This window comes from Eptesicus fuscus, chromosome 24 (assembly GCF_027574615.1).
Source record: "Eptesicus fuscus isolate TK198812 chromosome 24, DD_ASM_mEF_20220401, whole genome shotgun sequence".
In the NCBI taxonomy this organism is placed as follows: domain Eukaryota; kingdom Metazoa; phylum Chordata; class Mammalia; order Chiroptera; family Vespertilionidae; genus Eptesicus; species Eptesicus fuscus.
Genome location: NC_072496.1, coordinates 5,865,378 through 5,936,213, shown reverse-complemented (window position 1 = coordinate 5,936,213; position 70,836 = coordinate 5,865,378). Strand labels below are relative to the sequence as shown.

General features: G+C 51.4%; 2 protein-coding genes and 1 non-coding gene across 4 annotated transcripts; 1 reads left to right on the top strand and 2 right to left on the bottom strand.

Moving 5' to 3' along the window:
- Positions 1–4,482: 4,482 nt before the first annotated feature.
- On the top strand, positions 4,483–4,588 carry LOC129148314 (U6 spliceosomal RNA). The gene has a single exon (XR_008555370.1). It is a non-coding gene; the product is annotated as a U6 spliceosomal RNA (small nuclear RNA).
- Positions 4,589–21,802: 17,214 nt separating this feature from the next.
- ACBD3 (acyl-CoA binding domain containing 3) lies at positions 21,803–46,289 on the bottom strand. 2 transcript variants are annotated; one of them, XM_054712919.1, is made up of 9 exons: positions 45,911–46,289; positions 36,192–36,333; positions 35,427–35,567; positions 34,698–34,856; positions 33,443–33,617; positions 30,285–30,471; positions 28,248–28,532; positions 24,393–24,606; positions 21,803–22,086 (listed from the first exon to the last, which is right to left on the bottom strand). In XM_054712919.1, the coding sequence occupies exons 1-8, from the start codon at positions 46,194–46,196 to the stop codon at positions 24,395–24,397; spliced, it is 1,587 nt and encodes a 528-aa protein (XP_054568894.1). In that variant the 5' UTR covers positions 46,197–46,289; the 3' UTR covers positions 21,803–22,086; positions 24,393–24,394. The 2 variants fall into 2 exon arrangements, with proteins under 2 accessions (XP_054568894.1, XP_054568893.1); XM_054712918.1 differs by lacking the exon at positions 21,803–22,086 and having other exon boundaries at positions 22,506–24,606.
- A 6,425-nt stretch (positions 46,290–52,714) lies between these two features.
- Positions 52,715–54,493, bottom strand: CHRM3 (cholinergic receptor muscarinic 3). The gene has a single exon (XM_008149880.3). The coding sequence runs from the start codon at positions 54,491–54,493 to the stop codon at positions 52,715–52,717; it is 1,779 nt and encodes a 592-aa protein (XP_008148102.2).
- Positions 54,494–70,836: the final 16,343 nt, after the last annotated feature.

Here is a 70,836-nt window from a genome sequence, read left to right as displayed (position 1 = left end):
ATTCAAGAGAGACGGGGGCTTTGACTTAAAACAATCACACTTCGCATCGTCAGTGAGGAGACAGGCTGAGGCTGTGCGCCTCCTAATGTAAAGCCGAGGGCACGACCCCATGTTTCACCTGAATGTGATCCTGAGGGAACCACCAGAGGAATCCAGAGTGTACAGCGTTCTGCAAAACAGTTTCTGTTACCAGCGGCTGCCAGCTGAGCCCGGCCACCACCCCGGTCCGGCTGGCCAGCAGATGGCCGCACATCCGGCCCGTCCTGCGCACCGCGGGCCACGAGGCTCTCGGACCCAGAGCGCCCGGCCAAGGACGGCCTCCTGAGCGGCACTGCCAGTCCCGGGACCTCGGGGTGCGAAAGGCCGCCCCTGCCAACCCGTGCTCGGGAGCAGCCCGGCGGCGGTGGGGGGCTGTCAGGGCCTCGAGAACGGAGCGTTCCGGGTCCCCCCCGCCCCGCCCCTCGCACCCACATCCTCGATCTTAGATTCGGGGGTCCTGTCCCCGATGCCTGTGGAGCCCATCCCCTTCCCCCCGAGCCCGTGTTGCCGCCGCTCTGGTCCCTGGTCCACGCGTTCAGAGACCGTCCCAAAACGCCAGCGATCCTGGCCTCCGCCAGCCCCGTGCGTCGCGGCCCTGCGCCGCCAACCCGGTCCTCCCTCCGCGGCCGGCGGAGGCGGCACCCGCGCAGGCCCCGCCCCTCGGGATCCCGCCACGCCCACCGCTCCCCAGGCTGCAGGGGGCGTGGGGAGTTGACCACCTCGCGATCTCGCACATTCCCCAGCTTCCCCACGCGCTCCCCGCCGGCACCCCCTGGACGGCCCCTGCCGCCCCCGCCCCGGCCACGCGCGCCCACGACCAGGCTTGTTCCCGAGACCTCAGCCTCGCGGCGGGCACGGCCCCTGCACGCTGTCCCCGCAACTCCTGGCCCTCGGGGTTTGGGGCCCTTTTCTGGGTGAGGGGACGCCGGGCCGCGGGGCCCCCCGAGCTCAGGGCCTCCCGTGGCCGCCGGGAGGCCCGCGAGCCGCAGCTGCGGCCTGACGCTGCCGCGCCTCCGGTGGAGGGGCCGCACGTGGCCCTTTGGAAAACAAAGCTGGCGGGTGCGCAGCCGCTCCGCCTCCCGAGGTGGATGCAAATGTCACATTTACGAACGGAGACCCGTGAGCGTGTCAATACGGCGCTCGTTCTGGCCGCGCTCTTGGGGAGCAGCCGTGCCATCTGCCTCCCGCAGCCCTGTCCCTTCTGCCCCAGCAGGTGGGCCTCAGTCTTCAAACCACCGGGACCTGGCTGAGCTGGTCAGGAAGCCGAGGCCTTTGGGGGACAGTCACTGCCTCCCCTCCCCCCCCCCCCAACCCCCTCCGTCCGGCCTGATTCCCAGTCCTCCAGGTTACAGGATGGGAGGAGGGGTGCCCCCCCACCCCCCGGTCCCCAGGACTGAGGAGGTGCGTCCTGGGGGGACACTCAGGAGAGGGAGGCCAGCGCTGAGGGAAGGGGCTGGAGGGTCCCCGGGTTAGCGTGTCCGATGGCCCCGTGATGAGCGGGACTTACACGGGTCACGACTAGAGGATCGGATTTTACTTAAGAGCCAGTCCTGCCTGCGGGGTTGTTCCAAAGGGATCCAAGATGAGGTCACAAAAAGGCCCGAGGGGCTGCCCCAGGGGGAAGGGGAAGAGGGAGTCCTCAGAGCTGGAGGAGCCGGGGCTTGGGGACACAAAGAGGAAAGGGTGTTCCCATTGACTGGGGTGCAGGCTGGGGAGGACCCCAGGACAGACACCCAGGCCTCCGCACCACCCCAGCCCTCCCCGGAAGTTTTCACCGAACCCCATCATAAATCCGAGAGCTTCCCGGCTTCACAGCACTGAGCGGGGCACCGAGGCAGGAGCAAATCCGGGGCACAGTCCTCAGCTGAGCGGGGCGCACCCAGAGAGAGGACGGTACCTCCGCGCTTGGCGATTGCAGCTGGGGTCTATCTACCTGGGGCCTCCCCAGAGCCCCCTTCCTTCCACTGGCGGGTGGGGGAGCTGTCACTCCCGAAGCCTACCAGCTCTCCCACTCCCGGGACACAAACAACCACCTTTCAGTGCCCTCGGCAGTCCCCTCCGTCTGCCTCTTGCTTCAGCCGTGTTTGGACAGAACACACCTAGAGGCGCCCCCTCTTCCAGCCTCAGACCACCCTCAACCTCTTTCCTGTCGCCACCTTCGTTCCAGACCAGCCAACACCATTCCAGACCGGCCAACACCGTTCCAGACCGGCCAACACCATCCCAGACCAGCCAACACCATTCCAGACCGGCCAACACCTTTCCAGACCGGCCAACACCATTCCAGACCAGCCAACACCATTCCAGACCAGCCAACACCATTCCAGACCGGCCAACACCTTTCCAGACCGCCAACACCATTCCAGACCAGCCAACACCATTCCAGACCAGCCAACACCATTCCAGACCAGCCAACACCATTCCAGACCGGCCAACACCTTTCCAGACCGGCCAACACCATTCCAGACCGGCCAACACCTTTCCAGACCGGCCAACACCATTCCAGACCGGCCAACACCTTTCCAGACCGGCCAACACCATTCCAGACCGGCCAACACCTTTCCAGACCGGCCAACACCATTCCAGACCGGCCAACACCTTTCCAGACCGGCCAACACCATTCCAGACCGGCCAACACCTTTCCAGACCGGCCAACACCATTCCAGACCACCCAACACCTTTCCAGACCGGCCAACACCATTCCAGACCGGCCAACACCATTCCAGACCGGCCAACACCATTCCAGACCGGCCAACACCTTTCCAGACCGGCCAACACCATTCCAGACCGGCCAACACCATTTCAGACCGGCCAACACCTTTCCAGACCGGCCAACACCTTTCCAGACCAGCCAACACCATTCCAGACCGGCCAACACCATTCCAGACCAGCCAACACCAGTCCAGACCGGCCAACACCTTTCCAGACCAGCCAACACCATTCCAGACCGGCCAACACCATTCCGGACCGGCCAACACCATTCCGGACCGGCCAACACCATTCCAGACCGGCCAACACCATTCCGGACCGGCCAACACCTTTCCGGACCGGCCAACACCATTCCGGACCGGCCAACACCATTCCAGACCAGCCAACACCTTTCCAGACCAGCCAACACCTTTCCAGACCAGCCAACACCTTTCCAGACCAGCCAACACCTTACCAGACCAGCCAACACCATTCCAGACCAGCCAACACCATTTTTTGAGCTCAACTCCTTATTGCCGAGCAACCTTGAGCTCCCCAATCCCTCAATCCTCCCAGCCAGGTGGAGGCCCCCTCAGCCACCGCGCCCCCTGCATCTGTGGGCCGCCCTCGCCTACCTCTCTCGGGGCTTCTGCTTCCACCTCCACGCGGGGCTCTGGCGGGCGAGGCCACTCCTTCCCGAGCGCCCAGCGGAGAAGCCCAGGGCGCCCAGCGGCTCCGGGAGAGGCAAAGCCAGGGGAGCGGCCGCGCCCTCCTCCAGGACAGGCCGGGCCCCCCACGGGGTCTGGGGCCACACGCAGCCGCCGTGGAAGCCGCCAGGGCCCTGGGGAGAGCCTGGACCAGGCCCTTTGGGTCTGCAGGCCCCGGTTCTGCCCAGAGACCCTGAGGCTGTGACTTCCGGGAGAACCACTTCCGGGGGCGAGGAGGTGAGAGGCTCATCAGGAAGATGGGCCACACCTGACCCCCTCCGCTGCCGGCCCCCAGGCTGGGCCAGGCGAGTATCTCTTCCAAAGCAGGGGTCCTCAAACTTTTTAAAACAGGGGGCCAGTTCCCTGTCCCTCAGACCCTTGGAGGGCCGGACTATAGTTTAAAAAAAACTATGAACAAATTCCTATGCACACTGCACCTATCTTATTTTGAAGTAAAGAAACAAAACGGCAAAAACACCGCATGTGGCCCGCGGGGCCGTAGTTTGAGGACGCCTGTTCCAAAGGCACAACTTGGAGCCCAGAGGCCTTTGAGGGGTCCCTGTGCACCCCGGGGTGTCTGGCTTCTGCCTGAGCCGCTCCCTGCAACCACTGGGCAGCCGTCTAATCACCCCGGAGCCCTGGCCCATGCCTTGGACCAAATGGAAACAATAAAGCTTTTCGCAGCCAAACGAAAAGAGGAAAAGAACAACCGCTCAGCTCCAAATTTCCAGGGACCCTGGGACTTCATGCTGCAAACGGTTGACAAACCGTTTAGCGGAGATTATTTGGCTTCATGTTCGGGGTGAACAGATGTTTTTGAATATCTTCTTCTGCGTGTGCCAAGCGCCATGCTAAGCTCCCATTCTCCTGTCATCGGAGCGACCCCGAGGAATAGGTAGCGTTTCCCTGCTGGAGCCATCCCGACACTGACGCTTGGAGCAATGAAACGACAGGCACCGATCACACAGCCCGTGAGGGGCTGAGGCAGAATCCTAAGACAGCTTTTGACTTCCATCTTGGTAGCATGAATTCCGATCATTAGGACGCGGTGCTCTCTTCGGCAGCACATACGCTAAACTTGGAGCAATGCAGAGAAGATTAGCATGGCCCCTGCGCGAGGATGGCACGCAAATTCGTAGGTGTTCCAAAATTAAAAAAAAAAAATCCAGCCGAAACCGGTTTGGCTCAGTGGATAGAGAGCGTTGGCCTGCGGACTCAAGGGTCCCAGGTTCGATTCCGGTCAGGGGCATGTACCTTGGTTGCGGGCACATCCCTAGTGGGGGGTGTGCAGGAGGCAGCTGATCGATGTTTCTCTCTCATCGATGTTTCTGACTCTCTATCCCTCTCTCTTCCTCTCTGTAAAAAATCAATAAAATATATATTTTTTAAAAAATCCAGAAGAAAAAAGGAAAAAAAAATGTATGAAGTGCCTGGCTGGTGTGGCTCAGTGGTTGAGCATCAACCTATGAACCAGGAGGTCACCGTTCGATTCCCGGTCAGGGCACATGCCCAGGTAGCAAACTCCATCCCCAGTCGGGGGTGTGCAGGAGGCAGCCAGTCAGTGATTCTCTCTCATCATCGATGTTTCTGACTCTCCCTCTCCCTTTCCGTCTCTCTCTGAAATCAATAAAGATATATATTCTTTATTTATATATATATATATATATATATATATATATATATATATATAAAATTAAAAAAAGAAATGGTGGCTCTTCTCAAATCTGCCTGTGGCTCGGGTCCTAACTCCATACAGCTGCTCTTCCTGGGCTCCTGGGAGAGGCAACACTGTCTTTTTTTTACATCCTGGAGAAGAGCTAGAGCAAGCACTGCTTCTAGAAACTACTCAGTCCGCTCATCTGGGCAGGGTCCTGCGGGAGACTGCGGAGAGGGCCCCTGTCTGCAGAGAGCTGCCTGACAGGACCTCAGGAAGCTCAACCGCGGCGGCCCTCCCACCCTCCACCCGCGCCACCACCAGGCGTGCCAACCCAGAGGTGAGTGACCGGCCGCTGGAGCCGGGAAAGACCTCAGGAACACCGAGACACGGGGTGATCGCACCTCCTGGGAAACTATTCCATTCCCAGGAGCCTTCGAGGCAGCCAAACCCTACACTTGTCCACTTCCCTCCTCATGCTCTGGAGGGCACGAGCCTCCATAAAGGCTTGAGACCTGGCTATGTCACCACGTCCCCCTTGCAGAGTCAGGATGCTCAGACACGGACACAAACACTTGCTCACAACCCCAGAAAGACACGTCTAAGAAGGCTTTCCAGTCCCCCGGAGCGGCTGAGCCGGCTGGACAAAAACACACGGCTTCAGGACTTGGGGGTCAGGGAGCCAAGTGTTGGGACTCCAGCTCCCCGTGACCTTGAGCATTGACCTCAGGAGCCACAGTTCTGTTCAGCCCGGTGAGGGCCAGGGTGGAGGGCAGGTTGGCCCCGCCTGGACATGGAAGGACGGATGACAAAGGATGCAGAGGGCTCTGTGCCAGGTGTCTCCCCTCCTCAGCCTGGCCTCAACCCAGCGCGGCCTCGTTTCCTTTGGCTCCCCCGCCCGCCCTCCCCAAGAGTCCCTCGCCAGCCACACAAGACTCCCCCTGCCCCGAGAACATCTGCATAACGTCCTTTCCTCCTCCTGGAATGTCTTGCCCCATCTCTGCTCCCTGGAATCCTACCCAGCCTTCCAGGCCCCTCTCAGACACCACCACATCCGGGCATAAAGGCTTGCAGACTCCTCCCACAGCGTATCACCTGCGAACAGAACGGACGTCTAGGATGGTCCCTCTCACCCCGCAGGCTCCTGCGAGTGAAACTGTCCAGCCCACAGTCCCCACTGAAGGGGCAGCTCCAAGCAGACCCTGAGGCCCACTCCCGCCCCCAGCACAGCTGATCGGCCCTCACTGGCCAATCTGTAGCCTGGCAGGGGCCGATGCAGCGGGGTCTGGTCTGTAAGGGTGAGCTGAGCCCACCTACCCTCCCTCTCTAGATTGGCGCTAGCCACAGGAAATTTAAAAAAAAATTTTTTTTTTATTGATTTCAGAAAGGAAGGAAGAGGGAGAGAGAGATAGAAACATCAATGATGAGAGAGAATCATTGATCAGCTGCCTCCTGCACACCCCACACTGGGGATCAAGCCGGCAACCCAGGCATGTGCCCTTAACCAGAATCAAACCCGTGACCCTTCAGCCCGCTGGCCGACCCTCTATCCACTGAGCCAAGCCAGCTAGGGCTCCACAAGAAATTTAACATGAAACCACATGCAGAATTTTAAATTTCCCAGTCGCCATTTTTTAAAAAAATATATTTTATTGATATTTTACAGAGAGGAAGAGAGAGGGATAGAGAGTTAGAAACATTGATGAGAGAGAAACATCGATCAGCTGCCTCCTGCACACCCCCTACTGGTGATGTGCCCGCAACCCAGGCACATGCCCCTGACCGGAATCGAACCCGGGACCCTTGAGTCCACAGGCCGACGCTCTATCCACTGAGCCAAACCGGCTTCGGCACCCAGTCGCCATTTTTAAATTTTGATTGATTGATTGATTGGAGAGAGAGAGAAGCATCGATTTGTTGTTCCACCCATCCATTCACTGGTTGCTGTGCGTATGCGCCCTGACCACAGATTGAACCAGAAACCTTGGAGAATCAGGAGGATGTTCCCACCAAGTGAGCTATCCGGCCAGGGCTCCCAGTCGCATTTTTAAAAAAGTAAAAAAGAAAACAGGTAACATTAATTTTAATACCATTTTATTAACCCAAATAGAGCCAAAGAGTAACACTTAAACATGTAATCAATATAAAACTTATTGAGACATTTTACTTTTTTTGGGGGGTATACATTTGAAATCCAGTGTATATTTGACACAGCATATCTCAAATTGGACACCACATTTTTATTGGGAATTCTTTTTTAAAAAATATTATTTTTATTGATTTCAGATAGGAAGGGAAAGGGAGAGAGAGACATCGATGATGAGAGAGAATCATTGATTGGCTGCCTCTTGCACACCTCCTGCCAGGTACTGAGCCCATAACCAGGGCACGTGCCCTTGACCCGAATGGAACCTGGGACCCTTCAGTTCGCAGACTGACGCTCTATCCACTGAATGAGACCGGCTAGGGCGGGAATTCTTGATCTGTCTTTAGATTTGATAATCTTGACAGTTGAAAACATAGATTTACGTAACCAAGTTGTTCCAAACATTCTTGAATTATTTCCAATAATTGAATCAAACAGCAGTTGTGTTTTTTTTTTTTAACTTAAATTAATTAAAATGTAGTTCTTCCGTTGCCCAATTTCCGCTAGCTGCAAGGGCTCAGTAGCCCCGGGTGGCTGGTGGCTGCTGCCCTGGACAGCACAGGGCTAGAGAGTGTCGGAAAATTGTGCATCCCAACACCAGCAAGCCTGTGCGGACAGCTTCCCACACTCACCTGCGGACGGCACACATCCTTTGCTCTGCAGACCTGTCTAACTAGTACCTGCTCAGCCCTGCCCTTGGCCGTCAGATGGAGGGCGCCTCCCACCTAACCTGTTCAGAACTGTGCCCAGAGAGGCTCACCCCCGCCCACCAAACCAGCGAGGCCAGTTCCCCATCTCGGTTAACAGCAAGTCTCCCTTCCCCGGCCAAAACCTTGGTACTCTCCTGGACTCCTCTCTCTCTCACTCTCTCCTACTTCATATCTGGCAATAAACCCTGGCAGTCTTTCCTAAAAAGCGTTTCCAAAATCCCACCGCTTCTTGCCACCACCCGAAGCCACGCCCCATCACCGCCTAAAGCCACGCCCACCACCGCTTAAGCCACGCCCCATCACCGCCTCGGGTTCCTGCTAGCGCCTCCCGACTGGTCTGGCGCTGCGGGCCCTGCCCCTGCGGTCGGTTCGCCAACCAGAGGGCTGCTTTTCTAGGAGGTCAGACGGGTCCTTCCTCCGCTCCGAACCCGGCCGGGCTTCCCTGGTCTCGCCGGAGAGAAGCCCGAGTCCTCACCGGGGCCCACGAGGCGCTCCCTCTCTTAGACGCCTCCTCCACGCTGGCCTCCTGGCTTTTCCCGGAACAAAGTAGGTCGCCAGACATCTGCAAGGCTGGCTCACCCGATTCCCTCGGCCTTTACTCAAAACCCACTGTCGCCTTCTCAGCGAGGCTTCCCCGGTCACCCTTATCCAAAACCCCACCTCTCCTAAATGCGCATCTCAGAGCCTCCGTCCATTCATTCTCTCTCTCTCTCTCTCTCTCTCTCTCTCTCTCTCTCTCTCCCCCCCCCCCGGAGGGCAGAGGCGTTGTGTTTGTTTTTGCTGCTCCATCCCCAGCGCCTAGGATCGTGCCTGAACCTTAGACGCTCAGTAAATATTCCAAATCTAACGAAGGAGTGAACGGGTGACCTCCGGGCGGGGAGAGGAGCTGCAGCAAAGCCAGGGCAGCTGCTCTGCTCCCAAGCCTGAGGCGGGGGCTGGGAGCCACAGGGTGCGGGGGTGGCGTGGTCGGGGGTGGCCCTGACACCTCCCGCACACGGGACCCGCAGCGCCCGGGAGCGGGAGCGGGGCTTCCCGTCCGTCCCCTCCGGAGAGGCCGGGAGAGCAGACGGGCAGGTGCTCCCTCCGCTCCACCTGCTCCCGGGAGACCCCGGGAGACCCCGGGAGACCCGAATATCAGCTCCGAAAAGCTAACCGCGTTCTTAGAACGCAGGGGGCGCTGGGGACGGGTTTTGAGGATCCTGAAGGGTGACTGCCCAACGGCGGGGCGCGGAGGGCGGGCCCAGCTTTGTCCCGGGAGGAGGAGCGCGCGTCACATGACTGCCGGTTCCCCCGGACCCCCTGGGGCCCCGCAACCCCTCCAGTCCCCCGACCTCGCGGGATCCGCCGTCCCCGGAACGGGGCTATGGGGCCGGGCGAGGGGCGGCGAGGCTGGGGAGGGCGGCCGAGGCTCTCCGCCGCCAGCCGGCCGCCGGGGACCGTGCTGGCCGAGGCCCCGCCGCTCCGAGCCGAGCCGGGCGGGGGGAGCCGGGCCCGCGGGCTGCCCAGCGCGGGCGGGGAGGGGGCGCGTGGCCGGTGCGCGCGCCCGGGCGGTGCGTACAAAGGAGCGCCCTTCGCCGGGCGCCCGCGCCGCCCCGTGTCCCCAGCTCCCCCGCCGGCCGGCCCCGCGGCTGCCCTTCGTTTCTTTATTTTGGCGGAGGAGGGCGGGTCATCCGTCTCGGGGACGAGGATCTTTCCAGGAAGTTGGTGCCTATTAATATTCCAGCTCCTGGCAGCTGCCTTCGGCGCGGGGGGAGGGGCACGGCCAAGTTCAGCGCTGCGGGCGCGGAGCTGCGGCGCGCGGCCCGAGGCGGGGCCGAGGGGGCAGCCCGGGGCCTCCTCCCAGGCGCGTCCCCTCCGTGGGAGGCGGGCAGGTGCCCTCGGGAGCGGTGCCCGCGGGGAGAGAGGCGGACCCTGCGGCTGCAGCGCAGCCGAGAGCGAGGGTGCCAGAGCCAGGCTTCCCGGGGCGGGGGCGACGGAGGGAGCAGGGGCCACCGGGTGTCGGCGATCAGCGGGCGGGGAGGGAGGGAGGAAGGGCGCTGGGAGCACCCGGGCTCGGCAGAAGCAGCCCCGGGAGCATCCGTCCTCCCGGGAGCCGGCGAGGGGGGCCCAGAGCCCCGAGGTTGTCAGGACGCGCCTTCTGACCTTGGGCCGGCCTCCCTGCGGGCGGGCGCTGCCGCGGAAATGTGACCCTTTCGCTCCGGGCGGCTCTCAGCCACCGTGCAGGGTTATCGTGGTCTCCGATCTGCAAGCGGAGCAGGGAGCTGAGACGGTCACCTGCTCGAGGTCACCAAGGTCACGGCGCTGCTGCCCGCAGCTCGGCCCCGGGTTCTGACTTCTGTTGCAGGAAAGGGCCCCCCCGGAAGCGAATGCAAGTGTCAGCGCGGGTCATGCTCTCGGCGAACCCCAGAGCCAGGATTCTGGCCTCAGCACCTCGGAGCTTGCCAGGTTATCCTAATCCACTCCCCTCGCCTCCAAAGAGCCTGCTCAGGCTTCCAGTCAACCCCACCTCAGGAGCACCCATCATTTTGCTGAAGAAAATGACGTTTTAACACCCCCAGGGGCACATGTGAAGGGTTAGCATTGCCACCTCCAGAGTGTGGGCTCCCGACCGGGATCCTTCAAAAGCTAAGGGACTGTCCCCAGGGTGGACGTAAGTCCTCGCACACAGCACCATCGCACTGTCTCTTCACGTCACCCCTGGACACCGGGACCTTCCTGCTCAGGACAGCCGGCCCCGCTCTGCCCCGGGACCGCCTGGAGCTCACTGAGCTCCGAGGCCCAGACTTGGGCAAAGGGAAAGTGTCTCATGCACCTTCTCACTGGTCTCCAGGCCCCTCGCCTTCCTCCCTCTGACCACCTCCCCAGCCTCATCTGGTTCTCCCAGGTGGCCAGAGGGGAGGATATGAGGGAGCCAGGTGTTTTAAAGTAGGACTTGCTGCTTAAGAGAGCCTTCCCAGCCCTAACCGGTTTGGCTCAGTGGATAGAGCGTCGGCCTGCGGACTGAAGGGTCCCGGGTTCGATTCCGGTCAGGGGCATGTACCTTGGTTGCGGGCACATCCCCAGTGGGGAGTGTGCAGGAGGCAGCTTGATGGATGTTTCTCTCTCATCGATGTTTCTAACTCTCTATCTCTCTCCCTTCCTCTCTGTAAAAAATCAATAAAATATAAAGAAAAAAAGAGAGAGAGGGTCTTCCCTGACGTCCATCTGCTAGGAAAAGCTCTCCCAGGAAAGCCCTCATGCAGGTGAGGAGGGCTGGCCGCCGCCTCTGTGCTGTCCTCCTGGGTTGCCAGGCTTGGTGATCCAGGGGAGGGAGGGGAGCCCTCTGCTGGCTGCAGTCAGCAGGGGAGGCCTCCGGGCGGCCTCAGTCCTCCGGCTTGGCTGCCTCCAGGGAGCTTTCTCACCCAGCCTGAGTCCGCTCCAAAGGGCCCGGCTTCTGTTTGCATTCACGCTGCTGAGGTTCCTGGGAGCGGGGTCCCTGAACCAAATGGCTTCTCCCCAACGTTGGGGGGGGGGGGCGGGGAGGGGGAGGAGGGCAGGCCCTGGCAGCTGCCTTCACTTGTGGCTGCAGAAAGCCTGCCAGGCTGCAGTGTGCCAGGGCGGGCCTGGAACAATGACTGTGGCAGCAGCTATTTTAATGCAGAGTTAGGCGCACAATCCTCGCTAAAAATACACACAAAGGGAACCCCCAAAGCAGCGAAGCCTATTTTAAAGCCTCGTTCCTGGCTCCTTTGTCTTCCCCTTGCAACGTGGGAGCTGGGTTTCACACGGGGCCCACCCGTGTCCCGGGGACTCACGGCCCAGGCTTGGCCACCGGCTGGAACAGAGTCAGAGGGAATAGAGGCAAGAAAAGGAAGAAGGCCCAGCAGCCATTTCTCTGAGTGCAATGTCTGTTAAACAGAACGATGGCACCACTTCCAGACGTAACTAAGAAGGACCTTAGGGCCCGGCTGGCATGGCTCAGTGGTTGAGTGAGTGTTGACCTATGAACCAGGAGATCACGGTTAGATTCATGATTAGGGCACATGCCCGGGTTGCAGGCTTGGTCTCCAGTAGGGGGCGTGCAGGAGGCCAATCAATGATTCTCTCTCATCAATGATGTTTCTCTCTCTTTCCCTCTCCCTTGCTCTCTGAAATCAATAAAAAATTAAAAAGGACCTTGGGGTGATGAGACCTCTTCCCGCCACGTGTCCCCCTCCCCGCTCTCCATGGGAGAATGGCTGCTTGCAAAGCACCTGCCTAGGACGTGGCCGGCAGCCAGGCCCTCTGCGGGGAGGGAACACATCTGAGTGCCTTTGTGCTCCTGGGACGTCACTGCTTCCCTTTCAGAAGGCAAGGCAGGGTGGCAGATGCCCCGGGGGTGCCTACTATTAAATTAATTAAACAAGGGGGCCATTAGACCCATGTGGCTCGGATGCATGGGCCAGGCCCACATAAGCAAACCAGAATCTAAGCCTGTCAATGCTTCAGGATTATGAAATCAAACCCATACAGACAGCTAATCACAAACAGCCAATGAGGCTTTTAGCTGGAGCCAAGCGAATCATTTCCGTTCTTTGCTTCCGCCCTTCCTCTGTATGAGCCTTTCCCTGGCTCCTGGCGGGCCCCTCCTAACCGCTTCTGCTCTGCCACTGCCCCTTTCAGATGGACATTCGCTCAAATAAACTCTCAACATGTGTAATTTGCCTCGGCTTATTTCATTTTTTTAAAAAAATATTTTTATTGATTTCAAAGAGGAAGAGAGAGGGATAGATAGAAACATCAATGATGAGAGAGAATCCTTGACTGGCTGCCTCTTGCACGCCCCCTCCTGGTGGGCATGTGCCCTTGACCGTAATTGAACCCGGGTCCCTTCAGTCCACAGGCCGACGCTCTATCCACTGAGCTAAACCGGCCAGGGCTGTTTCTTTTTTAGCCCTACCTAGACTTCGATCTATGACCCCCCTTATGTCTGGGAACTGATCCTTATCCGAAAGGGGTCCTTTGCAGTCTGTTCGGGCACCTATCAGGTGAGCCCTGAGCCAGCTCCCCCAAACCCATGCCTGCCCGCAGGGAGCAGGTCCAGTGGGAACTAGAGGGCTGGCTCCCACCCTCAAATGCCTGTGACTTTAAAATACTGCAATCAGGCCGTTTGTAGGACGGACCTGTGCCCGGAGCCTCAGCAGCGCGCTGGGTGCCAGGCGGTGGGCCTTCTCCGTTCCCAGGGGGACCCCGGCACAGAGAGGGCCAGCACCTGCTCCGAGGTCACACAGCCGCTCAGCTGGGTTCTCCACCTGGTGGCATCTGGAGGTTGGGGCTTAGGACAGGGGCGCTCCAGGGTCCCCCGGAGACACGCACTCACACACCCCCGGCAGAGCAGCCCCCGCGCCTCCGCCCGCAGGACCACAGCTCCCACGCGAGCAGCGGGAGGGGACGGGTCGGGCCCCCGCCGGAGGTCCGCGGCCTGGGAGCAGGAGGCCGAGGGGACGGGCGCCCTCTGGTGGCCGCTGCGCGCAGAGGCCGGGAGCGCGGTGTCCCGGGGTTCGCAGCCGGGGGGGGGCGACAGCGACCGGGGACCCCTGCTCGCCGGGGCGGCGGGACCTCGCGCCGCGGTTTTTCCCTACAGAAAGGAAGCACATGGGTAGCGAAGCCGACCTTCTGTAAAATCAATACAATCGATAAGGTTCAACGAGGGAGAAGCGCCCCTTTCCCCGCGCCCCCCCCCCCCCCCCCGATCCGCGGGAGCCGCGACGGGAGCCGCGCGGGGAGGAAGTGGTGGCTGTTGTCGCGGCGGCCGCGGGGCCCCACCCGGGCGCGGGCGGATGGAGGGGGCGGCGAGGAGGAACCGCGGAGCCCCGCCCCTCTTTGTCCGCGGGCGACGCCCTGCCCGAGGCCGCGGCGGCTTTGCAGGGAGAGCACCCTCCCGGAGGGAGAGGCCTGGCTCCAGGGCACCCCGCGCAGCCAGGACCCCGCCCAGAGCGCGCCCCCTCCGCCCCGGCCTCCCCGGGCCCCTCCACCTGCGCGGGCGGAGGCCCAGAGGGCAGGGAGGCGCCGCGGGTCCCCGCGGGGACACAGTTGCGGGATAACCCAGCACCCCGAGTTTTAAAAGCCGCCTTTCTTTGCAGAGGCCGGTCAGCGGCGCCGCCTTCTGGCGGTGGCATCAGAACAGAAAGCGTGTTTGCCGAGACCCGGGGAACCTACCTTGCGGGGTCAGCGGCCACCCCGGCGGGAGCGGGGGGGGGGGGGGGGGCTGCCTCCGCTTCCAGCCCAGGGCGGGAGCGGGACACTCAGCGCCCCCGGGAGCAGCAGGAGGTGGCGGGTCAAGGAGTGGGGGTCTCCCTAGGGGGAGAGATGGGGGCGGGTTAGGGCGCCCCTCCGCGTTCTGCAGAAGCTGGCCCGTGGCAGGTGCTCCATAAATAAATACCTAGTTTGTGTTGCATGACGGAGGTGCGACTTGAGCCGGTGGGCGCTGGCTGAGCAGAGAGGGGTGGAAAGATGGGAGGGGGTTTCTCTGAGCCTGGAGGAGCCCGGGGTGGAGGTGGGGGTTACAGGGTAACAGGGTCCAGGCGGAGAGAGAGGCTCCAGACTGGGACCCCGTGGAGAGAAGGGTGGCCGGGCAGGGGCGAGGGGGAGGGGAGCCTGAGGGCTGCGTAGGGTCCCGGGGGGCAGCAGGGCCGGAGCGTGGCCCTCCCGGCGGGTGGGGGGGGGGGGGAAGGAGCACTCGCTGCGCGCAGAGGTGTTGACTGCACAAGCGCGAACCGCGCAGCAGCGGCACCTGTGGGCGCAGGCGGGCGGCCCCTCTGCTCTCCGGCGCCTCCTAGAGGCTGAGGGTGGTGGCGTGGGGACGGCTGCAGCCCCAGCCCCAGTTCGCAGCTGTTTCATTGACCTTTTGTCTTAAAAACTTAAGACGGCAAACAGTAAGGGTTTGTAAAAGGAAAGGCCTCCCCCCCTTTTCCTCCCTCCCACCCTCTCCCATCGTCCCTCCCTCCGTCTGTCCCCAGAGGGTGTCCTGACCAGCACCCCCCTCCCCCATGCATTTTATTATTTTTTAAATATATATATATATTTTTAAATATATTTTATTGATTTTTTACAGAGAGGAAGAGAGAGGGATAGAGAGTTAGAAACACCGATGATAGAGAAACATCGATCAGCTGCCTCCTGCACACCCCCCACTGGGGATGTGCCCGCAACCAAGGTACATGCCCCCGACCGGAATCGAACCCGGGACCCTTGAGTCCGCAGGCCGACGCTCTACCCACTGAGCCAAACCGGCTTCGGCTAAATATATTTTTTTATTGATTTTTCTTTACAGAGAGGAAGGGAGAGAGATAGAGTTAGAAACATTGATCAGCTACCTCCTGCACACTCCCCACTGGGGATGTGCCCACAACCAAGGTACATGCCCTTGACCGGAATCGAACCTGGGACCCTTGAGTCTGCAGGCCGATGCTCTATCCACTGACCAAACCGGTTAGGGCTCCCCATGCGTTTTAAACACTGTGTGAATAGGTCAGGTTTGGGTCTGTTTCTTTAGTGACGAATCACACTGTAACGACTGTTCTTTAACGTGCTTGTTGGAGATGCTGCCAGTCCAGCACGCTCCTAGGGCACATCCCATAATGCCCCATCGGGTCCGTGTTCCCCATCTTGACGGCCATTGGGGCTGTTGCATTCTGCTCTGTCGTCATCAAACCCACTTCTGTGCACGCATTTGCGTTCGGGGGAGGTGGCAGGTTGAGTCCTGCTGGCCGGGGGTGAGGGCGTGCTGACGTCGTGTTGCACGGGCAGCGGGCAGTGCGTGCGGAGCCGGGGGGAGAAGGGGGGAGCCCGGTGGGGCAGTGCCCTGAGACCCCGAAGTCTAGACTCAGAGACTGTGAGCAGGTAAGTTGCTGGTTTAGCTTCTGGGCCGGAAAAGGCTGTGGTCCGCGCAGGCCCAGACGTGCCCACTAGATGGCGCCAAAGCCAGCAGAGCCCCGTTTCTGCCTACGAGGTTCCAGCAAGCGACCCCTTGGCTTCTACAACACGGTTCTTCCCCGCGTGGGCAGCCATGGCCGGTTCTGCAGAGGAGAGCCAAGGTGCGGACTGAGACCCAGGCCGGGGGCCAGGCCGTGACAGCCCCGGGGAGGGCTGCTCTCTCCCAATTCACACAAGTTCGGAAAGTGCCTGCAGCGGCCGGAGTGGGGGGACCACAGGTAGACAGCCCCCGGGACTCGCCAACACTGCCCAGGGCCCCTCCACGTCAGGTGGGGTGACCAAGGTATAACCTGCAGCCGGCAGTGCTCTGCAAACTGTCCCTCGGGCAGGCAGGTCTTGTCACCTGTCAGCACTGTCTCCAACATGTATCCTGAATTCACCCCCCGTCTTTCCTGCACCCCACTTCCAGCTGCCGCTCCCCGGACCGCTGCTGTGGCCTCCTGCTCCTGCCTCCCCACTCTGCCAGAGCAACCAGGACATCTTTTTGAAACTAAGCCAGATCGTCAGTCCTCGGTGTGAGGCCTTCCCGCCATCGCTCCCTCTGCACCTGGCCAGAACCTAAGTGACCCTGCCTTGCCCCCGCTTGCTTCTCTGTCCTCGGCCCCACTGCTCTGCCCAGCTCCCTTCCAGGTCACTGGCATCTTTCTTCACAGACAACAGGTCCCCCCCTGGCCGGGGGGGGGGGGGGCTTTTGCACGTGCAGGAGGCTCATCATTCAGGCCTCAGGCAAAACACCCCCATCGAGAAGCCTTTCTTCTTCTTTTTTTTTTTTTTAATATATTTTATTGATTTTTACAGGGAGGAAGGGAGAGGGATAGAGAGCTAGAAACGTCGATGAGAAACATCGACCAGCTGCCTCCTGCACACCCCCTACTGGGGATGTGCCCGCAACCAAGGTACATGCCCTTAACCGGAATCGAACCTGGAACCTTCCAGTCCGCAGGCCGACACTCTATCCACTGAGCCAAACTGGTTTCGGCGAGAAGCCTTTCTTGATCCTGACCGCGCAGCTGAGCGACTGGCCCGGCCGCGGCACATCACCGTGACTGCCTTCACCGCTTTCACGATCTGGCCTGATTTCCTCCTGGTCTACTGGGTGTTTCTGCGAGGCCTGCGGCTCCATGTCCCCTGACACGGGGAGGGCAGGTGACAAGGAACTGTTCGCTGGATGCTGCCGAGGCCCTGGTTCAAACTGCTCCCTAGCCCTGGTGGGCGCCTGGGGACAGCCCTGCCCCACAGACAGCACCCAGGCAGGGGGTCTGCTCCTGCCCAGCCAGGCTGGAAGGGCCAGCTTATCTCCAGCACCTCTCCCCTCCCAGTGCCCAAGTCCACTCACTCCGCTTCCGGCTCTGGGGAAACGGGGTGCCCTTTAGGGAACCGCCCGCTCCGACGTCACCTTCCTCACCTTCGGGGGAGCTGGGCATGCAGAGCGCTGAGCAGCGAGCACTGGCCTCTTGGTTAGTCGGTGAGAACAGGGTGCAAGCCGAGAAAAACGCCCGTGCGTCCAAATCTCGCATACAAGTTCCCAGGGGGTCCAGGTGTCGCCGCACCCTCGCCATGGGTCCAGAGCCACGTCAGGGGCCTCCCTCTCCCGGATCCTCTGACCTGATAACACTGCTTACTACCCACTGGTTGCCAAAGGCGTTTTACACACAACCTCATTCAGCCTGCCAAGAGGATTACAAGAGGAAGCCCATAAACCAGGGGCGTCTCCCCCGGCGCTGGGGGTGGAGAGGGCTGCAGCCAGGTTCCTGGCCACACTGGCCCATAGCGGACAGATGGGGGCAATTGAGGCCGGGGGTGGGAGGGGAGCCCAGAGGCGCACAGGAAACCAGGAGAGGAGGCTGGAGGCTGAGTGGGCAGCGGGTTTTGAGAAGGAAACAGCGACCAGGGTCCAATAGTGCAGGGCGGCCAGGGCGCCAAGGAGCCCAGGGCTTTACCCACAGAGGCTGCTGGTGACCTTGGGAGGGGCAGCAGCCGGCCTGGTGTTGGGAGGGACGCAGGAGCCTCGCCCCTTTCCGAGTAGAGTCCTCGGAGGAAAGGGAGGCTGGGCAAGAGCTAATGAGGACAGCGCTCAGGGTAGTGAGCTCTTTTGCCTTTAAGGTGGCCCCGGAAGAGGACCTCAGTGATGCGGGAGGCCCCGGGAGACAGGGGAGGGATGCTCAGCGGAGACCAGTGCCTTCTCCCCTGCTGGTAGGAGGCCAGTTCACCTGCCGGAGGTGGGGGCCAGGGGCCACAGGGCCTGGACCAGGACCCTGGACAGGGGAGGGAGAGGCTCTCCAGCAGGCCTCTCAGCCGAGTCTACACGGTCCCAGGCTGAGGCTTTTCCCCTGCAAACCCCGTTATGGAGGTGGCCATCTCCACCAGGGCCGGTGTTAACCCTGAAACACATGGATCACAGAAGAAAACTGGTCCATAAAAGCCAACAAAGAGCTGGCAAACAGGTCAAAAGGGGGTCACAGGCCTGTATTTACAGCTAGGAGAGCATGATCGCATGGAAGCAGACATACTGAAGCATAACAGTAATCCCTCCTTTGGAAAAACTGCTGTTTGAACTACTGTTATTCTTAGACAGTCTCTTATTCTATAGAATATAACTTTGTTTTTTAGCTTGAGTAATAGAGAAGATAAACTTAATTGTCTGACCTTGCAAGCTAGCCATCTAACATAAGGGACCGATACGCTGATATTGATGCCAAGTGCCTGTATAGATATGATACTCAAGGTTACAGGTGTCTGTATAGATATGATATGTACTCAAGGTTACAAGTTGTCTGTGTAGATATGACAGGTGTTTGCTGGATATGATATGTACTCAAGGTTACAAGCTGTCTACAAAAATAACTTACACAAAGAACTAGAAGGATATAAAAAGGAAATACTCCTTCCTGTGTGTGTTCAGAATTTGACAGAGGTAATCTGCTCTGAACCTGCGTGCAATAAAAATGACTCCTAACTAATTGGCTCATTAAGGTGTCTTGTCTAGCTCGCTGATTTGTGATAAAACGATATCAAGGCCACGCAGAAATGGCCGGAGGAAAGCAGGGACTTAAACAGTTTCCGTGTAAGACGACTGGGTCGCTCCAAATCCAGTTCTGGCTCTGCTGCAAATTAAAACCATAACGAGACATCCCCTCACAACCATTATGACGGCCATGAAAACCACCAACAGACAGACAAGTGCAAGCGCTGGAGGGGGTGTGGGGGAGTGGGAGCCCTGGGACCCCACTGGGGGAAAGCTTGGCTGAATTATCTCAGGACCCAGCAATTCCACTCCCAGGTATTTGCCCCAAGGGAATGGAAACAGGTATCCACACAAACACTTGTATCCAAACAAACACAGTGCTCAGGATGTTCCTAACAGCACTAGTCACACAGCCCAGAGAGGGAAACAACCCAACGTCCCTCAACCAATGAATCAACAGATGCTGGTGCGCCCACAGCATGCGTTTCCATTCGGTCATAAGCAGCGATGAAGGCTGACACATGCTCGAACTCGAATTAACCCTGAAAACACTACACTAAGTGACAGAAGACACATGTTGTGTGAGTCCTTATACAAGAGTTATCCAGAAGAGGCAGATCCATGGAGACAGGAAAACAGATTAGTGGCTGCCAAGGGATGGGAGGAGGGGGGAATGGGAAGTGATTTTTAATGGTTATGGGTGTCCTGAGGTGAAAAAGTTATATATATTCTTATTGATTTCAGAGAGGAAGGGAGAGGAAGAGACAGAAACATTCATGATGAGAGAGAATCACTGATCAGCTGCCTCCTGCATGCCCACAGTGGGGATTGAGCTCGCAACCCGGGCACGTGCCCTGACAGGGAATTGAACCATGACCTCCTGGTTCATGGATTGATGCTCAACCATTGAGCCACGCCGGCCGGGAATATCTTCTGTATTTTAAAATGTGCCTTAAAAATGTCTAAACAATACAAGATACTATAAATAAAGTAAAAGGACAACCTGAAGCCCGGCCGTGTGGCTCAGTGACTGAGCGTCAACCTATGAACCAAGAGGTCACACAAGTTAGATTCCTGGTCGGGGCACATGCCTAGATTTTGGCCCTGATCCCCAGTAGGGGGCGTGCAGGAGGCAGCTGATCAATGACTCTCATCATTGATGTTTCTCTCTCTCCCTTCCCCTTCCTCTCTGAAAAAAAAAAAACAAAACAAAAACATAAAAGGATTTTTCATGAAGTATGACAAGCTAATAATTAAACTCATATGAAAGGCACAAAATAGTCAAGAAAAAGCATCAGAAGAACAGGGGAGATTTGCTTGTATCAAAATATATTTTAAAACTATAATTTAAAATGTAAAACAGAGAAATGGAACAGAATTCAGAAGCAGTCTCATGTATATGTGGAATCAAGCAAAAGCCATAAAGAAAAAAACGGAATAAAACTGATAACATAGTTTATAACCTCTATGACCAAACAGTCACATACACACAAACCACCATAAAAAAAATTAACAGACTGGCAATAAAGCAGGAGAAAATACTTATATGTAACGTATGATTGGTGTACAAACTGTTTTAAAGGCTCATAAATCAATATGAGAGAGTACCCAGTTGAAAAATGGGTCAATGACACAAACAGGCAATTTCTAGGAGAGGAACCACAAATGACCAATACAAACAAATAGATGCTTAATCTTCCCACTTAGCAGGGAAACACACATTAAAATAAAACCTCACTTTTCACCCATCAGATTGACCAAACTTTAAGTCTGATAATATCAAGCAGGGCCGGGCCACCAGTGGGAGGGCCGCTCTGGAGGACAGCGAGGCAGGGCCGATGGAAATGAACGCACAGAACTTCTGACCCAGCCACTCCTTCTTCAAAAGCTCATGCAGATTTGCAGAAAGACATACACAAGGGTGTTCACTGGAACACCACTTACAATAAAAAACCGAAGCGCTCAGCCAGTGGGCTCAGGTGCTTGCATGTTGTTCCAGGTGGTTCCATTCCTGGATTCCTGGTCAGGGCACATGCCGGGGTTGTGGGCTCGATCCCCAGGAGGGGGGGCGTGCAGGAGGCAGGTGATCCATGTTTCTTTCTCATGGATGTTTCTATCTTTCCCTCCCTCACCCTTCCTCTCTCTGAAATCAATAAAATCATTAGAAACGAAAAACAAAAAACCACCCACAACAAACCAACCCAGAAGCAACCTAAAATGTTCATGAACAGAAAAACGGCAACAGATCGGCTCTCCAGATGACAGCAGATTTGAAGAACACAGCAGACTATACTCACAGGAAAAATTCTCCAACACAACCTGGACTTGCCTTCTGAATCCTGTTCACATTTCTGTACCTTGCCATGCACCCCTCCCCCCACTGTATGTACCTACAACTGGAGATATTTAATCTTGGCAAAGAGTAGAGATTGTTGTAATTGTATAGACATGCCATTAAAGAAAGGTCTTTAAACTGGCAGCCGCCATTCACTGGCAGGCTCAACTAGCAGTCACACAGGAGCTTTGGTTATGGCTATGAGATGAGCTAACCCCTCCAATTTATACCTTCGCCCCCCATGCCTGACAGCCCGAGTCCAAATGCCCATGTCTACCTGGGAAAGCCAGCCACTTAGTTTCCTGGCACGGAATTAAGTGCCCTAATCACATCACAACTTACAAGTGGCAGGTCAACTGATAAAAATGGAGCTAGTGCTTTCCTCTTCCATGACAAAGCAGGCCAAGCCAAATAAGCATCGAAATAATAACAATACAGTCAAAAGAAGGGTGTTAAAAGGATAGCAAGCAACTGGTCTTTTAAAAGCTTTCACTAAGGAAGAGGAAGGATCCTGGGCAAATCTATGCGAGAGAGAAGCCCAATATGGATCCCATTCACACTGTGAAGGCGGTAAAGGGACATGAGATCGCCTCCCCCCAAGCAGACACGCGCGCACGCACCCCTTAGGCTGCAGGCAGGAAGGCTGAACTGAGCGAAAGCTGGGGAGAGCCGCAGAGCCGGCGCTGGTTGCAGACTGCTGCACGCGAAGCCCCAAGACATCATTAGCGATCGCTGTGGTCTGAACCGGCTGCTTCCCCGCTGCCCTGACTGACAGGAGGCTCAGCGTCCATGCACCCCCACAGCCCTGCTTCCTGCAGCGTTCTCTGTCTGGCTTCAGGGTCCCCAGCACAGCCAACGCCAAGATGATCTCCTCATTCTGTCCCCAAATCTCAGAAGAAAAAAAAGAAATCAGAGTCTGAGCCCCTGCAGGCCAGCGGGTCGTCAGCGGGGTGGGCACTGCACCCCACCCCGCCTGGGCACGCTCCTCGGCGCCACGCTCAGGCGCTGTTCTAAAGCGGCCGCCTCCATGGACGGCAAGGACCTGCCACCCACAAGTGGGCAGGGGGCAGGGGAAATCGTCTTACAGAAGCCAGCGCTGTCCTTTTCACCAGCAAGCCTGAACATTTTCCATCTGTTTAACTCATGAGGTTAATTCACAGCAAAACTTAAATCATCAGCCAGAAAGAGTTTGCTCGTTTTCTTAATTTTTTTAAAACAGATCATTTAAAACATTTCTTCTTGTCCTACCCAAGTGATGAGGTGCAGAACTAACGCTTCAGAGGAACTTATCAATGAAACGTCAACAAGTTACAGATAAACATTTTAATGATTAAATATATATTTTTCAAGATCTCTTTGAAGTCGCATTTGAACTGTACTAATCAACAGCCAAAGGCAATATAAAAGTTGAAACCCAAAATGTTCTGACACGGACACGTGACAGGAACCGCTGCTACGTGAAGTCACACACACGGCTCCCAAGAACAATGGTATTTTTAGAAGATAATTCATCTTAACATGTGCAAGGACAAGTCTGTAATCAAAGGCTGGAAGAAATATATATTAGTGCCTGCTTTTTAAAAGTTTATTTTACATTTTAAATACAGTATTTTCTCATTAAAAAACAAAACAAAACACAACCCAACAGCCCGGAAGTGCCTAACCCGTGGTTTCTAGCCCGTATGTACACGAGAGCTGACGGACAGCGGACAAGTGCTCTAATGTAACAGCGTGAACGTCGATGAGCTGGAACGAATCAAAATGGAACACACACAGGTTAAGCACTTCTGAGGAAAAATAATCCAGTTTCCAAACAACGAAAGAGAACAGTCAGGTATGTATGTACAAAACCAGGTATTAAAAAAACAGAAAGAACGCAGCACACGAAGCCAACAGCCCCCTCCTGATGTAGTGCACTGTAACCACTGCGGGGGACCTCCCAGAGTGATTCTGATCTGACATGTAAAAAACCCAAGTATTTCAGTAACAACATATAGTAACATTCCGTGTGTATATTGCCATCGCTGTCATTTTCTATCTGTACTACCCTCCCTTTTGAAAACAAGCATCTCTACACTAGTCAATCACGTATATATATCTGAGGCAATTAGTGAACCCACATTTGTTTTCAGTAAAGAAAACGAAGGTGTACCTCTTCCCATCAATAAAGACATAATACAGATTAAAGCCATAAAGAATGTAAGCCTGGGCATATGCACTTCCAATTCTCTAGTAATTCCAAACTGAAATCATGTAGGGTTTGTGCCTAAGTAGTAACAAATTAAAAATGGACCGTTTCTGGCAGTGATTTCCACATTAGTGCAATGTTATTCTTCATACACTGAATTATATTTAAATGATTTTATATATTTTTAATTCAGAAGGTGGCAATTTGAGTTTAACAAAACTGTTTATGTAACTATATGCTTGTGTAGGAAACAGTTTCAATTTGAGATGCTCTCATATAAAGCCAAATCAGGACACAAATGAGTTACTTTTCGTCTGCTACAGGCAGTATAAGTGCCAAATGAAGAGGACCTCGAGCTGTGGAGGGATGTTTGAGGTGGTCTATGTGTACTGACACTTTAATCAGCAATCGGGTTCGCACATTCTATTTTCAGATTATCTCAGAAAATAACGCCCTGTAATGTAACTCTGAACTAAACAGCTGTTCCCAAAGCAAAAACCAATCTGGGTCATTCACAACCACATCAAATTGAAGCAATTATTTCCTATTATAATCTGTGAGGTCTCAAGTTTTGAAGTTTTAAAAATCGTGATCTTCCAGGTTGTGTGCCTCATGTAGAGCACGAACAGAAGGATTCCCGAGAGGGCGGGCGCTGTAACTGGGCTCCCAGAGACACAGCGAGCAGGCAGCAGGGGACTAACCCAGCGGGCTCCACCGCGGGATGCTTATTCTGGAGACTTTACAGGTTTAACTCGCAGCTCATGGAACGTCAGCATCCTCTAGGGATGCTGCTGGTCGGCACCTAACGGCTGGGTAAGTCTGAGGAATCCCTTTAACCCCAAAGGATTAATGCTAAAGTCTCCGGGAAGTCCTGATCCCCAAGAGTTCACAAACCAGCAGACCACAACCAACGGGCACACGCTGACTGCAATGCTCCACCAAAGTCAAAAGAAACTTCCCAACTAAATACCACCTCCTGCCCACCCCAGACTCAGACTGAGTGACACCTTTATCTCGTGTAGTAGACTCTGTAGTAGACGGACTTGGACCTCCACAAGGAGTAGGAGTTGTCGAACTTGAGGAGGTAGACTCCCCTCCCCGGGTACTGGTGGCTGCCGGCGTACACCTCTTCGTGACAGTCCCGTCGGTACACAGGCACAATCTCGTCCAGCACGGGCTTGCTGGCGTTCTTTTTGGCTTTCTCCTCAGAAGGGATGTTTTCTGCGAGAACGGAGAGAGACGAGTCAGGGACAGACCCAGGAAAACCGCATTTGCATCAAGCACTGCAACTCCACCCTTTCTTTCAGAAACTGCTTGTTAGGAAACAATCGCTTGCCCTAGCTGGTTTGGCTCAGTGGGTAGAGCATCGGCCTGTGGACTGAAGGGTCCTGCGTTTGATTCTGGCCAAGGGCATATGCCTGGGTTGTGGGCTCGATCCCCAGTGTGGGGCGTGCAGGAGGCAGCCAATCCATGATTCTCTCCCATCATTGATGTTTCTCCCTCTCTCCCCCTTCCTCTCTGAAATCAATAAAAATATATTTAAAAAAATTCACTTGATCCATTCTGTGACCTATGTGCATTTGAGCGTATATTGGTTAGTTGGTTTGCTCATTCATTCACTCATTCATTCACACACACGAGTCACTGCTATGTGCCCAGCTCTGCCTGGGCCCTGGGTGCCCAGTGGTGAACATCTGGCGGAGGAGGGCTGCATCCTCTCTCTCTGTATCTACTCACTGCTCCTATTTGTGAGCCTCACTTTCCCCTTCCAATCCATTCAATTCCCATTGGAAGAATCTCCCTCATCCGCCTAAGACCGCAGAGCCCTCCTCCCGCCCACCAACCTGGAAGTCCTCTCTGCTGTAGGAAGGGAGGGCACCTATGAGCACGATTATCTTAAATGTAAGGAATGAGATGAGAAAACCTAAGAGGCAGGCATTCAGAGACACTCTGAAAACGCAATTCTGTTCACTAGGCCTGTGTAATCCTGGGATGGTCCCAGTGACAAAAATAGGAGCTCTGATTCTGGGCTGGCCCCAGTCAATAGTTTCACTGTAACGACATAAGGTTAGAGAGGAAAATGCCTATAGAAACCTATAGGATGAGAGAATTATACACCAGTTTAAAAGTCTCAGCTTAACATATTAAATATGAACAGCCTCAAGGAAAAGAGGACAAAGGAATATTCAGCATAGAAGACAGAAGACTGAGGTTTATAACACGGCAGAGTGAATCTGGTGACTGAGTTAACTGCATGGTGCTTGTCAATGGCCACTACCAGGAATTTTAACAAGGAAAGTTAGAGGAGCTTAAGGCGACATGATCATGAACTCTATATAAGGTGGCATCCTGGATGGGGTCCTGGACATTAGGTAAAAACGAAGGAAATGTGAAAAACTGTGTACTTAATAATAATGTATCAATACTGGTTCATTAGTTATGATGAATGTAACCCAGTACAATGTACAATATTAACAACAGGGGAAACTGGGTGCAGGGGTGGGGAGGGTGGGGGTGTAATATGGGCGTTCCATGTACTATCTTTGTAACTTTTCCTGTAAGTCTAAAAAATATTCTAAAAAATATAGTTGTTAAAAACAAACAAACATGACATAAATAGGCCCAAATCAGACTTGCTTGATCACAACAATACTTAAAAATTAATGTCCTTCATTTACAAATGAGAAAGTACAAAGCCATTCCAAATGTACACTGTTGCCTAAAAGGATATCCATGAAACAGATTATTGGCCCATTAATTCAAAATGCAAATTTTGTTCCGAATCTGTAAACTAAAGCCACTAGGATGGATGAACAACGCTTCTTTCATCACTTTATGCAAAGACTTGGGACCCGGAGGCAAGACCGTGGAGACTGACAGCAGGAAGATGGGTCACACCCACCACATTCAGAGAAAACAAACTCCTCTTCCAAGACCGAACGGAGAAAAAGCCAAAGCCACAGAGAACTGGCCTCCTATGTACCTGAGCTCCAGGGTCCCCATAAAGCACAACGTGGACAAGCCCTGGTGGCTCAGTGGCCTCCATGAGGAGCACACCCATAGGGACCAATGCAGTTTGTGAGCCGCCTCTTCCAACACGAGGAAGCTGTACTCAGGCCCAGCAAACACTTCTTGGGAGCAATCAGCTCACTGCGGCTACTGAACATTAACAGAGGTTCATGGGGTAGTTTTAGCTGCCACTGGTTTTACGGTTCAAAACAGCACCAGGAAGAGAACGCCATCTTCCACCTGAGGGGCATTACAGATTAGATGTGGGACATCAGGGTTCTCACCTCTAGAAAGCTGCCGGACCCCAGCCCTGTTTACCAGTGCCCCTCCCAATAGCAATAACCCCAAAATTATTATAGCTGAGGGCTCAGACTAGGTAGTAACCCACTTTTAGAAGCTCTTCAGCAGGCAAGCCAGGAGAAATACATTCCTGTACCTGCTTCTGAACAGAGAATTCTTGTTTCTTACAAAGCTCTCTGTACGGAGAACAAGCTGTGCACACGCACACCCTTTCCTCCGCAGACCTCTGCAAAGTCTGACTGCAATGAGCCCGAGAGGAATGAACCAGAAAGGCCACACAGGCTCAGTGCCTGGTCCTGATGCCGCCGAGACACGGCACTGGCACCTGCTCGGCTCTCTGTCTCCCTTTCGTTTTTCCCTCCTGTCCTTTTTCTTCCGGGTTCCGTCAGGAGTATGTGTGGACAATGCTTTATCTCGCTGGTGGCCCTCAGAAATGAAGACGGCTGAAGACAAAACGCCATGTGACACAGCAGCTCCGAAAGGACACTGCCCCATATGTTTCCACGCGTGGCCCCAGGCTGCGCACGGTGTGGTGACATGATCACACTGTGCAGCTCGGAAGCGCACGCAACTTTGAGCCGCCCTCCACACACCTCCCCCGACCGACTGCCTCTTTAATGTTACCCCGATCTAGCCCTAACCGGTTTGGCTCAGTGGATAGAGTGTCGGCCTATGAACTGAAGGGTCCCAGGTTCGATTTCGGTCAAGGGCATGTACCTTGGTTGGGGCACATCCCCAGTAGGGGGTGTACAGGAGGCAGCTGATCGATGTTTCTCTCTCATCAATGTTTCTAACTCTCTATCCCTCTCCCTTCCTCTCTGTAAAAAATCAGTAAAATATATATTAAAAAAAATAAAATAAATAAAGTTACCCCGATCTAGTCTCCCAGCCTCTTCAGGAACAAGCAGCCTGTCTAAAGCGGCCGAACAGCGGTTCTCACAGTCAGCGCTCCCTCCCTATTACTCTCCACGAGGCAGCACATATGGAAGCGCTTACATGGGACCACTGAGTTCTAACCTTCAATGTAACATTATCAAGGAGACCATCTTCTCAATTAATAAGCAATACATTTGAAGACCTACTTCCTAGACTGTCCTTGGGAACAATTTTGTCCACTTAGAGCAAATAAAAAACTTCCCTCTAGTGAAATAGGGAAGTGAATGATTTTTAAAATTTTTATGTCTTGTAGGATGTTCTAGTCAGTTTCTGTATTTACATTAAAATTTTTGAGAATAATGACCTAAAAAACTAACACCAGAAACAAATTTAAATAAATTCCAAAGTTGGGGCAGAATTTCTTGCTTGCTCCTTTAACATTTTTCGAAATCACCCTGCACATTAGCTGTCACACACTCAAGGCCGGAAGTAAATACTATTCAGAAAGCAGAAAACCAGTGGCTAAACAGACCTTGTTCAGGCCCCAGTCCCCTCCAGGAGCCGCCCTCCCTCTCACCACCTTCCCAGCCAAGCTCCCACCACTGTCGGGAGGGATCCGCTGCCCCTTCTGCCAGGCCACAACCCGGCAGCTACTGAATATGGACCAATGGCTCTACCTTCTTCCTCCTCCTCGTCATCGCTGGATTCACTGACATGCACGCTGACAGCAGTGTTCGGCGAGTCTGTCCATTCAAAATACACCCCAAACCCAATGTCATAGCTGTCTGTAGCAAATTCCCAAAAGAGATACGATCCTTCTTCGTGGGTGGGTACGCGGACAGTGACCACCTCTCCTCGGCCCACCGTGATGACGGAATCCGCGTCCTGCCGGATCTTCTCTTTAAAGTCTTTGATCTGGGGTCGCGTCCACATGGATGGAGCCGCTATCACTGGAAGAGAGTCTGAAGACAACAGAAATTACAACAGCTACAGAGGAGCTTCACCTGCAGCGCCCAGCCGCACGCAGGCACCAAGGGCAACGGTCTACCTGGACGGAGGTCCCCAAGTTACTTCACTGCACAACGTCACAGGTACTCAGAGGTCATCACCACTTCAAGTAAGACATGTGGCCCATAATCTTACACGCCATTTCCCCCCAACACGCTAATTACATATGGGGATTTAGCAATAACTGTGGGAACTTCCTAGCTGGGCCTTGATCAGTTTTTAGCCTATCTATAACCAAGGAGAAAGATCTGGACTTAGAAAAGAAGGATCCGGACTCAGAAATAAATTCACTTTCGGATGTGGACTCTGAAAAAAGTCTTCATCTCTCAGTATCTCCAAGTCCTAGAAGTTATCCTCGAGGAACTCGGAGAAACAGAAACGCGGGCAGAAGTGGAACTGCCAGGGACTCAGTGAAGAGGAGTCAAGGCTGGCTGCTGAGCAGTCTCCAACGCACTGGACTACTCAACGGGTTTCCCAGAGTTCATCACAGAGCTTTCGATCGAGATTCATTTCAAAATACCGATACACTGTTATTAGGGGGAAAAGCGGGGGGTGTAAGCTACGGCATTTCAAAGTCTGTTCTGACACCGTTTTCCGTTACTTGTTCTAAAGGACAAGGAAGATCTCGGAAGCCGCCGTCCCTGATCACTGTCGCCGAGTGCTCCTCTCCCTCTTACTGAGCTGACGCTATTCCTGCTTCAGATGTCTCAGCTCTATGGTCCCTTCCCCAGGAAAGCTCTGGTGACCTCTCTGACTAGGCCACCCCCCATGTTACATGCGCTCAAACGATAACAAACCCCTCTCTCCATCACGGTGCTAAACAGCCACAATTTACATCCGTGTGTGCGGGTTGCCTCAGCCCTGCACTCCTGGCCCACAGGAAATCTTCAGCCAACTGCTGACTGAATGAACAAGTGGCCCATGAAAAGCCAGCAGACCTCGAAAATGCTCCATTATCTTCTGGCTAACAAGGTACTTCAGTCTCACAAAATATACTGTGGTATATGGGAGCCAGCCTCCTAGCTGGCCGCCGTCACCCCTGCCTCGGGGTGTTCACGCCCTTGTGAGGTCACCAACCGAAACGTACAGGTGGTACCCGTGGCCCAGAGAACGCACGGCCATGTGGGTGTCACTCCCAAAGCCAGGGCCTGAGAGACTGCCAGGCCAGCTCCGCGCACCTTCAGGTCACGGGCTCCGGAGGAAGCCACTGCCGCCGTGGTGCGGACGCTCAGCGGCTCCAGGAGAGGCTTCCCAGGCAGGACCTGAGACCTGGGCCCACGGCCAACCTGAACTTGCCCGTCGGCGAGGGAGCCCTTTGGGAAGCAGAGCCTCTAGCCCAGCCAAGCTTCACAGGACTACAGCCCCGGCCAACAGGCCAACTCCAGCCTCAGGAGGGACCAGGCCCACCGCACTCAGCTGACCCACACCAACTGCGTGAGATGAGACATGTTTATTAGGATTTTCAGCTGCTGAATTTGGGTGCCATTTGTCACACAGCATCAGATAATCAACATACAGAGTGAGTATAGATCTGATTTGCCCTCTACACTAAGGGTCTCCTAAGGGTCACCGGAAGCACAGATGCGGACTAAACAGTGAAAATGCATGCAACGCGTGCAAACATGTACTTGCTCTCAGGTGCCAGTGAGCCTGACCTCCCGACTTGCTTTTCATGGCGTCTGGCTGCGGTCATGTGGATGCAGTACCTTTTGGTCCATTCTCCAGGGCTTCTTCGGCAGCTTCGGGCTCAAGCTCTTTCTCGGAGCCGTCAGTGTGGGTTTTGGCCTGTCCATTAACTGACATCATATCGCTTGGGACCGCTGCATTCATTTTCGAGGATGTCGGCGAAGGAGCCCCCGCTACTGCTACCTCCTGCTGCTTCTGTAATGCTGCCTGCAAGTCGAGAAAAAGTGAAGAGACACTGACCCGGAAGGCTAATAAAGGAGACACTTGCCCTGGAATGCAATCTGACCCGTGTTTTAACACTACCAAACATTCTGCTCCAAGAAGTTACTAATAAACTTCATCAGGTTTTGTCCTATCTATAGTGAATATGAATAGTACAATATAAACCAACAGTTAAAAGTGATTAAAAAAATCAACGTGAGTGAAAAACTGTAACTGAGCATCACATTTTTGTTATCTGAGGGTCACTAGAAAAACTAACGAGGAAAAATTAAAGTAGGCAGAAATAATCAACCCAAAATAAAATTATTAAGGGCAAAAGCGAGGCACAGTAACATTTGTCCTTAAAATTGAGAGAAAATCTTGATAAAATTCAGATACATGAAATCAAATGCCCTCTGAGTCAAAATGGGAGAGTAAAAACATCTTAAACCCAAAGGACAATTATTTTGTGATATCCCCTTTCATGTTTTTTTCTTCTTCTTTTTTTTGTTAATCCTTACCCAAGGATAATTTTCCCCATTGATTCTTTTAGAGAGAATGGCACGGAGGTAGGGAGGAGGAAGGAGAGGGGAAGAGAGAGAAACATTGACGTGAGAGAGACACATCGATTGGTTGCCTCTTGCACGCACCCTGACCAGGGCCAGGTTGAACCCACAACCCAGGTACGTGCCATTGACGGGGGATTGAACCCAAGACCCTTCACTGTGCGAGCCGACGCTCCAATCACTGAGGCAAATTGGCCAGGGCAGGGCATTCTTTCCTTATATCAAGATGATAGATACTAATACCACTAGAAATATCAAAAGTATACAAATCATACATGTACAGCTTGATCGTTTTTAATAAATCCAACATACCCATGTAACTAACACCCAGATCAAGACATTATCTGCATCTCAGAACTGCCCCTGGTGCCCTTTCCACCCACCCCCAAGGGTAACAACTATTCTGATTCATGACACTATAGTCTTCTTCTTCTTCTTTTTTTAAAATGTATTTTATTGATTCTTTACAGAGAGGAAGGGAGAGGAATAGAGAGCTAGAAACATCGATGAGAGAGAAACATCGATCAGCTGCCTCCTGCACACCCCCCTACTGGGGATGTGCCCGCAACCAAGGTACATGCCCTTGACCGGAATCGAACTCGGGACCTTTCAGTCCGCAGGCCGACGCTCTATCCACTGAGCCACACCGGTTTCGGCCACTATAGTCTTCTTTGTCTATTATTGAACTTCATATAAATGGAATTGTGTAATATATGCTCTTTGTGTCTGACTTCTTTCACTCAACATTTCCCTGGTGGTCAGCGCACATCATAGTGAGTGATCGAACTCCCAGTCTCCCGGTCGAACTCCCGAGGGGACACTTTGCATATTAGCCTTTTATATATAAAGATAGATAGCCTGTGATTATTGACATGTATAATCTCTCTTCTGTACTTCTGGAAGTCTTTAAAAGCACAGAAAGGTACAGGAACAAATTAGCAAACACCTATGTAACCACATCCCCAAATTAACAAGATGTTCATTTGCATTTTGTCATTTTGCTCAATATTTATATAAAAGTTAATTACTTTACGGGGCTCAAGTTCCTTTTGTTCCTTCTGCAGTCCCTTTCCTTCTCTCTTCCCAGAGACGACCAATCAATTTGATAGCTCAGGGTTGAGCACGGCAATCTAAACTGTGGCTTTCCATTAGGTTTCAAAGATTCCTGCTTTTGCCCCACTTGACTGACTTGGTTCTCATTAAGGGACACAATGAACAGGACAGTGTGTGGGAGCTATCTTAACAGAAAACCATCTCAATGTCCATCAAAGCAGCAGGAGAAAGGGAGTGATGTGCTCATTAGAAATAGGCTTTAGAGGACAGAAAAGAAATCCCTCAAAAATACCACTCATTTTCCTGAATAAACTCTGGGTTGACACCTTTTTCCTCTTCTCGTGGATCACATGGGTCTGCATGCTTTTTAACACTAACGCTGAAGACTCGGGGGGAAGGTATTTTAGGTTAGAATATTAAATTTCAAGGAATTTAAAGAGCTTGGCAAAACAAAGATTACTTCATCTAACAAGAATTTCTTCACTCAGATTTGACAGGTGGTAACGGCTTTATAAGTGAAAATTACTTGAGTAAGTACAACTTAGCTAGATTGAGTGTAAAGAGGCATTTCATGCCACTGCAAGATGACTAAGAGAATGTACAGTTACCTTCCAACTGCACAAAAACTTGCACAGAGCAGCTATCTCCTCACTTTATCCCTCTGACTGTCCTGTGAGGTGAACAGGACAGGTGCCAGGATTTCATACCCTTTCTCACTGACTGGGAGAACGGCAGAAAAATCAGAGCAGTAGTTAACCTGAGATCGAACAACATGATGACAAAGCCAGGACAGAGTCCAAGTGTCATCTGACCTGGTCCCATGTTCTAGCCCCTAAACCACCAGTTCACATGTGGAAGCAAACTGTTTGGGGGTGCGAAGTGGGTGGCGGACTAGCAATGTGTTGTCGGGGAGCAGTGTCTCGCTACTGTACTTACACAAAAGTCAAGATGGACCAGCCAATAGCCTTAAGGGCCGGGGTCCTCCCCCTGGAAGCTGCCCAGGCCTATGACAGCACACTGCCCGAAGGACATCCTTGAACTAATGCTAGTTACCAAGTCCTCCTGGTTCCAGGACCACTACTGGAATCTACGTAGACTCACCGGAATGACACTCAGTGCACACAACTCCCAAACACACCTCGGACGATATAACAGCGGCCACACTACCTGTTGCTTGAAGATTATATTTTCTTTCATAATTGCCAATGCAACATTAAAGTCTCCCTTAATAAAGGTCACCTAAAAGTTACTTTATATCTGAGGCTAATGCAAAATTCATTAGCGACTGTTGAAAAAGAACGTGGGTCCCAATGAAACTAGACACCCCCCGAGGCTGCGGGCTGAGCTGTCGCCCATACCTGCTGCTGGGCGAGCTGGACTTGATACAGCTGCTGCATGTACTGCTGATAGTGCTGCTCCTGCAGCTGGCGGATGAGGATCTGCTGCTGCTCGTAGTTCCCCGGGTACTGCTGGGCGGCGTACTGCTGGAACTGCACGGCGGTCTGCGAGTTTAAAGCTGCCATTATCTGCTGCCTAAAAACAGTAAAAAATACACGCCGGTCTGGCTACAGGAGATCGGTCATGACAAAATAAAATGCCCTTGTTACTTATTTTTATAATTTACACCTCTTAAAAATGACTCAGCTAGTAATGTGTACCAATCAGCATGTGTCCCAGGCCCAGAAGCAATTTAAGAAAATAAGCATGATCTCTAATTTTTTACTTAGGTTTCCAAGGAAAATCTGGGATGGAGAGAGAGAATAATAATAAACACATCATCATCACCAGCACATCTGTTAACGGTTATATGCCCTTACTATGTACCAGGCAGTGTTCAAGGCCCTTCCCTGGACTGACCCAGCAGGTCTCACCACTGCCTTTGGGGGTAGGGTTTCACAGAAGAGGAAATGGAGGCGTCAGTAACTTGCCCGAGATTACCCTGCTGGTAGGTGCCAGAGCCAGCGCTGAAGACGAGGCAGACTGGCTCCAGCCTACGCTCCAGTCCTTCCTCCTGAACCCAGAGCTCCCTCCAGAGCAGCAGCTTCTGAGACAGCTGCTCTCCCAGCCCTTACTAGGAACGGTTTCAGCTCCCAGCCCTGTACTGGAGGACACTCGGCAGAGGCTAACACAACCACAGTCCCCGTCCCGGGAATGTGAAACTGGGTCTCTCAGATTCCAGCCAGTCTCTATCAGATGCATGAAAACAAAAACCACCGAAATCCAGGCTGGACTAGATTTGTGCCAAGGCAGACAGCGACGATTTGCAGAGAACAGGAAGGCTGGGAAAGAGACATCAGAGACGAGAGATCATGCGGACTCAGGGACAGGGAGCAACAGGGAGCAAGCGAGCAACCTCAGCTCCTCAGTCCCTGGGCTCTGGGAGTGAATCCCAAACCCTTTCAATACTCTTCACTCCTTTTGCAGCCAAATGCCGCTTACGATGCGGCCCTCTCTGGCAACACATCACTGGCATAAATGCTCAGTAGCTAGCGTTGGTCCAGCTCCCAGCCGCCCAAGTGAGAATGATCCTAGGCACACACTGGCCAACGGTCAGGCCACAGCAGCGAGACCGTCCGTTTCTCTCCCTTACACAGGAGCGCACAGCCAGCTTACTTCTGCTGCTCCAGCCGAAGCCTCTCTTCCTCCAGCCGCCTCCTCTCTTCTTCCTCCCTCCTGAGCCTCTCTTCTTCTTCTTTCCGGCGTTTCTCTTCCTCCTTCTGCAGACGTTCTCTTTCCTCCTCTTCACGCCGCCGGCGCGCCTCCTCCTCCTTCCTACCAAGTGCAGGAGACAGGGAATGAGTCCTATACAAAAAACCCTGTTTAAAGCACCCTCAGACTTCAGTTCACTGTGAACATGGACAGAAACTTTCCAGAAAACCACACAATACCAAAATCTGAAATGCATACCCTTAACATATAGAATCAATCACACAATATACACGATCTCGGCGAGAATAATTACTGCTGCACAGCAATAGGAAAAGGCATCCATCATTAAGATGCTTCACAGCCGATAACCATGATACGAAGTACGAATATTCTAGACACAAGGGAGAGAGCCGCAAAGGGTGTGTCAGACCAGAGGGTCGGGAGGAGAGGGTGGCTGAGTTTACGGGGCGTGCTCAGAAATTCAGTGTAATGACACAGAAGGAATGCTGCCCGGTGGAGAGGCGGTTCCCTTACAGGTACAGCCAGCCAGGCAGCAAGCCCCAAACTCAGGAATGTCTCTCACACGAGGAAGTCTGCCAGCTGCCATCACTGTGGAGCCAGAGGCAGCCAGACACCTGAGCTAGAACACTGCACAAAGCAAAGGCACCAAGTGTTCCGTGCACCCAACCTCACCTCTTCTTCTCCTGCTCTTCCTTCTCTATTCTGTGGGAGGTGACGTATGTGGAGAAGAGATGGCAGCACCTGTTCAGGAGCTTGACAAACTCGACCATGGCATCCTCTTTAGACAGGTTTCCCAGCGCCGCCCATTCTCTCCTGGAAGGAATAACGGGAAAAGTCACCTCCTCTTCTTGAGAGGATGAGAATTCCATTTAATGGAAACCTAAACATGAACAATTCTCAATCATAACGAAAACAAAGAATAATTCTATTATACACAAAAGGTGCAAAACTTCCAGTTTCAACAAGCAGGTACTGATTTACTACATTACAATCCAAACTTACTTTTTAAACTACAACTTAACTGCATTGCTGATCATTTCTGTACTAGCAAAAGCGTATCTGAGTTTTACTTATATTTTAGCCTTAATTGAATAGTCAATGTATTCCTTTTTGTCACAGCTCTCTATATGTTCCAAAATAAGGAAATCAATTACTACATATTTTAAATGGCAGCTTTTATCATTATTAGGAAGAATCAAATGAAGCTGTACTTGTCTTATGTTCATAATCAGATGAGTAAGCTTCTTCCACAATATTTAGCCATAAACACCTCCAAGCCAAAAAGAGATAAACATCTGAAGACTCCAGAAGCTGCAAGCAAAAATGTTTGTTTCAGTTCTAAGCTAATGAACCAGCTATTTACATCTTAACCAATTTACTTGGTACCGTTTTCAACACTATTCTCATTAAATTAATTATACAACAAAACACTGTTACCTCCTGTCATTCCCCAACACATCAAAGAATCCAACCTCAGGACAAGTGTCTGGATTATATGGGCCCAAAAGAACCTGCTTATGCAGTGCCACAAGCTTCAGTTTTTCTTCATAAGTTGGATGAAATGCTTTGCCATCTTTTTCTGTAAGAAAAAAAAGAAAACCCAAAAAGAAAATAATTAGCACTGGAAAAACACATAATTTTCAGCTGTATGCTGAAGTTTTGCTATAGGTATGTCCAAACTGCCTATGATAGACAGAAACACTATTATAGTGAGACATTTTTCAAATACTAAATTTTAATAACCTTTATGCAGAATTAAAAAAAAAAATGAAGCCAAGTACCAATATTTATGTTAAAACTACTCCAGAGAAACCAGTCTGTTAAGCTACAGTCAGGCACACAGGTATAAGTGTACCACTGACATCTTTTATACATATTAAACATGTTCAACAATCATTCTTTAAAAGGTTTAAAAAAATAATTTTGTATCAATCATTTTCAATATGATCATACATATACATTGAAAGGCTATATTCAACTGTTTCCAGCCCACTGATGCAGTATGACGTGGTAGGAGGGGTTTTGGAATCAGACAGCCTCAGTTTAAATCTCGTCTCAGACACTTCTTAGGTGTAGGACGCTTAACCGCTCTGACTCATCAATAAAGTAAGGGGTCCAATGCGACCTCAGAGGTCATAGATATTATTATTAAGAATAATAACTAGCCCTGGCCGGGTAGCTCAGTCGGTTAGAGCATTGTCCTGATACACCAAGAGTAATAACTATTTGATCCTCTTCCTTCCTTCATAAACCTGACCTTCGTAATTGCTTTGGTTCCACTTGGTAAAAAGGTCACATGCGTTAATAATATGCTAAATTTCAGTAGTCAGTTCATAACGAGACAGGCCAGTAAACTAGGTCAGTGGAATAGGGAAACTGAGACAGATAGCTGAGCAAATTGGCAGAGCAATTTACAGCCAGATACAGAAGGCCACCTCCCCAGAGCCTCAGTTGTATTTCACCTCCAGGACGGGAAGAAAAGCAGCAAAACCCGGCGGGCAATGCCAGGACCAGCTGCAATACCCAAGGACCCCTAGCACTGACCAATCAGAGGAGACCATGACCCGGAAAGAGCATGCCTAGAAAACTGATGAATATTCTGCTGTCCAGGAACAGGAAGACTTTAGGACATGTGGTAGGCATAATAATAGCCCTCCCCATCCCCCCACCCCCAGATGTCTACACCCTAATCCCACATCTGTGGATATGTTCGATTATATGAAAAAGGGGAATTAAGGTTGCAACTGCCTGACCCTGGACTTTCCCGCCTTGGCCCAATGTAATCACAAGGGTCCTTATCAATGGAAGGAGAGAAAGAAGGGCCTGAGGGAGACCTGAAGCTGTTACCCAGCTTGCGTCCCTCAAAGAGGGAAGGGGGGGCCATGGAGCCAGAGCATGCAGGCGGCCTCTAGAGGCCAGAGGAGGCCAGGCAGCAGCTGCTTCCCCAGCGCCTCCAGGAGCACAGCTCTGCGACCACTCCCTTTCTTGTAACCAGTGAGACCTATTTTGAACTTCTGACCCCCAAAACTCTAAGTCAGGAGGTGTTGTTTTAAGACATGAATTTTCTGGTAATTTGTTACAGGAGCAATAGGAAATCAATACAATACACAAAACACATTTTCCCAAGCAATTAAAAATAGAAATGGCTTCTAGATCATGTTCTTATTAAATTCATAAGTACTTGACTTTACAGTTCTAATAAGACAGCATAAATAACTTGATAGCAGCTTTATAATCATTGTTACCAAGCCCTAAGGTCTGAAAGATTAAAATTAAGTCCCTTCCACCTGAAATTAATCATACACAAGGTTATTAGTCACACACCTCAATTGCTAGAGTACATTTACGAGAAATCATATTTTCCCTTCTGTCTGGAGGTAAAGGTAGAGGATGCAACAAATTATTTCAATGTCCTGTCTAGCTTTTACTTGATGAAATGAAAGCCATAAAATATATGGGTTGGGAAGGATATTAAAGACAGGTGACTGAATTGCACAACCAAAGCTCAAATCTGCCCTACATATCTACCTTGGCCTCCAGTAATTTGTTACTATATATACAGTATAAAAATGATGTAAATTGTAACATCAATAACCTAAAATGCGAGGGAGAAATAAAAGTGTAGAGTTTCTGTATGCTGTGGAAGTTATGTGCTTAAACTAGAACTATAAACCATTTTATATAAGCCTCATGGTAACCACAAAGAAAAAACCTGTGGTAGATACACAAAAGCAATCAAAGCATATCCACCTAGTAATTACTAACCCGTGCTTGAACACTTCCTTGTGGTAGTAATTCACTGTCCCAAAGCAGTCTATTCCATCACTGGATAGCTGTGATTTTCACTTCTTTTTTAATTTAATTTAATTTTATTGATTTTTTACAGAGAGGAAGGGAGAGGGATAGAGAATTAGAAACATCGATGAGAGAGAAACATCGATCAGCTGCCTCCTGCACACCCCCATACTGGGGATGTGCCTGCAACCAAGGTACATGCCCTTGACCGGAATCGAACCTGGGACCTTTCAGTCCGTAGGCCGATGCTCTATCCACTGAGCCAAACCGGTTTCGGCGATTTTCACTTCTTTATTCCGAGTTGACCTCTTTCTAGTCTTCAGCATTAAATAAAACCCATCTAACAGACCAGACCTCAGAAAAGCCACAAAAGCCCTGGCCATGTGGCTCAGCTGGTTGGACCCTTGTCTGGTACACCGAAAGGTTGTGGGTTCAATTCTCGGTCAGGGCATATACCTAGGTTGTGGGTTCCGCAGTCAATGGCTAAACAGCAGCTCTTACTAGTATGATAACGAGGGCAGGGAATTCCCACGCCGTACAAGTTGCTCTCTTCTGAATGAGCAGAAGAGAACGCTAAAGGATGCGGCTGCAAAGTGCAAGCAGCATCCAGGGATGGCCTCATCTGTGCCGAGGACAGCAAGACCATCTCCCCTTCCCTCATCCCAGACACCGTGTTTCTACCACAGCAGCTTACAATCAAATTTGTTTTCTTGCCTCGCCCTTATCACACTTTTGCCTCACAGAGAATATACTACTTTTAGAAATATTAAAACCACACCTCACCCTGGCTGGTGTGGCTCAGTTGGCTGAGCATTGTCCCATGCACTGAGAGGTCACGGGTTCCATTCCCGGTCAGGGCACATGCCCAGGTTGTGGGCTTCATCCCCAGTGCAGCGATCAATGTTTTTTTTTCTCTCTCCCTTCCCCTCGAATATCAATAAAAACGTATTTAAAAACAACAACAACCACATCTCTCCCATATTGAGCTAAGAAAAACCTGAATGATAATTCTTATACTACTTACAAGAAAGTACAATACAAGGCAATATTGCCAAGTCAATGAGTATAAACACTGGGAACTGCCTATCATGTACAAAGTGCTTATTAAAAGTTGACCCCCCCCCCCCCCCATTAAGTCAGCACACTCCATAATAAGTTTAAGTAATGTCTTTGGCCACGGAATACCAATTGCCAGGTACTATCTATGAGTTTATATATGTAATTTCTTGTAATTCTTACAACCCTTTGAGTAAAGGAAAACACAAAGTTTAAAAAACTGAGTGGCAGAACTAGGAAAGAGCACCTCAGGTAGTGACTCCAGACTCAACTTCCTGAATACTGAGCCAGAGTAGCTTGCATTTTAGTTAACCGATAAAAGTAAACATTATCTCCTTCTGGGTGTTGGTTACGAGTGTGTTCCCTTTGTGAAAATTCATCAAGCCATACACTTATGATTTGTGTATTTTTGCACAAATCCTCCGGCAGATGTTAAAATCATACATATATCCTATATAATAAAAGCCTAATATGCAAATTGTCAGCATGGGCAGGAGTTCCACTGACCAGGAGTTAGACACGCGCTGACCACCAGGGGGCGGCGCAGAACATGGAGGGTGCCGATGATGCAGCTGGCAGTGGGCGGCAGTGGAGGTGCTGCTGGCCCCGAAGAGAGCAGGATCGTGGTGGAATGGTGGAGCAGGTGAGCAGGTGGTGCCAGACAAGGCAGCCGGGGGGAAGGGCGGTCCTGGCCGGCAGCCAGCTAGGGACCCTACCCGTGCACGAATTTTGTGCACTGGGCAAAACACAGTTTACTCTTGGGTACTGTATAATTATCTATCAATTATTGTATTATTTTTCCATACAAACTGTAAACCTACTTTTGCTCACCCCTGTATATACACATATAAACATACCTTTGAATTCAGTTTTCAAAGGAAAATTTCAGTTCAGCTCAAATTTAATATGAACTAGCAAATTAAAAAAATCAGATGTTTAAGAGGCATCACTATTATTGGTGGCTATAATTTTCTTTCTTACAACTGTCTCTTAGGTCTATACATTCTCCTGTACTAGTACACACTTAGGTCTAAAGAGAAAGACAATAAGGAAAGAAGGAAAAAATAAACTCAAAACTTAATAAGACACTCAATGGTAACAATAAAAGTTGAAATGATCTAAGGTTGCCACTTAAGTGGCACATACTAATTATATATGTGACCAAATAATAAATTACAGCTGTACAGTATTTTGAAGCATTAATAAGGCCATTTATAAAATTTCTTATAGATGCTTATGTTTAAGGAAGACAAAAGGAAACGGAACCATTGCAGCATGACCACATGATTACCTTTCTGCTATCAGTAATATAACCCAGTGAAATCTACAGCAATGCTAGCAGAAATGCATGAACATTCCATAGTCAATTTAGAAAAGGAGTCCAAGACTGAAGTCCCTCCAAACTAAACTAGTTTCTTTACATATTATACCCTCAAAAATACTCCCCTCACACATACACACCCTAGATCTGTCTACTGAAAAGGCCCAGAAATAATGACCAATCCAGTAATGGGCACCCAGCTCCTAACACCCAGATTATGGCTCTGCAAATACCATTTCTCACTAAAAGGAACCAGGTCTCCCTGGAGAAATGGCTGATTCTCTGAGGCAGAATATGTGTAACATGGATCTGGGACATCTCATCATACCCCATAGTAAGGAAGCTATGGAAGACGAGTAGTCATCAGGTCAAAGGAACTTAGAAGCCAATTTGAAAAGGCTCTCACTTTCTAAAGATCCTATAATTTGAGCATCAATAATAAGAGCTAAAATAATAAAATCAAATATGTTTAAAAGCATGAGTACATAATGACATTAAAAAACTGTCACCTTTTGCTTGGCCGGCATAGCTCAGTGGTTGAGAGTTGACCTATGAAGCAGGAGGTCATGGTTTGATTCCCAGTCAGGGCACATGCCTGGGTTGTGGGCTCCATCCTCAGTTGGGGGCGTGCAGGAGGCAGCCGATCAATGACTCTCTCTCATCACTGATGTTTCTATCTCTCTCTCCCTCTCCCTTCCTCTCTGAAATCAATAAAAGTATACTAAAAAAAGAGTCACCTTTTGAGGTTATTAGGGACACTCATTATTTAGAAAATAAAGAGAAAGAAGCATTTCCTTTCCTTTCCTATTTGAACAGTACCCCAAACCAAAAAGTATATGAGGAAAAGTATTACAGTGAAGGAAAGACAATTAGAATATCAATATTTTTCAATCCCTAATGAATTAAAACACATCCATTTTCAATTTATACGAGTGAAAAACAATCATTAGGTTAGCTAAATGCAGGCTTCCCGAAAGGTCTACTATATATTAATAGGAATATACAATTAATACGAATATTTTTGATGGGCACATTTACCTCAGTCCTTTGGAGGGGATTCCCCGCCACTACAATCAGTATTTCAAACCTGACAGCAATGTTATGTAGGAATTCAGAGTAGATGCTTTTCTCACCCTTTACTTTTCCAGCTATCTGAAGTCAATCTCAAGCAAGTGATCATGTGTAGAAAAAAACAAAAACAACAACACACACACACAAAAACAAAAATGAAAAACAAAAAAGAAAAACAAAATGAATCTTTCCATCATCCCTTAATATTTTCAAGCAAATATATTAAAGAAGTTCTAGGGAGGGGGTTGGGGGGCTGAGTGAAAAAAGGTGAAGGGACAAAGACAAAGCATGGTGATGGCCAGAGGGAAAGGGGGAGGGGGGAGGTGGGAGAGGGTAAAGGGGGAGAGAAAGAGACTTGACTTTGGGCAATGGGAGCACTGCCCAGTGTGCAGATGTTTTGCTGAGTTGTACACTTGAAACCTGTATGGTTTTATTAACCAATGTCATCCCAAGAAATTCAATTAAAAAAAAAAAATAAAAAAAGAAGTGCCAAGATGTGATAAGGCACTAGGGTAGAAACTTTAAAATATTCACTTAGAGCACCACGAGAAACAGGGTTCCCCTTGCTGCTCACCCCCTGTTGAGGGAAGAATTGTCTTTGGAACTAATAATAACTGAGTGGCCTTGGGCAAGTTCCTCAGCTAAGAAACCAGGGTAACACCCTCACTGAAGGGCTAGTGCAGGATTAAAGAAAACTGTGTATAGACAGCTCTCAAAACAGCACCACACTTTCAGTGAACATCTGCTCAGCAACTGGCGGCAATTATTACTCTGGAATTTTAAATTAATGCCACCACCTACCAGCTTAATAGAATGAGGTAAATGAAGTGTTACAGACGGAAACACTCACCCCTAAGAACTCTGAAAACCAAAATACAACTCCCCAAGTTAACGCCATCCAAGAAGTATGAAGGCTACAATAAAGCCGACCGGTTTAGTACGAAACCAGCTAATCTTGCTAACCTAGAACCGGGCAACTTGGTTCCTCCGTGTAAAACCCTCACTGTGCCTCCTGTGGACTAAGGAAAAGGCTCTTTGCAATGGCATTCCAATCCGTCCACAGACCTGACAACTCACCTTTCCCGCTCTCTCCATCCCACCACTTCCTACTGGCCATTTCCCAGACACACAGGCCTTGCCCTCCGAATGACGCCTGCCTCCCCCCTCTGGAATGGCATTTGCTCCCTGGATCCTCCAGCGCACTGCAGTTGTCACTGGGTCTTTAACTTCTCCTTTGGCCTCTACATTCCTTAACAGCAAAAGGGAATGCACTATTCATTCATAGTGGTAACCTAATATAAACCTCTATCCATAAGAAGGGTTCCCCAAGGTCAGCAGCTGAGATGGGGAAATGCTAACTTAACTTTATCTGCACTTGCATCTATTATTTTACTTTTACCTCCAGAAGATTAAAAGGATAGGTAATTGACATAATGGTTCCGTCACTGGCCTGGGACCACTGCGACAGGGATGGAATGAGAAGCAGGGTTCCTGACTCCCAACCCAAGTTATTCTCAGTGGAAAAAGATATCCACGCTTTCAAGACTCATATTTCCCCCACAGAGGAAGATAAAGTGTAATGCTATTTTTAATCCTTGTGAGATACTAGTACACATCCACAAAATAGTGATCTATTAGAAGTCCTTGCAAGACTGATAAAAATGCCAAATATTGCACTGGAAAATTTCACATTAAAACCAAGGCAGCAACCCTTTACCCCACTTCCCATGATTCCTCTGACTGCTTTAGGACCCTCCCTTTCCCCTCCCCCAATTAGGCATCTCATACCCTAATGGCCTCTCCATTGCTAACTAGGTAATGCTTCAGGCAGAAAGGTAGTTTTGATTGCTAGCTGCTATTCTCCTTTTAGTAAGTATTGGGTACTGCTTTGAAAGCCTAACTTAGGCAGGGAGTGAACCATACCTATCAAGGTAGGCCTTTTCCTTTAAGGTGACTGATAACTAGGGCCTCAAATTATAGGTTCCCCTAGGAGTCCTACTACTCGGCAAAATAGTATTAGGTTTAGACCACTAAATCTTAAACCCGAGGCATCAAATCCAGCTCCCTATATATAAATGGGTGGAAACTGAGTCTAGAAAAGTTAATTGTCTAGGAATTTACACAGTAAGTGGAATCCAAGGCTTCCTGACTCCAAAGCAATGCTAAGTTTACCGCACATTGCACAGTGTTTTAATCTTTCAAGGATGATATCACTACCACTTTCAAATTAAGACAGGCTCAGTCAAGTGGCAAAAGCTAGGATTAGAAGTTGGTTCTTTTCTATTCTTACATACTTCCGCTACAATATACTTTAACCCAGTGGTCGGCAAACTCATTAGTCAACAGAGCCAAATATCAACAGTACAACGATTGAAATTTCTTTTGAGAGTCACGTTTTTTAAACGTAAACTTCTTCTAACGCTACTTCTTCAAAATAGACTCGCCCAGGCCGTGGTATTTTGTGGAAGAGCCACACTTTGCCGACCACTGCTTTAACCTTACTGAATCTGGAAAATTACGTTCTACGAATAAAAACTTAAGGTAAAATGTAGTTATTAATAACTGTAACGAAACCATCAGAATTTTATACATGTGAGAATGTATCATCACTACAGGAAACTCGACATTCAAGGGCCAAGAGATCCAAAATCCAAGGCTGGATTCATTGTGCAAATGATGATGAGTATTTCAAGGGTAAACTTCTTAACAAAGTGTGCAACGAGTGTCAACTGTTCTGGAAAATTTACAAGAGAGAGACTTTCATTAGTTTGCACAATTAAAACTGTTTCGAGAAGAAGCAAGTAACTTTTGCATGCATGCACCTCGCTGAGCTGCTCAACTTCAGCTAGAAGTTGAGTAAAACATGTGCACCAGAAGGTACCCCCTCTGGGGAGAGGGTTACAAGCACGCTGCTCTGGAATGTGTAGGGGACCTAGCAACCACTTTTCAAGTTTCATCTGCTGATGCCTCCCCTTGCCCAGGCGGCCCACGAGATGGAACTATCTCGAAGAAATCAAACTAACGGGCTTCTCATCCGTTTTTTTCCAACTGACAAGCTCATGTGACTGGTATTATCACCACCATTTGACTCAGTGAATCACCCAATTAAAAAAAAAAAACAAAAACCCCACACAAACCCACACACCACAATCTTGCTCGAAGACGAGACATTTTACAATTCTGCGAGAAGCACGGGGTGGGGTAGGGTGGGGTGGGGGTGGGGTCACTTTTAAACCTAACTCTGAGAATTCACTCTTGGCACATTGCTTGACGGGGTAAAATGTTAACCTTCTAGAAGTTCCTAGGACAGAGCGAGCATCCTCTCTCTTGGGAGTCTGACACGCCAGAGGGGGACGTGCTGGCTGATCGCTTCCTCCTCTCCGCCACATCGATAATGGCCACATCGATAATGCCAGGTGATCAAATCCTGCGGGAGCGTGTGGTCCCCCCGGCACGGCTGGAAAGGGTGTGCAGCACCCAATGGAAAAGGGTGCCGATCGGTGGGGTGTGACGTGCCACGCCACAGAGACAGAAAAAGAAATGCGACGGTAAAACAGAAAATAATAATAATAATAATAATAATAATAATAATTAAATTCCAGAACGGGATCCTCTGGGAGAGAGCGGGCTCAAGCTTCCATCCCAGCTCACGGAAACCCGAGAAGCGAAATCAGGGAAAATGCCCGGTCACCTCGGGCAGGCGGCACTCGGACGGCTACACCGAGGCTCCAGGCCGTCAGGGCTGTGACCCAGCGGCCCAGCGGGGAGTGACGAAGTTCGGGAGCCCCCAAGGACGGAGCCCTGCTCGGGTGGCCCGGCCCGGCCCGGCGCGGGGGAGACTGTCCAGCGCCGCCGAGGCCACCGCCGGGCCGCGCTCCCGAGGCGGGCGAGGCGGGCGGGGCGGCGGGCTCACCTTTGAAGAAGCGCAGCGCCAGGCCGTACAGCTCCTCCAGCCCGAAGCCCCAGCGCTGCTCCAGGCACCGCGCCTCCTCCGCCGCGCCCCCCGCCGCCGCCGCCCCGGGCTCCGGCTGCCTCCCCGCGGCGCTCGGGCCCCGGCCGGCCCCGGGAGGCGAGGGCGGCGGCAGCGGCGGCGGCAGCAGCGGGGCGCCCTCCGCGCCGGGCCGCTCCTCCGGGTCGGGGCTCAGCGTCAGGCCGTCCACCGACACCTCCAGGCGCTCTGCGCTCAGCACCGCCGCCATCTCCGGCTGCTGCGCCTCCTCGGCGGGGACAGGCGGCGGCCACGTATCGACTTCCTGCTGACCTCTCACCCCCACTTGCCGACACCGGAACTTCCGGTGCTGAGCCGGCTCCAGGGAAAGGGGCGGAGTCCTGGGGCCCCGCCCCTCAGACCCCGGCTGTCAGTGGCCTCCGCCACCACGCGCCACGCCCCCCCCCCCAGGCTCCCGAGGGTCCGGAACCCGGGTCCCGGGTGCCCAGCCCGCCCTCCCGGCCCGGTTCCTCCCGGAGGCGGGGCTGCGCCCTCCGTGGCGCCACCTGAATGGCGGTCCCGGTGTCTGGCGGGGCGGGGCGGGGGCGGGCACGCCTGCTGTCTGTGCGGGGAGGAGACTGTAGAACAGCTGATCAGTGCTTCTCTCTCATTGATGTGCCTATTTCTCCCTAAAAATCAATAAAACATATATTTTTTTTAAAAAATGTGTGTATTTGCAAGTAGTGCACTCCTGAATCCTGTCCGGAGGAGGGGATCGCAAGAAGGGGTCCCACTGGAACCAGGAGGATGCTCCCCAGGAAACTGGTCCTGGGGAAGCGCCCACAGACTCCACTGCCGCCGTGCACCCTACCCCAGGCATCCCCTCTGGTCCTCAAACACTCCCTGGAACTCCACCCTTGTCTCAGGCACCCCTCTCCCCCCCCACACTGCCTGCACCAGGTGGAGAGATGGCATCCGGGTCTCGCCTCGCCCGTTTCCGCAGGCGCCAGCTGCCCATGAGATGCTGGGCTGGAGTCGGGACACGTAATTCATCCCAAGGTCTCTGCTGGCCCTCGTGTCCCCTTTCCTCATATCCTCATGTCCTCCTTCCCATCACATCCTGGCGAAAGCAGGGACGGGAAATTCAGCTCCAGATCTTTCTCCTTCTGCCAGGCAACCGCTGTAACCACACAAGCTGGCTAGAGCCCTGATACAGAATTCTGCTCCGGGTCCTTCCTGGCCACGTACCCCAACCACCACTGTGCTCCTCACGGCGGGTTGGAGGAGGGAGGGAGAATTTGCCTGCAGGTCTCTCCTTGCCCACTGACTCATGACCCCCTCCAAAGGTGTGTGCAAAGGGGATAAATATTGGTCTCCAGTTCTCTCCTCACCCCTTAGCCAAACACCCGCTCTGCCCCCTCCCCCCCACCTACTGGTCTCAAGGCAGAATGGAAAATTTGCCCACGGGGCCGTGTTCCCTCTTACCATACCCGTATACTAAGGCAAATCATGAACCAAAGGTCATAATGATAGGGAATGATGCCTTGGTTTCATTAAAATAAAGGTCCTAATAGCAGGACGGTCTGTACCCAGGGTGCGCTGGGCACATGGCGGGAGGCATCGGTGGGGATAGGCTCCCATACGGGCTCCGTGCCCATCTGTCAGGGAGGGGCTGGGCAGGGGTCTCCTTGGCCTCTGCTAGTTGGATTAGATGTCCCTGCCTCTGCTGCCAACTCCTGCAGATTTAAGGGAGACCCACTTGGTTGTGCCTGCCTCTCCAGGTGCTGGCTGCCGCTCCCAGCAGGGCCTGGTTAGGTAGCTGCCTGTGGGGACAGCAGCGGCCTCTTGCTATCGGAGTTGCCTCTGGTGACGGTGCCCAGCCAGGAAGTCACGTCTGGCACTTTTGGTTTCTCTTCCTGGTGAAAGTAGACCTTTCTACCTGGGATACTTTTCCTTCAGCGATTCGGTCCTCCCACACGCTGTGATGGCTGCAGTGGCTGCTCAGCTTACAGCTTCAAGAGAGATGTCCCACCTGCCGTTTGTCAGCGGCATGCGCACTAGATGGCAGCAGACAAAAGCGTTTCCTAGTGACCTTCCCTGAGGTGCTCTTTGCAAGATGCCAGCAGAAAACGGGTATTTCTAGTTATGTCCACCACCGTGTGATTCCCAGTGTGCACACAAGATGGCAGCAAATAACACTTTCCCTGCCTTTAGGAAAACGTACTCTGTATTTACTTAAAAATTTTTTTAAAAATATATTTTATTGATTTTTTTTTTAGAGAGGAAGGGGGAGGGAGAGAGTTAGAAACATCGATGAGAGAGAAACATCAATCACCTGCCTCCTGCACACCCCCTACTGGGGATTGGGCCCCGCAACCTGGGCATACGTCTTTGACTGGAATCGAACCCGGGACCCTTCAGTCTGTAGACCGATGCTCTATCCACTGAGCCACACCGGCTAGGGCTTTCTCTTTTAAATAAAGCGAGTGATCATGAACGCTCTTGAAACCTAATTCTCATGGAATAAAATAGTGTGATTTCCCATTGGGGGACGAAGACACGGCGACCGTGTGTAAATGCTCAGTACCTTCTCCCATGAGAGTTCTTTGGGAGATGCAGGCGCAACCACGTCCGGTTACAGACACTACGCCTTCGATTTCCCTTCTAAATCGTCCCTATTCAAAATAGTGTGCTTTCCTTCTACTCCTTCGCTGTCAGACATAAACGTTGGACACACCCTTCTATCAGCAGTCAGGAGTATTTCAAAGCAGCTCTCCTCCGTAAGAGATGTGAAAGCAACAGTGTGACTCAACCAGCAAAAGAGGAGGTAGGCTTGGGATCTTATTTTCTGTCAGTGTCAGCCTCATCAGAGGACACGGGATAATCATGGGTCAGGATCGTGATGAGCCCTGGCTGGTGCGTCTCAGTTGGTTGAGCTTCGTCTCATGTACGAGGAGGTGGCAGGTTCCATTCCTGTCACCCATGCACATGCCCGGGTTGCGGGCTCGATCCCAGTGTGGGCTGCGCAGGAGGCAGCCGATCCATGATTCTCTCTCTTCATTGATGTTTCTCTCTCTCTCTCTCTCCCTTTAAAATCAACAGAAACAGCCCTAACCGGTTTGACTCAGTGGACAGAGCATCGGCCTGCGGACTGAAGGGTCCCAGGTCCGATTCCGGTCAAGGGCATGTACCTTGGTGGCGGGCACATCCCCAGTGCAGGAGGCAGCTGATCGATGTTTCTCTCTCATCAATGTTTCTAACTCTCTATCCCTCTCCCTTCCTCTCTGTAAAAAATCAACAAACTATTAAAAAAAAATCAACAGAAACATAGTTTAGAAAAGGGATTGTGATGAACCTTTGCCGTTCTCCCAAAGCTCAGGGTTTCTCCATTTCTTTTTCTTTTTTTTTTTTAAATATATTTTATTGATTTTTTACAGAGAGGAAGAGAGAGGGATAGAGAGCTAGAAACATCGATGAGAGAGAAACATTGATCAGCTGCCTCCTGCACATCCCCTACTGGGGATGTGTCCGCAACCAAGGTACATGCCCTTGACCGGAATCGAACCTGGGACCCTTGAGTCCACAGGCCAACGCTCTATCCACTGAGCCAAACCGGTTTTGGCGGTTTCTCCATTTCTTATATGGAATGCTAACTGTCGATCTTGTTTTTTTTTTTTTTTTTTACTACAAGAAACAGCCCTTTGAAGGAAAGGCAGTTCCAAAACGGATGGAAATCACTGAAGAACGGGGAGACGTGGATCAGCATTCACATGTTTATTAGTGCCAGCCCAACCGGAGTCATGAACTATAGATGCAGGTACGCACGAGACACTTCATGGGTGGGTAACATAACATCCTGTGGATGGCTATACACGTTAGAAAATAGTTTCTGGTTTTTCCTTGTTCTTTGGTTAAATGTGGTTCTCCCCCCCCGCGCCCCCCCTCCCCCCCCGAAAAGAAATCTTTCAATAACACTGATTTGCTGCTTTTCCCTTTGTCATGTGATTTCAAACACAAGGGTGACGAGGGCTCTGTCCAGTCCCGGTCAAGCGTCACTACAGAGTGAAACCTTTATGGTGAAGTTACAGTTGGCGTTTTGTTACCCCGAGCGAGTCCGGTTCTCGCCGACACCCACAGAACGACAGTTCTCTTCCCAGCCTTGCGAAAGCTGGGTGCACGCTCCTCGGTGCTCGAGTGGGGGCCTCGGGGAGTCACTTTCAAGGCACCCCAGCTGAAGCCCGAAGAGGAATCTTGATCAACACGAACGGACGTGTGGTGAAAGGATGCATAAATAGTTCTTCATAGAGACAGGACACAAAATTAAATAGATCAGAAACACAGACGCCACAAGTAACCCCCCCCCCCCCCCCCCCCACGGTCGTCAAAGTCACCTGTAAACATCAGCTCACACTGACACAGAAGCAGCTCTGGCCCCGCCCCTCCGCACAGAGGCCTGTATACAAAGGTGAGATGCCCCCCCCCGCCCCTCCCCACCCGCTCCCCACACAACCCCAACAATGATAGCAGCAACAAAAATGATACCAACAGCAGCGCCCCCCACCCCACGCCCACATAGAACATTTAACGTTTTGGTCAATTCAGAGAAGAATAAAAAAATCATTAAAAAAAATGCAAACCGCCACCCCCCCCCAAAAAAATCCATTTGAAACCTGACTTTTCCAAATGTCATTCTTTCTGTAGAAGACACGTGACTGCCTAAGCCCCACCCACCAGGTGAGGCCATGGGAGGGGCCAGGAAGCACTGAGGGGCAGAGCTGCTGTGACCAGGGGGGTACGTTTTTCACCCGGATGATGCCAGCCGCTCCTTCGCCCTCCCTCACGTGCCATCCCGCTTTCCCACACACCCCGCTGTCTTTTCCACGTGACACTGTCCTTGAGCGGGAAGCAGCTCAGGTAGCAGCAGCTTGGTAGGGACCCATTCGGCATCGGGCAGTTCAATTGGAACCAGGGGCTGGGGTTCAGGGTTTGAGCTCACAGGGGCCCCAGTGGGTTGAGCTCTGCTGAGGATAGCAAAGAAGGAGATGGATGACACTCAGGCCGGCCAAGTCCTGGTGCTTGACCTTGATCCCAGGCTGACAACCTCGGCCCAGATCTGCGGGAGGGCCGGGCACCCTCGCCAGGGTGGTCTTTGTAAAACAGCCCCGGGTTGGAAAGCAGGACTCTGGGTCTGGTTCGCCTTTCTGTTGTGTTAGGGTCTGGAGGACTTCAGTTACCCAAGTACTGAAAGCACGTATTGTGGGAACAACGTGCCGGGTCAGGGATTCCCACTATGTCATACACATGATGTGTGTGTGTATGTGGAACTCACACACACTCATACATATACATATACTTATATATATATATATTTATTTGTACAAAACTGGAACTGCACCAAACAGTACTTTGCAGGAATCAAAAATCAAGTCCACGCACAGAGTTCCACAACACACCGAAGAGAGGGGACAAACGGCTCTGCTGGGGCGAGGAGGGGCAGCTTAGCAACGGAGGAAATCAACCTCAGAGCCACGGAGGCACGCGCCTGGCCCTGTCCGCGCGGAATCCGCGTCCACGCTGTTGGGATCCGTGGAAAGGACGTGGCATCGAGGGCAGCCAGCTGTGTGCACCTGAGATTCCAGAAACTCATGGAAATGAAGAGAGGCAAGCATGGGTGCATCATGGCCACGAAGCAATCTTTTTCCTCTTTAAGAAAAAACACTTGAAGTCTATTTCAGAGTCACTTTCCTTATATTCAGTAATACGCTTTTTATTTTCTTTTCTGAATTGATATTTGACTTTTTGTATTAAAATGGGTTATTCAGTAAACAGGCAGCTTTCTCATCTGAGTGATAAGAACATTATTACCAGGAATCGCGCCCCCCCTACCTCCCGACAGACACCCTCCGAAGGCCTGTGGGCTGGTGTGTGCATTTGGTCACGGCCATTGACCAAGCTCACTCTACAGGTCCTGCTCAGGTGCACACCTATGGAAGGTCACGGCCATTGACCAAGCTCACTCTCCAGGTCCTGCTCAGGCTCACACCTGCAGAAGGTCATGGCCATTGACCAAGCTCACTCTACAGGCCCTTCTCGGGCTCACACCTGCAGAAGGTCATGGCCATTGACCAAGCTCACTCTACAGGTCCTGCTCAGGTATACACCTATGGAAGGTCATGGCCATTGACCAAGCTCACTCTCCAGGTCCTGCTCAGGTGTACACCTATGGAAGGTCACGGCCATTGACCAAGCTCACTCTACAGGTCCTGCTCAGGTGCACACCTATGGAAGGTCACGGCCATTGACCAAGCTCACTCTACAGGTCCTGCTCAGGTGTACACCTATGGAAGGTCATGGCCATTGACCAAGCTCACTCTACAGGTCCTGCTCAGGCTCACACCTGCAGAAGGTCATGGCCATTGACCAAGCTCACTTTACAGGCCCTGCTCAGGTTCACACCTATGGAAGGTCATGGCCATTGACCAAGCTCACTCTCCAGGTCCTGCTCAGGTGCACACCTGCAGAAGGTCATGGCCATTGACCAAGCTCACTCTACAGGTCCTGCTCAGGTGCACACCTGCAGAAGGTCATGGCCATTGACCAAGCTCACTCTACAGGTCCTTCTCAGGCTCACACCTGCAGAAGGTCATGGCCATTGACCAAGCTCACTCTACAGGTCCTTCTCAGGCTCACACCTGCAGAAGGTCACGGCCATTGACCAAGCTCACTCACTCTACGGGCCCTGCTTGGGCGCACACCTGCAGAAGGTCACGGCCATGTGCCAAGCTCACTCTACAGGTCCTGCGCGGGCGCACACCTGTGGAAGGTCACGGACTGCCGCTGCTGGTACTGCTGCCTGCGCCGCCGCCGCCTGTCGCACTGGCAGAGCAGCAGCGTCTTGAAGGTGGTGCGGAAGGTCTTGTTGCACAGGGCGTAGCACACGGGGTTCACGGTGCTGTTGATGTAGCACAGCCAGTAGCCCAGGTTCCAGTAGGTTTTGGGGATGCAGCTCTTGCAGAAGGTGCTCACCAGGACCATGATGTTGTAGGGGGTCCAGGTGATGATGAAGGCGAGCAGGATGGCGCTGAGGGTCTGGGCTGCCTTCTTCTCCTTGATGAGGGACATCCGCTTCCGCTTGGTGATCTGGCTCCGGGTCTTCAGAGCAAACCTCTTGGCCAGAGTGGCTTCCTTGAAGGACAGAGGTAGCGTGGCCGTGGTCCTCCCCACGGAGGAGTTGCCGTCGGAGGAGGAGGTCTTGGCCGGGTCCGCGGCCGACTCTAAGTGGATGGGCAGCTTGGAGAAGCTCTTTGGAAAGCGGCCTCCATCGTCCATGCTTCTCTGGGCCTGCAGCTTGCTGGCCTTCCTCTCCGCGCCCGCCGTGCCCAGCTCGGGGTCGGGCACCCGCAGGCTGTCTGGGGACGGGGGCGCGGTGGAGTTGAGGAGGGTGCTGTGCCCCGGCAGCTTGAGCACGATGGAGTAGATGGCCCTGGTCTCCGAGCCGATGTCCTCCTCGTCGGAGGACGCCGAGTTCTCCAGGGAGGCCGCCGCGTCGTTGTGGTTCCAGCTGTCGCTGCTGCTGTGGTCCGGGTCCACGCGCCCGGCGCTGGGCTCCCAGGTCTTGGCGGGGACCCAGAAGTCGCAGCAGCCGCACCGCCTGCGGGCCGAGCGCGCCACGCTCTGCTGTTGCAGCTCGTAGCTGCTGCAGCTGCGGGAGCTGCCCGTGGTCGGCACGAAGTTTTCCGCCTCCGCGTCCGTCCCCGAGGCCTGCAGCCCGGCCAGCTCTTTGGTGCGCTTTTCCGTTTCCTTATAGATCCTCCAGTACAAGATGGTCATGATGGTGACGGGCATGTAGAAGGCGGCGATGGCCGTGCCGAAGGTGATGGTGGGCTCGCTGAGGAACTGGATGAAACACTCCCCCGGGGGCACGGTTCTCTTGCCCACGAAGTACTGCCAGAACAGGATGGCAGGCGCCCAGAGGACGAAGGAGATGACCCAGGCCAGGCCTATCATCATGCCGGCTCTTTTGGTTGTCCTTTTGGCTCGGTAGGTGAGCGGCCTGGTGATGGAGAAGTACCGGTCGAAGCTAATCACCAGCAGGTTCATGACGGAGGCGTTGCTGGCCACGTAGTCGATGGAAAGCCAGAGGTCACAGGCCAGGTTGCCCAGAGCCCAGCGGTTCATGATGATGTAGGTCGTAAACAGGTTCATGGAAATGACCCCGATGATCAGGTCGGCGCAGGCCAGGCTCAAGAGGAAGTAGTTGTTGACGGTCTTCAGCTGCTTGTTGACCTTGAACGCCACGATCACCAGGATATTGCCGATGATGGTCACCAGGGCCACCACCCCGGTGAGGACTGCAATCAAGACCACCTGCCAGACGGTGTGGCCTCCCAGAGGGTCGCTGAGGGTGCCATTGGCAGGAGAGGGACTCCCAGCTGCCTGAGAAACGTTGTAGCTGCCAGAATCGGTGGCCGTTCCCGGGGGCAGCCCTGCATCTGGGGATCCAGGGACCCAAAGAGAGCTGAGGTTTGGCAACAACGGCAACGTTGTATTGTTATTATGCAAGTTCATTGTGACTCTCGGACATAGTCTGGGGAGAAAAGAGAGAGAGAGAGAGAGAGAAGAGTTATCGTTTCACAAGGAACACGTAACTTCCTAAAAATCAGGAGTTCTAGGTGAGACCCAAAAGAAATAATGATGAACCCAGGTCAAAAGCCTTCTGTTTAAGGTGCTTTTTTCTGAGAAGAGAATATCATCGCCGTGCTCAATGCTCTTTTTCTTATCCTGACTCACAGCCTATGTGCCCTGGAGTTAGTATGTGTTGAGTCAAGAGAGTTCGTATTCTACTAGTGCCCTGGTGCACGGATTCGTGCACATCGGAAGGAAATTAATTAGAAGTTGGCCGGCCGGGTGGGACTGGGCAAGACGGACTGACACGCCCTGGAGCCAACCTCCAGCCGTTCCTCCCCGGCCGGCAGCACCTGGGGCGGCCACACGGCTTGAAGGTCGTCTGCAGAGTGAGCGGGGTCCCTCCGGCAGGTGGGGTCCCTGGGCCTGGCCTGCAGGGATCGGGCTGAAACTGGCTCTCCGACATCCCCCAAGGAGTCCCAGATTGTGAGAGGGCGGTTCTCGGGTGATGCATCCTGGAATCGGGCTCCCTCCTCTCTAGTTCCGGGATGCATCGCTGGAGAATTGCCACTGCCAGGACACCAGAGCTCGGGCAGCTCCTGCGTTGAGTGTCTGCCCCCTGGTGGTCAGTGCGTGGTCGGACAGTTGCTTAGCCTTTTATATATATATATAAATATATATATAGATAGATAGATATATAGATAGATAGGCACTGAGTTGACATATTGGTGCAGACACCTAAGAGAAGACATACCTTTTTTTTTTAAAAAAAAATCTTTTTATTGATTTCAGAGAGGAAGGGAGAGGAGAGAGATAGAAACATCGATCAGCTGCCTCCTGCACACTCCCCACTGAGGATGTGCCCACAACCAAGGTATGTGCCCTTGACCGGAATCGAATCTGGGACCCTTCAGTCTGCAGGCCCGACGCTCTATCCACTGAGCCAAACCGGTTAGGGCAACAGGTTGGTTTACTGATTTCAACTGCGAGCATATATTTTTTTTCTAGACCATTATCCCTACATTGCATTTAAGATCCCATACAGAAATGATCCTCTAAGATTCAAAATGTAAGTCAGGAGGCCAAAATTGGGCCAATACAAGAATAATAATAAAAAAAAAGCCCTAACCGGTTTGGCTCAGTGGATAGAGCGTCGGCCTGCGGACTCAAGGGTCCCAGGTTCGATTCAGGTCAAGGGCATGTACCTTGGTTGCGGGCACATCCCTAGTAGGAGGTGTGCAGAAGGCAACTGATCGATGTTTCTAACTCTCTATCCCTCTTTCTTCCTCTCTGTAAAAAAATCAATAAAAAAAAAAATAAAATAAATGTACAAGTCTTTAAAAAAAAAGAATAAAAAAAAAAAAGAAGAAGAAACAAAATTGAAAGGCCGGAGCAGAACGCATTCCACCGAATAACAGTAAATAAAATTGTTTCATAACATTTCTGTGTAAGACATGCACACACACAGCCCGGGCAGGTGCGGCTCGGCGGGCTGGGAGTCGCCCTGTGCACCGGAAGGCTGCCAGTTCGATTCCCAGTCAGGGTGCACGTCCAGGTGGCAGGCTTGATCCCCGGCGAGTGGGTGTTCAGGAGGCAGCTGATGGAAGTCTCACTCTCACATCAGTGTTTCTCTCTCTTTAAAAAAATCAATTAAAAAGAATACACACGCGTATGCAGTCATGATGTAACATGTGTCTTGTGCTGTGGGTCAGGGGCCACAATGTTCAGAAGCCCCTGCAGCCGAGAGTTTGACCCCTTTTATTCATATTTAAAAGGAGACAGTGAAGCAGAAAATGTGTAAAAGTCATCTGAGAGGACTACGGTCGGGGAAAAGTGAAAAATGGTGATGAGGAATCTGCTCCCATTTCCCTAGCGATCGAACAGACTTTTCAGGGATTATCAATCTATAGATACCTTTTTAAATTGAAAAATGTGTGTAAAGCCCTGGCTGGTGTGGCTCAGTGGATAGAGCGATGGCCTGGGGACTGAAGGGTCCCGGGTTCAATTCCGGTCAAGGGCATGTACCTTGGTTGTGGGCACATCCCCAGCAGGGGGTGTGCAGGAGGCAGCTGATCGATGTTTCTCCCTCATCAATGTTTCTAACTATCTCTCCTCTCCCTTCCTCTCTTGTAAAAAATCAATAAAATATATTAAAAAATAAAAATGTGTGTAAATACCCAACGTGAAAAATACATGGAAAAGAGCTCAGAGAAACCTAAGGGCCAATATAAACGTGGGGCCTTTTTTTTTCTGTGATGAATTCCAAGAAGATGAGCTCACTTCATTTCCTCTAAACCAGCCTGACCGTGCCTATCCTGGGAAAAAAAACCCCACAAAAAACACTGGGAGTTGTCAATTCGTAAACCTCCCAAACTAATTGAAAATGTGTAAGTCACTTTTTAATAGAAGTCTAAATGAATGCCACGCTACCTCTATTATTATTTTAGCCATGAGGAGCCAGGAGAAAAATGATCTTTGCAGTTTGCAACCACGCTTTAGTCTAAGAGCAATGGTTCGTGCTTCTTCCCTATTCGGAGCCCAGCATGTACAGTATCAAAGGGACTTGTTTGTTAAAAATTCTTTAAAAAAATATATTTTATTTATTTATTTTTTTTACAGAGAGGAAGGGAGAGGGATAGGGATAGAGAGTTAGAAACACTGATGAGAGAGAAACATCGATCAGCTGCCCCCTGCACACTCCCTACTGGGGATGTGCCCGCAACCAAGGTACACGCCCTTGACCAGAATCAAACCTGGGACCCTTGAGTCCGCAGGCCGACGCTCTATCCACTGAGCCAAACCGGTTAGGGCTAAAAATTCTTTATTGTTTAAAGTATTACATATGTCTGCTTTTCCCCCCATTGACCTCTCCCTAGTCATTCCCACCCCCCAGCACATGCCCTCACCCCCCTACAGTCTGTGTCCACGGGTTATGCTTATATGCATGCATACAAGTCCTTTGGTTGATCTCTCCCCCCCCTCCCCCTGCCTTCCCTCTGAGGTTGGACGGTCTGTTCGATGCTTCTATGTCTCTGGCTCTATTTTAGCTCATCAGTTTATGTTGTTCATTATAACCCACACATGACTGAGATCATGTGATATGTATCTTTCTCCGACTGGCTCATTTCCCTTAGCACCGTGGTCGGCAAACGGCGGCTCGCGAGCCACATGCGGCTCTTTGGCCCCTTTGGGTGTGGCTCTTCCACAAAATACCACGGCCTGGGCGAGTCTATTTTGAACAAGTGGCGTTAGAAGAAGTTTAAGTTTAAAAAATCTGGCTCTCCAAAGAAATGTCAATCGTTGTCCTGTTGATATTTGGCTCTGTTGATTAATGAGTTTGCCGACCACTGGCTTAGCATAATGCTCTCCAGGCCCATCCGTGCTGTTGCGAATGGTAAGAGCTAAAGGGACTTGTTTTTGGGTCTCTCTCTGAACTGCATGCTTTGCTAAGGGAAGTTCCAATTCATTACCACTATGAATAGCCAGCTAACGTTGAGTTACGTTGGTCAGAGCAAGACCAGAGCCCGCCACTAGGTGGCGGAGCAGACTTGGAGAACAGCCTAACCACGGGCAGGTGCCAAGGCCAAGGCCGCAGCGAGTCCCAAGGCGGCGATCGGGTTCTCGGCTTAGTTCAGCCGTGCCCGCCGTCCGTCCGGTCAGCAAACCCTCCGCAGGCTGACGTGTCCTCCGAGGGAGGAAGGTGCGTTCGGACTTGCACAGTCAGAATCCGACTTGTTCGCCCTGGCTGCTCGTGCCAGGCTGCCAGGAGGGAAGACGTGCCCTAATATGGTGCCGCTGATCATGTTGCGAGCAGAACATTCCAGGTCGCCGGCACCGGAACAGCATTCCCTTTACAAAGGAGAAGCTTGCTTTGAAAAGTGCCCTGCTGCCTCCTTTCACCGTGTCATTCCACTTGACCGCAAAGGGAAGGGTGCTGGGAACAGGGCCGCGGAAACAACCACGCCTTCCCTCAGACACACAGGCCACCGGGCCTCCTGGTTCCTCTGCATCCGCACCACGAAGAGTAAACCCTTTTGTCATTAGAACGTCTAGCGACGTGGCCAGACAAGTGAAAAAAACGCATGCAGAGCCGTTCTTTTTCGACAGCCAGGAGGCGCTCTGCCCCGGAGGCGCTCTGCCCCGGAGGGGAGGCGAGGGTCTGTGCCTCCGAACAGGCCCACCTGCTGCTGCCTCACGACGGAAGGTTTCACTGTCAGGTTTTCGACGCTCTGAAAGTCTAGAAGGCTGTGCTTTGTGATGGAGGATCACAAACGATTCACTGGAAGTGCTGTCACCTGATCTCACTTAATATGTGGACGCTAATGAACAAAACAAACGGGTGAGAGTTGGGGAAGCACAGGACTCGGTCGGAAGGTCTGTAAGGAGGATTCTCCGAAAGGTCGGGGGCCTCCGAGGGGACCTTGCCGAAGGCGGCAGCCCCTGGCCTTGACTTTTTCCAAACAAGTCCGATCCCCCGGGGGTGTTTTGCTGGAATCTCCATGTTTAGTCTTTAAAGACCTGACCTTGTGGGGTAAGCAGGTGCTTTCTCAAGGATGCTTACCCTGCTGGTTGTACCTAGAAATGAAGTTGAGCCGAAACCGGTTTGGCTCAGTGGATAGAGCGTCGGCCTGCGGACTGAAAGGTCCCAGGTTCGATTCCAGTCAAGGGCAGGTACCTTGGTTGCGGGCACATCCCCAGTAGGGGGTGTGCAGGAGGCAGCTGACTGATGTTTCTCTATCATCGATGTTTCTAACTCTCTATCCCTCTCTCTTCCTCTCTGTAAAAAATCAATAAAATATATTAAAAACAAAACAAAACAAACACAAAACAAAACAAAACAAAAGAAATGAAGTTGAGTTCAAGCTGTTGTTGCAATAAAAGGCCAACGGGGCAGGCAATCAGGGCTGTTTGCTACTAAAGCAAACGAGTCCCTTAGCCTTCTCTTTCACAGAAACGTATGTCAAAGTAATCTGTTCATCCGTCGCTCAGGGTCTGCTGGTCAGCCCCGACAATGAAAGAAACAGGTCCAGAGGCAGGGAAGCATGGCACAGACTGACTGATCGCAGAGGGAAGTGGGGAGGGGGAGAGAGATTAACCAAACAACTTATATGCACACTAGAAGCCCAGTGCATGAAATTCGTGCACTTGGGGGTGGGGTCCCTCAGCCCGGCCTGCGCCCTCTTGCAGTCCACAAGCCCTCAGGGGATGTCCAACTGACGGCTTAGGCCCGCTCCCTGCAGTCGGACATCCTTAGCGCTGCTCCAGAGGCAGGAGAGGCTCCCACCACCGTCGCTGCTCTTGCCAGCCGTGAGCCTGGCTTCTGGCTGAGCGGTGCTCCCCCTGTGGGAGTGCACTGACCACTAGGGGGCAGCTCCTGCATTGAGCGTCTGCCCCCCTGGTGGTCAGTGTGTGTCATAGTGACCGGTTGTTCTGATGTTTGGTCAATTTGCATATTAGCCTTTTATTATATAGGATGCGCATAACCCATGGACACAGGCAATAGGGTGGTGAAGGCCTGGGGCTGGGGGTGGGGGCGGGCTAGAAGGGGCCAATGGGGAAGAAAGGGGACATATGTAATACTTTCAACAATAAAGTTTTTATTTATTTTTCTTCTTTTTAAAAAAGTGTATTTTTTATTGATTTCAGAGAGGAAGAGTGAGGGAGAGAGAGATAGAAACATCAATGATGAGAGAGAATCATTGATCAGCTGCCTCCTGCACACCCTTGACCGAAATCGAACCTGAGACCCTGTAGTCTGCAGGCTGATGCTCTATCCACTGAGCCAAACCGGCTAGGGCAATAAAGTTTTTTTTTTTTTTTAAAGGGTATGCCAAATATAAAAAAGGGAGCAGATTCATTGCAATAAGAAAACCAGGATTCATGAGCTGAAGAGACCAATGACACTTATTACGAATACTAACAAAAGTGGCCACCACTTAATGGTATCTTCCAAAAACCTTTACCCATAGCCACTCTCTTATTTCTTGGAAAACCTTATGAAGCAAGTACCATTATTATCTCATTATTTATTAGAAGAGGCAATGAGAGAACAAGAGTTTAATCGACCAAGTCACACAACGGATAAAAAGCAGCAGCATCTTTGAAATCAAGATCAACCTACCACCGTAGAATAGGGGCCCATGTTAAAATACGTCAACAGGATCTCTGTATTTTGCTGCACAATAAATGCCCATAATTTTATTTCTTGTAAAAAATTTTAAAAAAATTATAAAATCATTTCACATGACACTTTTTTTCTAGTTTTCAGAGAGAGGAAGTAGAAAACCCCATGCCGTCAGGATTTCACATCTGTTTTATGGCTGAACTCCCATGCGGTCACTGCCCCTAAAATAGGCACAGTCTCCAGATGAAAGGATGGAGCTGTTGGTCTTATCTTTGTGTTACAATGATACTTGAGTCATCACCAGGAGCAAAGACTCCTGGGACAGCGAAGTAAGCAAGCAAAATCAGAATGGCATTCAGCCTTTCCCTCCATTGATGCGTTGGCTTTGCTAAAAACAGCCCAGATTTCGCCCGAATTGTACACTAAGCAAATATGACTGCACGACACATAGGAAACAGATGTTGATTTAAAAAAAAACAAACCAACCACTTAACCATCATCACTTTTTTATATAATCAGCTGAAACTAGCATCCAATCTCTTTCCTCCAAATTGTTGAACGTCTACCCGTAAGAACGAAGCCTCAAAGTTTCCATGGTGAAAAGGAAATACTTTATGTTGGGAGCTCTGTACTCTAACAGTGCTTCGGTGACATTCCTCGTAGACGATAAAGTTATTTTCAAGCCTATAGGACCATGAGTATTCAGAACTGCATTTCTGCCCTGACCGGTTTGGCTCAGTGGACAGAGCGTCGGCCTGCGGACTGAAAGGTCCCAGGTTCGATTCCAGTCAAGGGCATGTACCTTGGTTGCGGGCACATCCCCAGTGGGAGGTGTGCAGGAGGCAGCTGATCCATGTTTTTCTCTCATCTGATGTTTCTAGGTCTCTAACCCTCTTCCCTTCCTCTCTGTAAAAAAAAATAAATAAATCAATAAAATATATTAAAAGAAGAAAAAAAAAAGAACTGCATTTCCGCCCGAGCTGTGGACACGTGACACATTCGTACAGTTAGTTCCCGGCTCATTCTACCTATTCTTGATGGTAAACGATAGGTGTGGGTTGTCTGTTAGACATAAACGTGAGATCTTGAGACTCCCTGGCAGAGATAAACTCAAACAGGTATACGTACTTCTGAGCGGATGAAGAGTCTCTTTCCAAGTTGGAGGAAGACAGCACAGGGGGCCAGAGACTAAGACCAGAGCCTGTACCTACTGCTTTCTAGGTGTGGGCATCCGTTAGTTTCCTTGGAAAGATAGAGGTAATACATTATGAGGCTGAAGTGTCAAAATGTATACAGACCAGCAGTCAGTGAATTGCAGTCAGCAGTCAGTGAATTGCAATGGTTTTTTACACATTTTTGAAGAATCATTAAAATCATATAAAAATCACCTGTAACACCAGGATGTTAAAAAAAAAGTATCAATAGTACTTCTGGGGTATTTTTCATCATCTTGCCCATTAGAGCATCAGATGAGCATGTTTTCCTTCTGTAACAGGGAGGTGATTAGTTTGATTGAATTTAGATAAAGTCTATTGGATGCTTATTGTGTTTATAACAAAAACAAACAAAAAAAAGATAATCTAGTTGGAGTAACTTTTCCTTTATGGCTAGCTAAAATGTTCGGGTCTCCAATAGCGAATCCTACAGTAGTCCCTAGAATATGATTTTTGGTACCAGCCTTTCAAGAAAGAGCATTTTCTGAACTTTACTTCTAAGATGACATGAACGCCGCCATGGATGTCGGAAAGAAAATGAACAAGGAAAGAGAGCACACCTATTCTAGCAACACGAGCCCAGGCCCAGAAAATGTCTCTTAAATCACAGCTTTTAAAAATGTTATGATATTCACTTAAAAAAAAAGCTGAACCTGAGATACAATTTATCAAGATACAATTTCTTCCTCAACAGTTAAAGTGTTAGTAGTGTGTACTTAAAAAATGTTCCTACCTCGTCCTTTATTGACAGATTACTTTCTTCCGAACCTTTATTCTGTAAAATCAATGCAAATTTAAGATCCATTTTGATAAAGACAACGTTTAGAAGTGATCTTTCCTCAGAAAAGCAAAAAAGAAAGTTAAAAAGAGTAAGCGAGGGACCATCTGGAAGTATTTGGCTTACAGTGACACATGAATATTCATGTTTGAAGTGGGTTTTGGCAAATGTCTGTAAAATGGGTCAGAAGTCATAATTTGAGCCCTGGCCGGTTTGGCTCAGTGGATAGAGCATCAGCATGCGGACTGAAGAGTCCCAGGTTCGATTCCAGTCAAGGGCACATGCCCAGTTTGCAGGCTCGATCCCCAGCAGGGGGTGTGCAGGAGGCAGCTGATCTACGATTCTCTCTCCTCATTGAACGTTTCTCTCTCTCTCCCTCTCTGAAATCAATAAAAATATACTTAAAAAAAAAAAGAAGTCATAATTTGATATGCAAGAATAAAGGTTTTAACTGTTTTGTTGTTGTTGTTGTCTTTTTCCTTTAAAGCCTCTTCAGGCAAAATTGTTTCGGAAATAAAAAGTATGCCTTGTTCGTTTCGGGAACTCCAACAGCTTAAAAAGTATTCTTAAAGCTGGCGCGAATGGCGGGTCCACGCTCAGGAGAGGATGGGACCTGGGCAGATGCCATGCGGTCCATCGGACAGCGTGTACGGCCATCAGCCAGGGTAGGAACCTTCTGGAAACGGGACTGCAGCTCTGTCCTGTGGATTCAGGCCAGCAGGACCGGATTGGAGGTCTCAAGAGAAGCATTTACCGTCCGGGCTAAACTAATTATTAAAAGCAAAGCAAACAGACCAGCAGACTCCAAACAGCCAGCAGGGTAAACAATCAAATGAAAACGAAAAAACCAACACGTGTGGGTTTGATTTCCTCATTTGCTACATCTCGTTCACACCGTCTCCCCGCCTCGCCGCATGGAGGAAGCCCTTCTGACAGTTTCTGACGTCTCCTTAGGCCAGTGGTCGGCAAACCGCGGCTCTCGAGCCACATGCGGCTCCTTGGCCCCTTGAGTGTGGCTCTTCCACAAAATACCACGGCCTGGGCGCGTCTATGTTGAAGAAGTGGCGTTAGAAGAAGTTTACGTTTAAAAAATGTGGCTCTCCAAAGAAATGTCCATCGTTGTGCTGTTGACATTTGGCTCTGTGGACTAATGAGTTTGCCGACCACTGCCTTAGGCGACTTGCTTACCTACGTGGAGTGTGAGAAACCGTGACCTCAGCCCGGCCTCTCTCGCCTGGTCTCACGCTGTTCAGCCTGTCTGTGACCGTGACCGCGGCTGTGTTTACAATAGCCACATACTTGAAAGGCAGATTAAATCGCACCTTCGTCTGGAGGTTGGAAGACGAGACACCCTGTAAGCCCCTTCGCTTTGCTTGCCCATTGGAGAATTCCACCTTCGGCCCAGCCCTCCCCGCTCCTCCACCTCAGTTACCAAAATGACATGCGTTCATGGAAACTTCTCTTTGTGCTGGAGAATATTTGAGGCCTGTGGGCTTCATGTAAAACAGCAAGGCAAGAAAAACAGCGTTTTTGTTCTTTGTTTTTACCCCACGACCAAGCCTGGCCCTCCAGGCCCGTCAACCCCATATTTTAAAAACATGTTTTTTTATTGATTTCAGAGAGGAAGGGAGAGGGAGAGGGAGATAGAAATATCAATGACGAAAGGGAACCATTGATTGACGTTTGCAAACCTGGGCACAATAAAATTCTACAGTGAATCCCAATGGATCATCAAAAGTTAACTTAAACCCTAGCCGGTTTGGCTCAGTGGATAGAGCGTCAGCCTGCGGACTGAAGGGTTCTGGGTTCGATTCCGGTCAAGGGCACATGCCCGGGTTGTGGGCTTCATCCCCAGAGCGGGGGCGTGCAGGAGGCAGCTGATCTGTGATTCTCTGTCATCATTGATGTTTCTAACTCTCTCTCTCCCTTCCTCTCTGAAATCAATAAAAAAGAACATATAAAAATACTTAAAAAATTAACATAAATCTGTTTTACCAAAAATGCAACATCAGGTTCCGACATGTGTCACCAAATCCCACATTCCTTCCGAAGTCGCCTGGGGAACGTACGAAGACCTCACCCTGCAAGCCCTGGCAATGGCCCCTGCACCCCTCTGCGTGCCCCCTCCCCCCCCCCCCGCGTCCCCCCAGGCCAGTATCTGACATCTACTGACTGTTATCATTCAAGGAGAGGCTGATGCCGAGAGACCATCAGAGTCCGAGTCAGAGCTTTATCAGATCTGAGGTCACTCGCTGCCCGGCACTGAAGAAGATACTGGGCGTCAGGACTGCAGCCACGGGCAGGCAGGGGTCTGATCCGGTGCAGGGACACGCCTCGGAGCACCTGTCCTGGCGTCTGGGGCTTTGTAAACGGCTAAGGTTGTGATACTTCCCCGGGGTCTGCGGCTGCCCACACACACACACCACGCGTCAGGAGGCAACCAGTTCACGCGTCAGGGTGACAGCGATGAATGTTAATCACCAACAAAAGGAACAAGCAGTGAGTGCGCCCAGCTTCTCAATTGCATATCAGACGCCGAAAGAATCCTGGAAGTTTTGAAAAGAAAACACCACGGCCAACGTTTCTTATTCTAACCGGTGGTGTTTGAGTCATTTAAAGAAACGAGATGTCTCTGGTCCTCAATGTCTTTATTTTTTTTTAAATTTAATTAATTTATTTTTATTTTATTTTTTAAAATATATTTTATTTATTTTTTACAGAGAGGAAGGGAGAGGGATAGAGAGTTAGAGACATCGATGAGAGAGAAACATGGATCAGCTGCCTCCTGCACACTCCCCATTGGGTATGTGCCCGCAACCAAGGTACATGCCCTTGACCGGAATCGAACCTGGGACCTTTCAGTCAGCAGGCCGATGCTCTATCCACTGAGCCAAACCGGCTAGGGCTATTTAAAAAATTTTTTTTACTAATAAATCTTTATTGTTCAGATTATTACAGTTGTTCCTCTTTTTCCACCCCCATAGCTCCCCTCCACCCGGTTGGTTTGGTTTATAAAATAAGATCGTTAGCACGTCACCCCAGGGTAACGGTCTGTACCTCGGTTAGTAACAATCCTAAATCGAACATCCTGTCCCAGATGAATGGTGTCCATGCCCACGACCAAGCCTATCCCTCCAGGCCCGTTAACATTTTTAAAATATGTTTTTTATTGATTTCAGAGAGGAAGAGAGGAAGGGAGAGGGAGATAGAAAAACATCAATGATGAGAGAGAATCATGGCTTGGCTGCCTCCTGCACGCCCCCCACTGGGGATCGAGACCACAACCTGGGCATGTGCCCTTGACTGGAATTGAACTTGGGTCCCTTCAGTCCGCAGGCTGACGCTCTATCCACTGAGCCAAACCGGCGAGGGTGAAACCAGTGTTTTTCACCCTCATAGTATCTACACAGCTTGGCCCAACCTGTCACACTTAACAGGAACTCGGCAAATGAGGCACGGGTGAGCGAATGAGTGAGCGAGGCTGCATTCAGCAGATACTGACAAACGAATTATCAAAAGGAGACTCCTTTCCCCCCAACGCTAAGCCTCTTTAGGAGACTGGGGATCAGATAAACAGGTCAAATCAGCATCTATGAAATTTGGAAGAAATGTCTATGACCCTTGTGTAATTGTGTAGCTCAGGGCTTAGGTGCAAAGATATTCTGCAGAAACTCCAATTCAGGACTTTCATCCAGTTCTTACTGAAAACTCTGGAATAGGAATAACATAACCACAGGGCTTGTACTTTTATCAGTTGAAATATATTCATATTCTGCCTGTTAGTTTTTTTTTAAAGAGAGAGAGGAAGGTTAGACATGGTTTCACCTTCAGTCCTATGGACTCTAACCTACAACGTAACACGACGTAGCCATGAAGCCCGTGGGATTGATTGGTTGAAAGTGTCTGCCAGGGTTTGCGGCTTCCTAAGGAGAGCGAGGCTAGGAGAGGGGGCAGGGAGGGCTGTGCTGACCCCCAGGGTCCTGCACGGCCAGGGCTGATGGGCAAGGTCGGGCTCAGGAGGCCTGGGGGAGAGGCGGATGGAGTGACCGCCACAGCGTCACTCTAATTTTGCGGCTGTGACTCTAGATCCCTGGATATACACTGAGTGGCCAGATTATTATGATCTCTGAACGCATAGTAATCTGGCCACTCAGTGTGTGTGTGTGTGTGTGTGTGTGTGTGTGTGTGTATATATATATATATATACATATATATATATATGTGTGTGTGTATATATATATGTATATGTATATATACACACACACACACACACACACATATATATATTAGAGGCCCGGTGCATGAATTTGTGCATGGGGTCCGGCCAGCCTGGCCAGGGGGAGGGGACATGGGCGGTTGGCCGGCCTGCCTGCTGGTTGAACTCCTGGTCGAGGGGACAATTTGCATATTAGCCTTTTATTATATAGGATATACACTGAGTGGCCAGATCATGATGCGTTCAGAGATCATCATAATCTGGCCACTCAGTGTATTTCGAGCTTTCTTGAGCCATCATTAAGGATGTGTCCGATGCATCATGTTATTGGCTTTAAACAGACTCTTCAAAGGGCGAGCGTGGGAATGAAAGGAAGGGAAGGTGCGAGGCAGGACAGAGCCCCAGTGTATGACTCAGCTAGCATTCCAGTGGGCCATCCACAGAGCACAGCCCCCTGGGTCAGGCATCCCTGACGGCAGGCACCGAGGTCTGTGTAAGGACTCCCCCCGCCCGCCTCACACGCCAACAACCTTCCCTTCGCTGCCGAGGCTGCACCCCGGGGAGTGTCCAGGCCTCGAGGAGGGTCTCTGCCAGGTGAGGGGAGCTTTGGGGTTTGTGCTTGGAGATGGGGGAGGGGGAGGAATCTGGATTCCATGCTTCTAAGCAGAGCTGGATGTTACAGACAGAATCAGCTCGGACGGCAGCGCCCCAGCCAGGAAGCATATGGAATAGGAAGAACATCCTCACCGCGTTCCTCATCAGCGTCCTCCTACTTGTCATGAATACTCTCAGCTGAAATGGCCACGCAGAGAATTGGTTCATCCACGTCTAGTCCCGGGAGGACGGGCAACGTGGGAGAGGCTCGATGCCGTCCTGGCCCCTGGGACCCTTGAAGCTTATTGGTTTGACACCGAGTCCTCTCACCCCCACATCTCTTCTCAATGTCAATTTCTTAACACCTGAGCTGCAGGGATTCATGTCCATGTTCATGATTCTTCTGAATCTTACAGAAAGAAACAACTCTGCAGTATGCCCCAGGGCACACACTTACCCATCCTCCTGAGAATTAATTTCACGCCAAAGACCCTCATTTCATGGGAGACACTTGGCTGTTTCCTATTTTATTTTATTTTTTTTAAAAAAATATATTTGTATTGATTTCAGAGAGGAAGCGAGAGGGAGAGAGAGATAGAAACACCAATGATGAGAGAGAATCATGGATCGGCTGCCTCCTGCATGCCCTCTACTTGGGATCGAGCCCGCAACCCGGACATGTGCCCTTGACCGGAATCGAACCTGGGACCCTTCAGTCCGCAGGCTGACACTCTACCCACTGAGCCACACCGGCCAGGGCGGGAGGTAGGTATTTATTGGGCATCTCAACGACTTGTTTATTCCCTGACTGTCGGGTGTGTGCAAACCTCGCCCTCGCCAGGGTTCCGGATGTGGGTGACCCGCCTGGAAGGGAAGTCAGGCGGTCGGCTCCCACCCCACTAACGTTCCACCTGAAGACGCGGAAATAGAAGTCCTTTGGTTAAAAGGCCCTTTCCCAGCGGCGGGAGAGAGCCGGCAGCCCATTTGCATATAGATAGAAAGCAACCCTCCAGCCGCTGGTGGACGGCCTGGCTCTTAATCAAAAAGCAAAAACAACAAAAAAACCCACAACAATTCACCATTTATTGAACGTGAGCAGGAAGCAAGTGTGGGAGCAGGGGGGTGTCCCCGGCCATCTCACCGCTTGGGAATCTGCGGTGAAGCGGCCTGGACCGGGGACTGAACGCAGAGGCGCCCGGAGGACCGGGGGACGCGGCGGCGGACCCAGAAGGAACCAGAAGCAAGAGCCTCTTGCGGGTTCCGTCAGGGAGAGGTCCCCTAGACCAGCGGTCGGCAAAACGCGGCTCGCGAGCCACGTGCGGCTCTTTGGCCCCTGGAGTGTGGCTCTTCCACAAAATACCACGGCCTGGGCGCGTCTATGTTGAAGAAGTGGCGTTCGAAGAAGTTCACGTTTAAAAAATGTGGCTCTCCAAAGAAATGTCAATCGTTGTACTGTTGATATCTGGCTCCGTGGACTGATGAGTTTGCCGACCACTGACCTAGACGGCCATCTCCGCCGCGACGTGCAGAGAATCCTCCGTCGTTAGTGGATCGCACTCCCCCGCGGGGACAGCGAGGTTTGGGGTGAAGGCTGAGTCCCACGAACACGCACGTCGTCGGAGAGCATCAGCCTCGCTCGGGGTGTCATGTGACAGCTGCCGCTGGGAACTGGTGCGGAGATGGTAAGACTGCGTACGTATGTGGCGCAGGAAGAGGCTCCGAGAAGTCTCCGTCTGGAGAAATTCGGAAAAACCCTCCCCTCCTCTCGCTCTCCGTCTGGGCGGGAAGCTCCTGATTTCCAGAGCATCGGCTCCGGGTTGCGGGGTTTATTCACCCCGGGGACAGGACCAGGCGTGGGTGTCTGCGTGAGCCACCGGGAAGTCTGCGGAGGAAGACCTCCTCAGAGGAAGGATGGAGTCTAGGGAGTCAGCTCCACTCAAGGAAAAAGCCTCAGTTCCAGGCGGAGTGACCCATCCCTCACCGGTGGCCCCGCCTGGCCCACGCCTATGACCGGGGAGGTGGGACCCAGGTCAAGTCAATACAGAAGCACAGCCCCGAGCCCCGGGGAGGAGGAGGAGGGAGCAGGCCTGTGGTTGTGGGGCTCAGAGCATTCGGGTGAGGGGGAGACGCGGCGGGTGGAGGGCGCCTGTGTGTCTAAGAATGGAGACGCAGGTCGGGGGGTTTTGCAAGGAGAAATGGGATTCGGAGCCGAACAAGGAGCCCTGGAGAGCTAGCTGTCCTCAGAGTCAGAACAGGCTCAGGATTCGTGTGCTTTCCGCAAGGTGTGGCAGCTCTCGGCTCAAAAGCTTGACAAAATGAGCCCCGGCCGGTGTGGCTCAGTGGATAGAGCGTCGGCCTACGAACCCAAGGGGCCTGGGTTCGATTCCGGTCAAGGGCAGGTACCTCGGTTGCAGGCTCCTCCCCGGACTGGGCCCTGGTCAGGGCTCGTGCAGGAGGCAACCCATCGATGTGTTTCTCTCACATCGATGTTTTTCTCTCTCTTTCCCTCTCTCTTCCATTCTCCCTAAAAATCAACGGGAAAATATCCTCGGGTGAGGATTAACCAAAAAAACACAAACACACAAAAACTGCTTAAAAAAAAGAGTTTGAGCTGAAACCGGTTTGGCTTGGTGGATAGAGCGTCGGTCTGTGGACTGAAGGGTCCCAGGTTCGATTCCGGTCAAGGGCATGTACCTTGGTTGCGGGCACATCCCCAGTGGGGGGTGTGCAGGAGGCAGCTGATCGATGTTTCTCTCTCACTGATGTTTCTAACTATCCCTCTCCCTTCCTCTCTGTAAAAAATCAATAAAATATATTTTAAAAAAAAGTTTGACAAAATTATAAATGAAGGACAAGGATGTGCCAAAGATAACGGCTGGTCACCGCCCCACGGAGGAGCCCTGATTCCCACGGGAGGCAGGAGTCGGCGGCCCAGTGCAGGGACCACGCGGTCGGTCCGCACCCAGGGGAGCCCCTTAAAACATGAGGTGACAGCCTGTCCTCGACCACACGCGGGCAGAGTTAATTCTCTCCCCTCATTTCCATAAAGAAAGGTCGTGAGCAAACAGTGAGCATGACAGCCGAGGACAAACGGCATCGCCTGCTGTGAGCCCAGAGGAGGCCCACCTTCCACCAAGAAGAAGAGAGAATTCTGTTTCAGAAGTCTTACTTGATCCCTGACACAACACAGAAGTGTCATCTGTAAAAACCTACCTACCACCTCATTTAACCAACGGCACTTCGTAGATTGTCTCCGGGGCTCCTGGACCAAGTCCCGCCCCCGCCCCCGCCCCCATCGAGCTCCCTGCAGGTCGGCCCCCCTCCAGCCTCAGGGGCTGAACTGACCGTCCTCAGAGAACG

Bases quoted from the DNA above. Each gene is read 5' to 3' on its own strand.
- ACBD3 (XM_054712919.1), bottom strand. From the start codon at position 46,196: ATGGCGGCGGTGCTGAGCGCAGAGCGCCTGGAGGTGTCGGTGGACGGC. The intron at 35,568-36,191 runs GTAACAGTGTTT...TATTCCTTCCAG, and splicing joins GTGTTGGGGAATGACAGGAG to GAGAGAATGGGCGGCGCTGG. The intron at 28,533-30,284 runs GTACTGCATCCA...TGTTGTCTTCAG, and splicing joins CCTGGAGAATGGACCAAAAG to ACTCTCTTCCAGTGATAGCG.
- CHRM3 (XM_008149880.3), bottom strand. From the start codon at position 54,493: ATGAACTTGCATAATAACAATACAACGTTGCCGTTGTTGCCAAACCTC.